The sequence below is a fragment of the Odocoileus virginianus genome, chromosome 11 (assembly GCF_023699985.2).
Source record: "Odocoileus virginianus isolate 20LAN1187 ecotype Illinois chromosome 11, Ovbor_1.2, whole genome shotgun sequence".
Lineage (NCBI taxonomy): Eukaryota > Metazoa > Chordata > Mammalia > Artiodactyla > Cervidae > Odocoileus > Odocoileus virginianus.
The window spans coordinates 61,631,503-61,703,591 of record NC_069684.1 but is presented as its reverse complement, the minus strand read 5'-3'; the positions used below and the strand labels follow the sequence as shown (position 1 = coordinate 61,703,591).

At 38.8% G+C, this 72,089-nt stretch overlaps 1 long non-coding RNA gene across 2 annotated transcripts; it reads left to right on the top strand.

The window, feature by feature from the left end:
* The first annotated feature begins 25,032 nt into the window (after positions 1 to 25,032).
* Positions 25,033 to 53,443, top strand: LOC110147896 (uncharacterized). Of its 2 annotated transcripts, XR_011490163.1 has the most exons (5): positions 25,033 to 25,145; positions 26,555 to 26,598; positions 35,610 to 35,682; positions 45,994 to 46,053; positions 53,143 to 53,443. It is a non-coding gene; the product is annotated as an uncharacterized lncRNA (long non-coding RNA). The 2 variants fall into 2 exon arrangements; XR_011490162.1 differs by lacking the exon at positions 35,610 to 35,682.
* Positions 53,444 to 72,089: the final 18,646 nt, after the last annotated feature.

Sequence of the window (72,089 nt, the reverse complement as noted above, 5' to 3'; positions counted from 1 at the left end):
TTTTTCCTGTGGTCAGTATGGATGTGAGAGTTGGACTGTGAAGAAAGCCGAGCACTGAAAACTTGATGTTTTTGAACTGTGATGTTGGAGAAGACTCTTGAGAGTCCCTAGGACTGCAAGGAGATCCAACCAGTCCATCCTAAAGGAGATCAGTCTTGGGTGTTCTTGGAAGGACTGATGCTGAAGCTGAAACTCCAGTACTTTGGCCACCTCATGCGAAAAGTTGACTCATTTGAAAAGACCCTGATACTGGGAGGGATTGGGGGCAGGAGGAGAAGGGGATGACAGAGGATGAGGTGGCTGGATGGCATCGCTGACTTGGTGGGCATGAATTTGAGTAAACTCCGGGAGTTGGTAATGGACAGGAAGGCTTGGCATGCTGTGATTCATGGGGTCGCAAAGAGTTGGACTCGACTGAGTGACTGAACTGAACTGAACTGAATTTTTCCATATAATTCTTGATTTTAACCACACGATGCTTAGATGAACCAACTTCAATTTAAAATTTTTTTAAGCTGGAAACACAACATATTTCCTAAAACTTGACAATACAACATCATAAAGAATTCCAAAAGCAATCTGTTACAGGCCAGATATCTCATTTCTGGTTGGTAATAGAAAGAATAGTTTCTATGTGATTCCCCTTGGACTTTGAAATATCATTTCTGTGTTATAAAGTGAGTAGTCTATACTTGAACATTATCCACAAGATGTATTCATAGACAATCCTCCTGGAATAGAGTATACCAATAAACTGCATTTTGCTTTTAAACACAACAGTAGAGGAATGTGAAACCAATTTTGTTTCCAGCAAGTGGCAGAGTTTTGGCTGAAGAGATTGTCTCAGTTTGTCATTCAAAGCCTCATTATTTATAAGAAACTAGGAAAGGAAGAAACATTTGCCAAATATCTTCTGTGTGAAACACTATTAAGTGTTTTAAATAAAGTTTTTAACATTAAAAAATTACAATATAAACACAAAAAATACAATGGTTGTAGAGCTCAACATTTTTTTTTTAAGTGAACAGACCTATGGTTAATTTTAAGAAGCAGAGTAACCTTAATCATAATTATAACTCAAAGATTCCTTCTAGTCACTGGTTCCCAAAGGGACACCTTCTAACATCACAGATAAGTCTTCACTATTTCTAAAATTTGTAGAAGAGGGGTCACACAGTATATATTCTTTTGTGTCTGGGCCTTTTTTCTCTAATCTATTTGTGAGCTTGTCATAAAATTGTGTGCAGGTTATTTTTGTTATATATAATAATAATATTCTATTAGTAAATAGTGCACTTTTGCTCATTCAAAGTTGTGTCTGATTCTGCAGCCCCATCGGCTGCAGCACTCTTGGTGTTGCTGTCTATCTCCTGGTGTTTACTCAAACTCATGTTCTTTGTGTTGAGGATGATGCCATTCAACCATCTCATCCTCTGCCAACCCCTTCTTTTACCTTCAATCTTCCCCAGCATCAGAGTCTTTTAAAATGAGTCAGCACTTTGCATCATATAGTCAAAATATTGGAGATTCAGCATTATTCCTTTCAATGAGTATTCAGGGCTGATTTCCTTTAGGATTGACTGTTTTGATCTCCTTGCTGTTCAAGGGACTCTCAAGAGTCTTCTCTGGGTACATGATCAATAGAATCAATTTTATGGTGCTTCACTAGCAAAGTTATGTTATTGTTTTTAATATGCTGTTTGTCATAGCTTTCCTTCCAAGGAGCAAGCTTCTTTTAATTTCATGGCTGCAGTCACTGCACACAGTGATTTTGGGCCCCAAGAAAATAAAATGTCACTGTTTCCACTATTTTAAGTGGAGCCATCTAAAATCCTAAAAGATGACTAATGAATATTTCATGATCTAATTTTTTATTCCACTCTTCCTGACATTTGTTTAATTTCAGTTTCTGAGTGCCATGGATAGTGCTATTATCAATGTTCTTATACATATATTACTGTGACTATATGTGAAGGTAATGAGGATAGTGGTGACCTCCTTCAAAATGTCCCATGCACCCACTGCTGCACTCAGTGTCCCGACCCTGCAGCAGGCCACTGCCAGCCCAGGCCTCCACCGGAGACTCCTGGACACTCACAGGCAAATCGGGTCAGTCTCTTGTGGGGTCACTGCTCCTTTGTCCTGGGCCCTGGTGCACACAAGGTTTTGTTTGTGCCTTCCGAGAGTCTGTTTCCCCATCCTGTGTAAGTTCTGGTGGCTCTATGGTGGGTTAACGGCGACCTCCTTCAAGAGGGCTTATGCCATACCCAGGTCTGCTGCATTCAGAGGCTCTGCCACTGCAGCAGGCCACTGCAGAAGAGTAGCTCCAGAGTAGACACACAAAAGCAGTTCTGCTCCATCTCTGTGGGGTCTCTGGGTCCTGGTGTGCACAAGGTTTCTATGAGCCCTCCGAGCATCTCTGGTGGGTATGCGGTTTGATTCTAAATGCGATTTTGCCCCACCTATCATCTTGTTGAGGTTTCCCCTTTGCTTTTGGTTGTGGGGTATATGTATTTGGTGGGATCCAACATTCTCCTGTCGATGGTTGTTCAACAGTGAGTTGTAATTTTGGAGTTCTCACAGAAGAAGATGAGCGCATGTCATTCTACTCCACCATCTTGTAGACACCCGTTTTTTGGTTTTTGTTTTTTTCTTGGTGTCTTCCAAAATCTTGTTGCTGTCAAATCTTCTCACATTCTCCTCATCCTTACAGGTATATGCCTACCTAAATGCTCCTGTGGGAAATTTATGGAAGCACAGAGTGGCCCCTGCAACCTGAGATTTGGAGCCCCTGCAACCTGAGATTTGGAGTATCGATTCATACTTTGATTCACAAACAGCAGCACTCCATCTCCCATATTCCAGCCCCAGCGATGGCCTCTGATGTTAAAAAATCATGCTGTTAAAGTTCTGCACTCAATATGCCAGCAATTTTTGGAAAACTCAGCAGTGGCCACAGGACTGGAAAAGGTCAATTTTCATTCCAATCCCAAAGAAAGACCAGATGTTCAAGCTGGATTTTAAAAAGGCAGAGGAACCAGAAATCAAATTGCCAACATCTGTCAGATCATTGAAAAGGCAAAAGAGTTCCAAAAAACCCATCTACTTCTGCTTTATTGACTATGCCAAGGCCTTTGACTTTTGGGATCACAACAAACTGTGGAAAATTCTTAAAGAGATGGGAATACCAGACCACCTGACCTGTCTCTTAATACATCTGTATGCAGGTCAAGAAGCAACAGTTAGAACTGGACATGGAACAATGGACTGGTTGCAAATTAGGAAAGGAGTATGTCAAGGCTGAATATTGTCAATCTGCTTATCTAACTTAAATGCAGAGTACATCATGCGAAATGCCAGGGTGGATGAAGCACAAGCTGGAATCAAGACTGCCAGGAGAATATCAATAATCTCAGATATGCAGATGACACCACCCCTATGGCAGCAAGTGAAGAAGTAAAGAGCCTCTTGATGAAAGTGAAATAGGAGAGTGAAAAAGTTGGCTTAAAACTCAACATTCAGAAAACTAAGATGATGGCATCCAGTCCCATCACTACATGGCAAAAAATGGGGAAACAATGGAAACAGTGAGATACTTTATTTTTTTGAACTCCAAAGTCACTGCAGATGGAGACAGTTTTCAGCCATGAAATTAAAAGACGCTTGCTCCTTGGAGAAAAATTTATGACCAACCTAGAGAGCATTTTAAAAAGCAGAGACATTACTTTGCCAACAAAGATCCATCTAGTCAAGGCCATGGTTTTTCCAGTAGTCATGTATGGAGGTGAGAGTTGGATTATAAAGAAAGCTGAGCATCAAAGAATTGATGCTTTTGAACTGTGGTGTTGGACCAGACTCTTGAGAGTCCCTTGGACAGCAAGGAGATCCAACCAGTCCATCCTATAGGCAATCAGTCCTGAATATTCCTTGGAAGGACTGATGCTGAAGCTGAAACGCCAATACTTTGGCCACCTGATGCAAAGAACTAACTCATTGGAAAAGACCCTGATGCTGGGAAAGATTGAAGGCAGAAGAAGGGGACAACAGAGAAAGAGATGGTTGGATGGCATCACCGACTCGATGGACATGAGTTTGAGTAAGCTCCAGGAGCTGATGATATACAGGGACACCTGGTGTGCTGCATTCCATGGAGTCTCAAAGAGTCAGACATGACTGAGAGACTGAACTGACTGACTGATGTGACTATATGTGCATTTCTGATAATGACATACCCCACAGTTTAATCGCAGTGTCTTAGAGCATGTGGGTGTGTGTGTTTTAGATGCTCAGTCATGTCCAGCTCTGCAGCCCCATGGTCAGTAACCCGCCAGGCTCTCTGTCCAAGGATTCTTCAAGCAAGAATGCTGGAGTGGTTGGCCATTCCTTTTCGAGTGGATTGTCCTGACCCAGGTCTCTTGCACTGCAGGTAGATTCTTACCATCTGAGCCACCAGGGAAGCCCAGGGTATGTATACACTCAACCGTACTGGAGTGGGTTGCCATTTCCTACTCCAGGAAATCTTCTCAACCCTGGGATTGAACCCAAGTCTCCTGCATTACAAGCTGATTCTTTACTGCTGTGCCACCAAGGACGCACTTAGTCAATGCTGCCAAACTGTGTTTAAAGCAACTTTCCTTTAGAGTCTCAGCAAGAAACTGAGAATCATGCATATATACCTTATGTTTTTACCAGCATCCCTATGAGGTATGTAATTTCATCATTTTAATACACAAATATGAAATTAACCCTAGCACAATTTTATGTGACATACTCCAAGTCATACAACTGGTAACACAATGGTGATCACAACAAAAGCCTTCTGGTACTAAGGCTATGCTTTTATATTGTAGCAGTAGTGGATCAGTATTGGTTACACCAGTTCTGCTTGATGTACCAATTCTGGTTGATGCAAGGGCTTCTGTGACTCCTCTGTTGAGAAAGATTCTGTGGGATTATCTGAGTTCAGCTGATAAGGCTAAACAGTAATTTCTCACGTGGTTGCCATGGGGGAAATTATCATATAATTTTCCATAAGTTTGCAAAGCAATGTAAAACATATTCTGATAAGGAAAAATAGAGAAACTTTTGGTCAGTTTTGTATTTCAAACGTAAAAATTTTGTCTCTGTTATATAAAGAGGCCATTAGCAAATTTAAGCAAATGTAAAGAACTCTTGATGAAAGTGAAAGAGGAGAGTGAAAAAGTTGGCTTAAAGCTTAACATTCAGAAAACTAAGATCATGGCATCTGGTTCCATCACTTCATGGAAAATAGATGGGGAGACAGTGGGAACAGTGTTAAACTTTAATTTTTTGGGCTCCAAAATCACTGCAGATGGTGATTGCAGCCATGAAATTAAAAGATGCTTATTCTTTGGAAGGAAAGTTATGACCAACCTAGATAGCATATTAAAAAGCAGAGACATTACTTTGCCAACAAAAGTCCGTCTAGTCAAGGCTATGGTTTTTCCAATGGTCATGTATGGATGTGAGAGTTGGACAATGAAGAAAGCTGAACGCCGAAAAATTGATGCTTTTGAACTATGGTGTTGGAGAAGACTCTTGAGAGTCACTTGGACTGCAAGGCGATCCAACCAGTCCATCCTAAAGGAGATCAGTCCTGAGTGTTCATTGGAAGGACTGATGCTGAAGCTGAAACTCCAGTACTTTGGCCACCTGATGCAAAGAGTTGACTCCTTGGAAAAGACCCTGATGCTGGGAGGGATTGGGGGCAGGAGGAGAAGGGGACGACAGAGGATGAGATGGTTAGATGGCATCACCGACTCGATGGTTATGGGTTTAAGTAAACTCCGGGAGTTGATGATGGACAGGGGGGCCTGGCGTACTGTGAGTCATGGGGTCGCAAAGAGTCGGACACGACTGAACAACTGAACTGAACCCAACTGAAAGAATTATAGTTTAGCATTTACCTTCTTTTTTCTGTTGGAACCTTAGTTCCTCTCCAGTTAATAAAGAAAAACTCTTCTAAGAGAAGAATAAACAACCAGCTAAGAGAAAAAATGGTGATTAAATTAGAAGGTTGCAAGATTGTGTAATTTTCATGTAATTATATAGAGATTCTTTAAAAAATTGGAAATAGAACTGCCATATGACCCAGCAATCCCACTCCTGTGCATACACACTGAGGAAACCAGAACTGAAAATGACATGTGTACCCCAACGTTCATCACAGCACTGTTTATAATAGCCAGGACATGGAAGCAACCTAGATGCCCATCAGCAGACGAATGGATAAGAAATCTATGGTACATATACACAATGGAATATTACTCAGCCATTAAAAAGAATACATTTGAATCAGTTTTAATGAGATGGATAAAACTGGAGCCCATTTTACAGAGTGAAGTAAGTCAGAAAGATAAACACCAATTCAGTATACTAATGCTTATATATGGAATTTAGAAAGATGGTAATGATAGCCCTATATGCAAGACAGAAAAAGAGACACAGATGTATAGAACAGACCTTTGGACTCTATGGGAGAAGGCAAGGGTGGGATGATCTGAGAGAACAGCTTTGAAACATGTATATTATCAAGTGTGAAACAGATTGCCAGTCCAGGTTGGAAGCATGAGACAAGTGCTCGGGGCTGGTGCACTGGGAAGACCCAGAGGGATGGGATGGGGAGGGAGGTGGGAGGGGGGATCAGTATGGGGAACACATGTAAATCCATGGCTGATTCATGTCAATGTATTGCAAAAACCACTACAATATTGTAAAGTAATTAGCCTCCAACTAATAAAAATAAATGCAAAAAAAAAAAAAAAAAAGAATCTAGAGTCACTAATAAATGTTAAAGCCATTACACAGTAAAGGATTATAGACAAATAAGAAACTTGTTAGATGTTAAAATATCATTTTACAGATTAGTAGCAATTTTTGAAGGCAGTGAGGGGAGAGAGAGAGGACTATATGTAGCAGGAAATGATTTGGTGGTAACTGCTTTAACCAAGCATTGTTAATGACTGGAGCTGAAACATCCTGTGTGTCCCGATGACTGATGTGATGTAATATATACAATACAGTATCTCACCTATGCAGGAACTTACCAAGGATGTCTCACCTGAATAAAAACCGCTTCCTAAAACAAAACAAAAGAAAACAACAACAACAAAAAAAGGATAGGGACTTCCCTGGTGGTTCAATGGTTAAGACTGTGTTCCCAATGGAGGGGGCCTGAGTTTAATCCATGGTGAAGGAACTAGATCCCACATGCCACAACTAAGAGTTCGTATGCTGCAACTGAAGATCTGTGTGCTGCAACAAAAATAATGACAGTCCTCAGGCTGCCGTTAAGACCCAACACAAGCAAATAAATAATAAATACAGATTTAATAAATTAAAAAATAACAGGAACAATAAAAAAATCCAAAATGTGAAAAAGTCCTAAGAATTGGCCTAATCTCTTCAAAAGATGAATTCAATATAAACATATGATGATTTTTAATGGTGAGACTGTTAAATATGAAGTTAATGAAACTGAAAACAAAATGGAATATGTGAAACTTGTTTGATTCCTTTGCAAAGCTGATAGTAGACCAAAAAATGAGGACAGTGAGAAAGATTTATAAAGTGAATTGTCATGCTGCTCATGGTACTTTGTCCAAAGTTGATAATGTCTTCACGTCTGCAATGAAGTACCGAAGGGAACAATAAAAATTAAATTCATAATGTCTACCAATATTATGAGAATAAAAGGGGATTGGACATAAGCTTTACAATTGTTCCAAACTTCCTTTAATTTATACCTCGAGCTAAAAAAAAAAAAAAGCATATATATATATAATATATATATATATATATATATAATGATTCTGTGTGCTATGTAGCCCATAATTTCATTTTGATTTGCATATTTCATACTTCTGTGTGCTATGTAGCCCATATTTTTTCTTACTATTGTTAGCTAAATTTGGCTTAAATCCAGCATAATAAAATGCAATTGTTAAATTCTTGGTTAGTCTACTAGGAAGGAATATTCTGCATGAAATGACTTTATAAATATATGCAACATAAAAATACAAAGTTCCTGTAAAGTGATTTCATTATCATTTCTCATGATTTATTATTAAAATAATGCCTTAGCATTAAGTGTGTATATATATATTTATAGCTCATATATTTGAATATGCATATTTAAATATAAATATGCATTCATATTTTAATAAATAATCAAGGGCTTTCTTATTGACCCTATTTTCTGCATGGAATTTGACCTTAAAACCTGATCTTCATGTATGCATTCAGTGATGTGATGCCTTCATGCCCTGATATCTAAGTAGAATCCAGTATTTACATTCAGTTTATTTTGCTGTGAGTGAGGTCACTCAGTCATGTCCGACTCTTTGCGACCCTATCGACAGCAGCCCACCAGGCTTCTCCGTCCATGGGATTCTCCAGGCAAGGATACTGGAGTGGGTTGCCATTTCCTTCTCCAGGGGATCTTCCCGACCCAGGGATTGAACCTGAGTCCCCTGCATTGCAGACAGACCCTTTACCATCTGAGCCACCAGGGAAGCCTTTTCACGGTTAAATTTGTATATATAAGGGTATCCTGTAGGAGGGAATTTATTGATAGATTTAGCTGTCCTGGATTATAATATACAGTCTCATCACATTAATAGCAATAGAGCTGTGAAAATAATGCATAGTCACCTGAGTCTACAAAATGTCAGTAATTAAATGAAATTTGCAAAATTCCAGATGTTACAGAGTTTATTAAATTAAGAGAAAATGGAAATTTTTGAAAATTAGATACCCTAATATCACTTCTCTTGATGTTCCTAAAGTTATATTCCCTACTTATCATTATCACCTTTCCAATGAACACCAATGTGGCTAGTGGCTCTGTCCTATGTGTATAATTTCATAATACTCTACTTTGTAATATTTCCTTTAAATACCCTTCTCTATCTGAATTGAATTTTCATTCCTTATCCACTAACTTCCTTATCTCAACAAAAAGTGTATGGTAATATCTCTCAGCCTTATTTAATATCTCTCCAAGCCTATATTTGTTTATATATGACTGAAATTAGGTGTAATATACTGTCCAAGTTGTGAAGAGATTAGCTATTAAGTTACTCTTGGAATCTCTGCTTCAGCATACATTTTGTTGGGACAAGCAGACTGCAGTGACCTTAAACTGACACTAGCTCTTCAGGGAAGTGCCGGCCCTAGATACTAGCCTGCAGAATCACAGCAAGTGTAAGCCTCTGGTAAGTCTTTGCCAACAGCCTTTTTAATCAACAATCTTCACTGCCTCCCTCTAACTCTTCTTGTAGATAAGACCCTGCTCTTTTGATTTACTTGTTTGAAAAAGTAAATTGTATTTACTGGTTGAAATAATCATTTTAAGGTGTCAGTTTCCCCCCAAATAATTCTTTTTTTCCCTTTTAATTCTTTATTTTTAATTAATTTTTATTAGAATATAGTTGATATACAATGTTGTGTTAGTTTCTGCCATATAGCAGAGTGAATCAGTAATGCACTGTATGGGTGTTCACTGGTTTTTAGATTTTTTTTTTCCGATATAGCTCATTACAGATTATTGAGTAAGATCCCTGTGACAAGGTGTCTGATATCGCTAATTATTAGAGAATGAAAATCAAAACTACAATGATGTATCACCTCTTGTAGGTAAGAATAGTCCTCATCAAAATAATCTACAGACCATAAATACTGAAGAGGGCAGGGAGAAAGGGGAACCCTCTACGCTGTTTGTGGGAATGTAAATTGGTACAGGCACTATGGAGAACAGGATGAGAATCCTTAACAAACTAAAAATAGACCTACAATATGATCCAGGGATCTCATCCCTGGTCGTATATACCAGAAAAAAACCCACAATTTGAAAAGGTACATGCACCTTCATGTTCATTACAGCACTGTTTACAATAGCCAGGACATGGAAGCAACCTAAATGTCTATCAATAGAGAAATGGATAAAGAAGACATAAATGCACTGTAAATATTCCTAAGGCATAAAAAAAAGACTTAAATAATGCCATTTCCAGTGACATGGATGGACTGACCTAGAGACTAACAAATTGAGTAAAGTAAGTGAGAGAAATATAAATATCAATGATATTGCTTATATGTGTTATCTAAAACAAAAAAAGGTACAAATGAACTTATTTACAAAACAGAAATAGAGTCACAGACGTAGAGATAAGAAATGTATGGCTACCAAGAGGGAACGGGCTGGAGGGGTAAATTGGGACATTGGGATTGACATACACACTGCTGTACATACAATAGATGATTAATGCTCTTTTGATATAAATAATGTGACCTTAGTCTGGGAATACCAAATCAATCCAGTTGTGGAGCCTAATAAAGGCATTTGCTTCGTTTCCTTTTTCCATGCTTTTTTAAAATTTCCCTGATTACTAGTAATGTTGAGTCTATTTATACTTACATTAAGTAGGTGTCTTAACTTTCCTAAATTTTTCTAATGATTTTCATATCATCTGAAATACGATATGGAAAATATTATTTGTATCATTTTTTGATTTGTCAAAAATGTCATAGATTTGGGATAATAAGTATTTATCTTTGTCATTTGTTTCAAACATTGTTTCTTGGAATGTCATCTGCTTATTACCGTAATTTTATTGTCATGTGGAATTGTTTCTTAAATGTACAGAATATTTCGAATATTTCCTTAATAGTTTTTATCTTTTGAATATTAGTAAAAGGCCTTATATTCACCTAAAGTTTTAAACACTTTCATCTATAATTTTTTGTTAGCATTTACAATTTTTCTATTCTCTAGGTTCCTTAATGGGTTATTTGTATACATATGATTGTCTCTTAAAGTATTTTTCAGTTTCTTTATTACCATAATCTATTTCAGCCAGTGTTAGCTGTTTAACCATATCTTTATTTTGTATTCTATGAACAAAATAACATATTTAACATTTTAATTATCACATTATGTATAACAATTTTCTGATTTTAATCATTGCATACATAAAACAAATTGGCTAGGGTAAACTGAAATTCAATACACTTTTGGATTTTCTTCCTTATTATTTTACTTAGAATTCTTGAGTTCTTTTTGTGATAACCTTGAAATTGGCTTTTCTAGACTTTGCTTTTATCCTCATGATAATCTTTGCTTCTTAATATTAGTTGTGATATCCTACATCTTCAATGAACTACTTTATATAAAATTAGCATTGCCTTCTTCTAGAAAACATTTCAATTCTGATTTTATGTATTTCTCTGTCACAAAATATCAGAAGAATAGAGGACACCTGCATATTCCAAAGAGAATGGAGTGAAATTGAGGCCTTTTGCTATTTCTTCAGCTTTATTTATTAGTGCATTGAAGGTACAGTTAGTATTATATTGAGTGAGAAATTGAGTGAGAAATGATTAGTTCATGTTAAGAATAATGTTTATTGATTTATTATATCATAAGCAAATGTGAAAAATAGATACATAAATATATGGTTTTCTCATATTATATACATATATATATATATATATTATACAGCATTCAGATAAATATCACAGGGTGAAAATTAAATAAAGGACATTTATGGAAAAATGTGAAGAAGATCCTTATAAATACTGAAACATGATTTTAAAAAGTTCTTTCACCTTCTTCTTACTTCAAATTCAACTTCTAGCATCTTATTTTAGTTTTTACTGATTTCACAAGTATCATGAAATTAATGTCAGTAGAGCTGCACTACTAGCAAAAACACATATTGCTTTTTATTCTTTTTTAATATTATAAGTTTATGTTATTTGTCATTGCTAAACCTAAGTATATCCCTCAAAAATCTAGCAGAAATTGTCCAGCATTTTTGTGGGGAGTGAGAGGATCAGAAAAAATCAAGATAAGTGTTACTTCTCATAGTCTGTAGTTCCAACTAAAGAATCCTGGCTTACTTTACATCATTCCTATGATAAAACATTAAAATTTCTGTAGTATATTAAAGTTCTCATCAATTGCAGCATTCTTGCAAATGAATTTCACTCAAGTCATTCATTGAAATGTTAATTAATTTTTTTTATGGCCAACAACTTTGGGGAAAATAGTTCTCCAGAATTTGCTCACTAATCTATTAAAATGTAAAAGTTTTAAATGAATGAATTAACAAGCACATATAGCAAGAGGAAAACTAAAAAATGTGACAGTTACAACACTTCATTGGTTACATTTTACTAGGAAAAAAGTAAGAAAATTTATATAATATTGAATTAACTCATGAAAATTAGCATAAGTTTATACATTATAGGGCTGGAATAAGATATTTTCTAGGACAACATAAATTTAAATTTCAGTCTATAGCTAACTAGAAGACAAATGATTGCTACATTTTATGTAATATAGAAAGTTTGGTAAAATTTTTAATTTGACAGGAAATTTTATAGTTTACTGATTCTTGAAAATTCAATGACTATTTTATAAAAAAAAAATAGATATGCAATACCAGCTCAGAGCATTCATTAATTGCTGGCTTACTAGAATTGAAAGTGGAAAGTAGTGTAGATATTAATGCCTGAACAATTCACCAAAATATGAGAAAAATAAAATGCACAAAGGCGAGTTAGTGAGAGACACAAGTCTAGATTTCAAATTTGCCTTATGTCCTTGTCAAACCCTCTGTCCAAATAGGTAGCTTCTAAAAGTAGAAGACACCAATATAAAGTAAAACAAAACTGCACATTCTTTAAAAGAAAAAAAAAATCAAGAATATATATATATATATAAGCTGCTGTCTTTTATGATCAGGGAACTCAAAGTTCCCAAAAATAATATTACTTACTCCTCAAAATATTCTATATATATCATCCTTCAACCTAAAATTTTTGTTTCATTAATTGTAGAATCAAGATCTGTAGCATATATTACTTCCCCAAATTCTTATATTGAATAATTGCATGAATAAGCAAGCTGGATATAATAATGCTATCTATGTCATCTTTCTAAGATCAATTTTTTTTTTCAGGTGTAAGATTTCTTTCATTATCTATCATTTCATTTTTTTTTTTTCATTATCTAATTTTAAGCTCACTCAGAGATTATAGATTTTCAGGTCTGATACAATTCATTTACTAAAATTTCCAGAAAGATTTTTTTTAATGAAATGCATTTTCATGTTGAGGTGAAGATGATGTGCTTAGCTGATAAAATACCAGCTTCTCACAGCATCTTAAATGAGTAAACCTCTTCTTGCCTGGTGATATGCATCTGTTTCTATAATTTATGTAGCGAGTTTCCTGCTGATATAAGGATATGAATGTTCACAAATTGAATATTAGTAGAAGGTAGATTTCCTCCCACTGCTTTTGGATACAATACTGACAATGAACAGTAGGAGGTAAATTCATCTCAATTCCAATTATAAATAGCATACATGGTTCTCGTCCATCTATTGTCTGAAAAAACAGGAAGCTACGTGAATTGTAGTAAAATAAAAGCAATTATAAAACTGTATTTCTAATAATTTTTATGGTTTACTTATTTCTCATTTTAAAAATTTCAATCTGTGTCTCAATGGACACTCAAAAAGATGTTTTCAGGTATCATTCTCAATATCATAGAAGGAAAACGAATATACAGTGTCTTCCAGTTGTTAATTTAAAAGTCACTATTAGTTTAAGAAGTCCAATTTAATCACATCAGTTTTATTTCAAATAATCAAGTGATTCAAGTGCTTTATTCCACTTTCAATCCAATATAATTAAAGTAAATATTTTTTAAAAGGTAGAGGCAAAATTTTGAAAAGGCACAAAGACTAAGCCTCAGGCTGATATAAAACTAAAAGCCAAACATACTCTGTGGACTTGAACATAAAACATCAGTGCATAAAAACATGCTGTGTGTCCTAGGATAAACTGCAGTCTCATCGTGTGCTGTGCTATGCTGTGCTTAGTCGTTTAGTCATGTCCAACTTTTAACGACCTCATGGACTGCAGCCCTCAGGTTCCTCTGTTCATGGGATTATCCAGGCCAGAATACTGGAATGGGTTGCCATCTCTTCTCCAGAGGATCTTCCTAACCCTGGGATTGAACCCAGGTCTCCTGCATTGCCGTTGGATCTTTACCACCTGGGCCACCGGGGAAGTACAGTTTCATCTTAGGGCATATTGATTCTACAGGTCTATATGGATTAATGTTCAGTTCAGTTCAGTCTCTCAGTCTGTCTGACTCTTTGAGACCCCGTGGACTGCAGCATGCCAGGCCTCCCTGTCCATCACCAACTCCCAGAGTTTACTCAGAACTCATGTCCATTGAGTCAGTGATGCCATCCAAACATTTCATCCTCTGTTGTCCCCTTCTCCTCTTGCCTTCAATCTTTCCCAGCATCAAGCTTTTTTCAAATGAGTCAGTTCTTTGCATCAGGTGGCCAAAGTATTGGAGTTTCAGCTTTAGCATCAGTCCTTGAGATTAATATTCAGGACTGATGTCCTTTAGGATGGGCTGGTTGGATCTCCTTATAGTCCAAGGGACTCTCAAGAGTCTTCTCCAACACCACAGTTCAAAAGCATCAATTCTTTGGCACTCAGCTTTCTTTATAGTCCATCTCTCACATCCATACATGACTACTGGAAAAAACCATACCTTTGACTATTACTGTAGCTCAGGATTAAAAATATATATATATATATATTATGCATGATTTACTATGAATAACTAATTTACTGCAGGGGGATAAAGGGAAGTATGTGGTCAGCAAATATGTTAAATTTACTTCTAAACAGTAAAGCTGTTTACTTTAAGTTCTTTAAATTTCTCAGAAAAAGAGATGGTAAATGCTGTAAAGGGAGATTGTGGGACTTCCCAGGTGGCACTAGTGGTAAAGAATCCACCTGCCAATTCAGGAGACATAAGAGACATGGGTTCAATCCCTGGGATGGGAAGATCCCTTAGAGGAGGACATGGCAACCCAGTCCGGTTGCCATGGAGAATGCCATGGAGTTCTTGCCTGGAGAATGCCATGGACAGAGGAGCCTGGTGGGCTACAGTCCATAGGGTCACAAAGAGTTGGACATGATTGAAGCAACTTCGCACACACACAAAAGCACATTAGACTTAATAAATGAGGCAAATTGTACAAATCTTGACTGTGGATTCAAAAGTCCTAGATTTACATCCTGGACCTACTCCAAGTTTGACCACCATCACAACTGTTTGATGAGAGAAAATTCTCTCTATGAATGCAAAATATAAAGTTGTCTATATATGATTTCATGATTTTGGACCCTCTCTTCTGACAATTTAAGGGAAAAAGAAATACAATCAGAACGGTGTTTTAGAAAGATTAATTTTACAGTGAGGTAATAGAGAAAAGTAAACCAATAAGGTTGCTGTGTGTATCTGATGGTGAGCATGCTATAACACTGCAGAATAAAACTATACAGAAGTAAAAATATAATGTTGCAAATATGAAACTTATATCATGCTTTAAACCAGTGTTGCCTCGGGGGAGGAGCCAAGATGGCGGAGGAATAGGACGGGGAGACCACCTTCTCCCCTACAAATTCATCAAAAGAACATTTGAACGCTGAGCAAATTTCACAAAACAACTTCAGATCGCTAGCAGAGGACATCAGGCGCCCAGAAAAGCAGCCCATTGTCTTCAAAGGGAGGTAGGACAAAATATAAAAGATAAAAAGGGAGACAAAAGAGCTACGGACGGAGACCCGTCCCGGGAAGGGAGTCTTAATAGAGGAAGTTTCCAATCACCAGGAAACCCTCACACTGGCGGGACTGGGGGAAGTTTTGGGCAATCTAACTGGGAGGAAAAATTAAATAAGGCCCACAGATTACGTGCCTAAAAGCAACTCCCAGCAGAAAAGTACCCCAGACGCACGCACCCGCCAGCAACAAGCGGGGGCGGAACGGAGAGGAGCGGGCGGCATTGCATAGGGTAAGGACCGGCCCGAAGACCCTGAGAGCAATCGGAGGGAGCGTTTTTTAAACGGTGGGACAAAATCAACCGGCCGGAACACACTGCCTGTGGTTCGCGAAACAAAGGGACTGAGAAAGTCCAGAAAAGAGCCGGCCCGTCCCCGCTGGAGGTAGGAGGCAGGGGGAAGGGGAAAAGGGCAAACTCAGCCCCAGAGAAGCCACCCCCTCCCACACTGCAAACAGGCACCCGGTTCCTATCTAAAGACTTCCTGAGACCCGACTGGCGGCGCGCGCTGAGGTCGCGGAGGGAAAAAGCTTGCGGTACCCAGAGAGTGCGCCCAAGCCTCTGGCTGCCTGGGCCGCTCAGGCCAGGAAAGGCACAAAACGCAGATGCAGCCGAATCCACGTTTTTGTGGAGTACCAGAAAACTGGAACCGCACTCAACGCAGGGCCCGCTCCATATAGAGCAGCCGGGAGCCTGAGCAGTGTAGACGGGGAAAGCACTGACACCCGTGAGCGGGGCAAACCCAGTGTGGCCGGTGAGTGCTAGCCACACGGAGCGGTATCTGTCTGCAGCGCCCCGCCCTCCCCGTAGCAGGACTAAACTGAACTAGAGAACCTAAATAAGAGATCACCTCCGCCCGCCTGTGTCAGGGCGGAAATTAGACACCGAAGAGAAGCCAAAATAAACAAAGGGAACCACTTCAGAAAGGACCGGTGCAACAGATTAAAATCCCTGAAGGTAACACCGACTACACCGGAAGGGGCCTATAGGTATCTAGAAGTGTAAGCTGCAAAGAGGAGCTATCTGAAATTGAACTGAAACTACACTGAACGCAACAACTCCAGAGAAATTCCTAGATATATATGTTTTTTTTTTTTTAATTTATAAAAAAAAAAAAAAATTTCTTTCCTTTTTTTATTTTTTCTCTTTTCTTTTAAAATTCCCTATTACTCCCCCATTACTCCTCAACTTTCATTTTCATATATTTATACGATTTTTTTAATTAGGAAAAAAAAAATTTTTTTCTTTCCTTTTTTTTTATTTTTTATTTTTTCTCTTTTATTTTCTTTTAAAATTTCCTATTACTCCCCCATTACTCCTCAACTTTCATTTTCATATATTTATACGATTTTTTTTAATTAGGGAAAAAAAAATTTTTTTTCTTTTTCTTGTTTTTCTCTTCTATTTCCTTTTAAAGTCCTCTAATACTCCTCTATTATTCCTTAATTTTCATTTTCATTTCACTATAACCTTGGCAAAAAAAAAAAAAAGAGAGAGAAACCCTATTTTTAAACCAAACTTCAAATACATTTCTAATTTTTTTGTGTTTTTGTTTTTAAATATTGTATTTCAAAGAGTCTAACCTCTACACTAGATTTTTAATCTTTGTTTTTCAGTATGTGATATAAATTTTGGACATTTAAGAATCCAATATTCAGTTCCCATTTCTATTTAGGAGTGTGGTGATTACTCTCCCACTTTTGACTCTCTGTTTTCTACCTCAGAACACCTCTATTTCCTCCTTTCCCCTTCTCTTCCCAATCCAATTCTGTGAATCTTTGTGGATGTCTGGGCTACAGAGAACACTTTGGGAACAGATAACTGTGTAGATCTGTCTCTCTCCTCTTGAGTCCCCTTTTTCTCCTCCTGCTCACCTCTATCTCCTTCCTCCCTCTCCTATTCTTCATGTAATTCTGTGAATCTCTCTGGTTGTCTCTCACAGTGGAGAATCTTTTCACCATTAACCTAGAAGTTTTATTATCAGTGCTGTATAGTTGGAGAAGTCTTGAGACTATTGGAAGAATAAAACTGAAATCCAGAGGCAGGAGACTTAAGCCCAAAACCTGAGAAAACCAGAAAACTCCTGACTACACGGAACACTAAGGAATAAGAGACCATCCAAAAGCCTCCATACCTACACTAAAACCAACCACCACCCAAGAGCCAATAAGCTCTAGTACAAGACATACCACGCAAAGTCTTTAGCAACGCAGGAACATAGACCTGAGTGTCAACATACAGGCTGTCCAAAGTCACACCTAACACAAAGACCCATCACAAAACTCATTACTGGACACTCCGCTGCACTCCAGAGAGAAGAAATCCAATTCCATGCACCAGAACGCTGACACAAGCTTCCCTAACCAGGAAACCTTGACGAATCAAATCGTCCAACCCCACCCACTGGGTGAAACGTCCACAATAAAAGGAACCACAGACCACAAGAATATAGAAAGCCCACTCCAGACACAGCAATCTAAACAAGATGAAAAGGCAGAGAAATACCCAACAGGTAAAGGAACATGAAAAAAAACCCACCAAGTCAAACAAAAGAGGAGGAAATAGGGAATCTACCTGAAAAAGAATTTAGAATAATGATAATAAAAATGATCCAAAATCTTGAAAACAAAATGGAGTTACAAATAAATAGCCTGGAGACAAAGATTGAGAAGATGCAAGAAAGGTTTAAGAAGGACCTAGAAGAAATTAAAAAAAAGTCAATTAAAAATTAATAATGAAATAAATGAGATCAAAAACACTCTGGAGGGAAACATGAGTAGAATAACAGAGACAGAAGATAGGATAAGTGAGTTAGAAGATAAAATGGTGGAAATAAATGAAGCAGAGAGGAAAAAAGAAAAAAGAATCAAAAGAAATGAGGACAACATCAGGGACCTCTGGGACAATGTGAAACACCCCAACATTCGAATCATAGGAGTCCCAGAAGAAGAAGACAAAAAGAAAGACCATGAGAACTTACTCGAGGAGATAATAGCTAAAAATATCCCTAAAATGGGGAAGGAAGTAGCCACCCAAGTCCAAGAAACCCAGAGAGTCCCAAACAGGATAAACCCAAGGCAAAACACCCCAAGACACATATTAATCAAATTAACAAAGATCAAACACAAAGAACAAATATTAAAAGCAGCAAGGGAGAAACAACAAATAACACACAAAGGGACTCCCATAAGGATAACAGCTGATCTATCAATAGAAACCCTTCAGGCCAGAAGGGAATGGCAGGACATACTTAAAGTAATGAAAGAGAATAACCTACAACCTAGATTACTCTACCCAGCAAGGATCTCATTCAGATATGAAGGAGAACTCAAAAGCTTTACAGACAAGCAAAAGCTGAGAGAATTCAGCACCACCAAACCAGCTCTTCAACAAATACTAAAGGTTCTTCTCTAGACAGGAAACACAGAAAGGTGGTGTAAACGTGAACCTCAAACAACAAAATAAATGGCAACGGGACCATACCTATCAATAATTACCTTAAATGTAAATGGGTTGAATGCCCCAACCAAAAGACAAAGGCTGGCTGAATGGATACAAAAGCAAGACCCCCTATATATGCTGTCTACAAGAGACCCACCTCAAAGCAAGGGACACATACAGACTAAAAGTGAAGGGCTGGAAAAAAATATTCCATGCAAACGGAGACCAAAAGAAAGCAGGAGTCGCAATACTCATATCAGATAAAATAGACTTTCAAATAAAGGCTGTGTAAAGAGACAAAGATGGACACTACGTAATGATCAAAGGATCAATTCAAGAAGAAGATATAACAATTATAAATATATATGCACCCAACATAGGAGCACTGCAATATGTAAGGCAAACACTAACGAGTATGAAAGAGGAAATTAATAGTAACACAATAATAGTAGGAGACTTTAATACCCCACTGACAACTATGGATAGATCAACTAAACAGAAAATGAACAAGGAAACACAAACTTTAAAGGACACAATGGACGAGCTAGACCTAATTGACATCTATAGGACGTTTCACCCCAAAACAATCAACTTCACCTTTTTCTCAAGTGCACACGGAACCTTCTCCAGAATAGATCACATCCTGGGCCATAAATCTAGTCTTGGTAAATTCAAAAAAATTGAAATCATTCCAGTCATCTTTTCTGACCACAGTGCAGTAAGATTAGATCTCAATTACAGGAAAAAAATTATTAAAAATTCAAACATGGAGGCTAAACAACACGCTTCTGAATAACCAACAAATCATAGAAGAAATCAAAAAAGAAATCAAAACATGCATAGAAATGAATTAAAATGAAAACACAACAACCTAAAACCTATGGAACACTGTAAAAGCAGTGCTAAGGGGAAGATTCATAGCACTACAGGCCTACCTCAAGAAACAAGAAAAAAGTCAAATAAATAACCTAACTCTACACCTAAAGCAACTAGAGAAGGAAGAAATGAAGAACCCCAGAGTTAGTAGAAGGAAAGAAATCTTAAAAATTAGGGCAGAAATAAATGCAAAAGAAACTAAAGAGACCATAGCAAAAATCAACAAAGCTAAAAGCTGGTTTTTTGAAAAAATAAACAAAATTGACAAACCATTAGCAAGACTCATTAAGAAACAAAGGGAGAAGAACCAAATTAACAAAATTAGAAACGAAAATGGAGAGATCACAACAGACAACACTGAAATACAAAGGATCATAAGAGACTACTACCAGCAGCTCTATGCCAATAAAATGGACAACTTGGAAGAAATGGACAAGTTCTTAGAGAAGTATAACTTTCCAAAACTGAATCAGGAAGAAATAGAAGATCTTAACAATCCCATCACAAGCAAGGAAATCGAAACTGTAATCAGAAATCTTCCAGCAAAAAAAAGCCCAGGACCAGATGGCTTCACAGCTGAATTCTACCAAAAATTTAGGGAAGAGCTAACACCTATATTACTCAAACTCTTCCAGAAAATTGCAGAAGTAGGTAAACTTCCAAACTCATTCTATGAGGCCACCATCACCCTAATTCCAAAACCAGACAAAGATACCACAAAAAAAGAGAAGTACAGGCCAATTCACTGATGAACATAGATGCAAAAATCCTTAACAAAATTCTAACAAACAGAATCCAACAACATATTAAAAAAATCATACACCATGACCAAGTGGGCTTTATCCCAGGAATGCAAGGATTCTTTAATATCCGCAAATCAATCAATGTAATACACCACATTAACAAATTGAAAGATAAAAACCATATGATTATCTCAATAGATGCATAAAAAGCCTTTGACAAAATTCAACATCCATTTATGATTAAAACTCTCCAGAAAGCAGGAATAGAAGGAACATACCTCAACATAATAAAAGCCATATATGACAAACCCGCAGCAAGCATCACCCTCAATGGTGAAAAATTGAAAGGATTTCCCCTGAAATCAGGAACAAGACAAGGGTGCCCACTCTCACCACTACTATTCAACATAGTTTTGAAAGTGTTGGCCACAGCAATCAGGGCAGAAGAAGAAGTAGAAGGAATCCAGATAGGAAAAGAAGAAGTGAAACTCTCTCTGTTTGCAGATAACATGATCCTCTAAATAGAAAACCCTAAAGACTCCACCAGAAAATTACTAGAGCTAATCAATGAATACAGTAAAGTTGCAGGATATAAAATTAACACACAGAAATCTCTTGCATTCCTATACACTAACAATGAGAAAACAGAAGGAGAAATTAAGGAAATGATACCATTCACCATTGCAACAAAAAGAATAAAATACTTAGGAGTATATCTACCTAAAGAAACAAAAGACCTATACATAGAAAACTATAAAACACTGATGAAAGAAATCAAAGAGGACACAAACAGATGGAGAAATATACCATGTTCATGGATTGGAAGAATCAATATTGTCAAAATGGCTATTCTACCCAAAGCAATCTACAGATTCAATGCAATCCCTATCAAACTACCAACGGTATTTTTCACAGAACTAGAACAATTAATTTCACAATTTGTATGGAAATACAAAAAACCTCGAATAGCCAAAGTAACCTTGAGAAAGAAGAATGGAACTGGAGGAATCAACCTGCCTGACTTCAGACTATACTACAAAGCCACAGTCATCAAGACAGTATGGTACTGGCACAAAGACAGAAATATAGATCAATGGAACAGAATAGAAAGCCCAGAGATAAATCCACGAACCTATGGTCACCTTATCTTCGACAAAGGAGGCAAGGATATACAACGGAAAAAAGGCAACCTCTTTAACAAGTGGTGCTGGGAAAACTGGTCAACCACCTGTAAAAGAATGAAACTAGAACACTTTCTAACACCATACACAAAAATAAACTCAAAATGGATTAAAGATCTAAATGTAAGACCAGAAACTATAAAACTCCTAGAGGATAACATAGGCAAAACACTCTCTGACATAAATCACAGCAGGATCCTCTATAACCCACATCCCAGACTTTTAGAAACAAAAGCAAAAATAAACAAATGGGACCTAATGAAACTTAAAAGCTTTTGCACAACAAAGGAAACTATAAGCAAGGGGAAAAGACAGCCCTCAGATTGGGAGAAAATAATAGCATATGAAGCAACAGACAAAGGATTAATCTCAAAAATATACAAGCAACACCTGCAGCTCAATTCCAGAAAAATAAATGACCCAATCAAAAAAAGGGGCCAAAGTACTAGACAGACATTTCTCCAAGGAAGACATACGGATGGCAAAAAAACACATGAAAAGATGCTCAACATCACTCATTATCAGAGAAATGCAAATCAAAGCCACAATGAGGTACCATTACACGCCAGTCAGGATGGCTGCTATCCAAAAGTCTACAAGCAATAAATGCTGGAGAGGGTGTGGAGAAAAGGGAACCCTCTTACACTGTTGGTGGGGAATGCAAATTAGTTGAGCCACTATGGAAAACAGTGTGGAGATTCCTTAAAAAGCTGGAAATAGATCTGCCATATGACCTAGCAATACCACTTCTAGGCATACACACTGAGGAAACCAGATCCGAAAGAGACACATGCACCCCAATGTTCATCGCAGCACTGTTTATAATAGCCAGGTCATGGAAGCAACCTAGATGCCCATCAGCAGACGAATGGATGAGGAAGCTGTGGTACATATACACCATGGAATATTACTCAGCCATTAAAAAGAATTCATTTGAATCAGTTCTAATGAGATGGGTGAAACTGGAGCCCATTATACAGAGCTAAGTAAGCCAGAAAGATAAAGACCATTACATTATACTAACACATATGTATGGAATTTAGAAAGATGGTAACGATAACCCTATATGCAAAAAAAGAAAAAGAGGCTCAGATGTATAGAACAGACTTGTGGACTCTGTGGGAGAAGGCGAGGGCAGGATGTTTCAAGAGAACAGTATCGAAACATGTTTATCTAGGGCGAAACAGATCACCAGCCCAGGTTGGATGCATGAGACAAGTGCTCAGACCTGGTGCACTGGGAAGACCCAGAGGGATGGGGTGGAGAGGGAGGTGGGAGGGGGGACCGGGATGGGGAATACATGTAAATCCATGGCTAATTCATTTCAATGTATGACAAAAACCACTGCAATGTTGTAAAGTAATTAGCCTCCAACTAATAAAAATAAATGGAAAAAAAAAAAAAAAACAGTGTTGCCTCAATAAAAGTAAAAAAGAAATAAAAAATAAAATAATTTAATATTTAAAATGGAAACGGTGGAAATCTAGCTAATTCAGCATGATGATGGCTAAGAATGAATTTAGAGAGATAGTATCAGTACTGAAACTAGCAAACTTAAAATGTGGGAAATGAGGCACAGGGATTTTAAATAAATTTCCCAAAGCCAGAGAGCTAATGGCAAAACTGTGATTTGAATTTTGATAGCTCCAGAGTCTACATTCTTAACTTTATTCCTTATTAAGAATATTAACTACACATGATGAATAAAGAACAGAGATAAAAGACAGCTTCTATATTCCAGATTTTAGTGATTGAGTATATGGTGATATTGAAATGGAGCAGGACCCTATGGTCCTTGCCCACCCCACTATGTCCTCTGCCTGCCTTTTGCCTGAGGAAAGACTTTAGCCAAAGAATAAGATTAATCAGAGAAGTGATAAAAATGCAGAAACAAAGAGAAGCAATCAAACAAGACAATACAATCATAGTTTAGACAATAAGCAAAGTTAAGGACCTTTATTCTGAGTCATATCCTGTGAGCTGTCCTATAGATACTGAAACCCCCAACAGGTGGAAGAAGCTAATTGCATGATGACCAAGTCTAAGCTATGACACAATTTGCTCCATTTCACACAGTTCCAAGAACTGGTCTCAAAGAAGTGAGAGCAAGCTGACTCTGAAACTGAAGACCAACTATACCTAAAACAAGATGACACTGATCAGACCTCCACACGATTAACTTCAAGATGACTCTCAGAGCTGACTGTGCTGTTTCTGCATGTAGCCCCCTCTTGCCCACTGGCTGTGTGGGGTGGGGAGCAAGTCAGCCTTTGGATAGGTGTCCGCACTTCCCCCAGCCTTCAGTTGTCAGAATCCAAAATGAAGCAAACTTTCATTTCCAAAACATCGCCTCTTTAATGGCTTTTGTGTGGCAAGCAGCCATACCCCCCACTTTCGTTTACAATACTTGATGAAATAATAAAGTTCTATAAAGATAGGCCCAATATAAAAGGGAAGGGAATGTTTTGAACAAAAACTTATTGTATAACATTGGAGTAGCAGAATTCCACCAGCTGGAGCAGCAGTGGTGAAGTGAACATGCCTTGAGACAGGAAGGCACTGAGTGTATTCAAGGCCTGGGGTATAAGGGAAAAATAAAGTGAGTTGTTACCTTGTTACATACTCAGATTGAGACAGCTCTAAAGGCTGCTCAAATTTGCTTTAGGCAATTAGATATGTTTCTGATCATTAGAAATAACATTTAAAGTTAGGAAAAATCATTTCTGAAAAAAAGACTTAAATGAAATTGTCTTGAACAGGCAGAAAAGACAGTGGTTTTGTTATGCCCGATGTCCGAATCCCCAAGCGGGAAGAGAGAAGGCTTCCAAGACAATGCAACTCGCAAAAAAAGGGAAGTTTATTGCTGACTCGAGTCAGGGCTCCCACTGCACCTCCAACGCAGTGGTACGGGGTCAGAGAGCGCTGAGCTCAAGCTGTTACCCAATTTATAAGGTGTGCATAAGCAGTTGGTAGCTGGCTTAAGCCGATTGGTTACATGTTTGCAAAGTAATCTTATTGGCCCAAACCTTCGTGGGCTTTTTTCAAACTTGGGCGTTCACAGGCTTTTCAGCTTTCCCCTGATAGGTTCCCTTTTTCTTGCTAGGCGCGTGTTGATTGACTGGCTCCAGGTTACCTGATGGGGGCAGGGAATCCCACCATTTCAAGGGAAACTGAAACCCAGGTCCGGGCCACCTGCCAGCCCCAGCAGCCCCACAGTTTCAAGGATGGTGAGAAACAACTGATGATTGCTCTTCCATCATGTACTAATTTTTAAAATTATATCTTCTCCTCAAGAACATTCCACATGTTTATTACATTCTAGTATGACTAGAACACAATTTAAACTTTTAATACCATTAAGAATGGTATTAAATGGGCTTCCCTAGTGGCTCAGAGGTTAAAGCGTTTGCCTGCAATGCAGGAGACCTGGGTTCAATCCCTGGGTTGGGAAGATCCCCTGGAGAAGGAAATGGCAACCTATTCCAATCCAGTTTTCTTGCCTGGAGAATCCCATGGATGGAGGAGCCAGGTGGTCCACGGGTTGCAAAGAGTCAGACACGACTGAGTGACTTCACTCTCACTTTCACCATTAAGAATAATCAATAGATATACTAATTATTGAATCAATTTTCTATACCTCTTTTCTTAGTTTCAGTTGTCTGATACTAGTATTATAGTACTTAAAATAGCCCTTTCTTAACCTATAAAATCAACTCTTACTGACATCCAGTGAACTATGGTGACATCACCAAAATTAACAATATGTCTAAAAAAGAACAAATCTATTCTTGTTGGTGGAATTCATGGTTTCTCTAAAAATACTAAAGCATCTGAAATTTAGTATATGTGAAATAAAGAGGAGAACTTTAACAAAGTTAGTTATTTAAAAATTTCATCAAATTTAGCAGCAAAAGAATCACCTATTTTGCTGGTTTAAGTCTCCTCCAGGGGATCTTCCCAATCCAGGGATGGAACCCACATCTCTGTCTCCTGCATTGGCAGGTGGGTTCTTTACCACTAGTGCTTCCTGGGAAGCCCTTAAGCTGTTTTAATGGCATAAGAACAGAAGGTTGAATACAGTGGAGGAGAGATAATAACAAAAAAGAAAAATGTGTACAGGTAGAGTGCTAAGGAAGAGGCTAGGTAAAGGTGATAGCTAGTAAGATGTAGCATTAAAGGAGGTTTAGGTATTATTTCCTTTTTAAAAAATGGTCTTTTTAAAGACCTGATCAAATTTAAAAGATACTGAAATACCACCCACCCTCATCCCCACCCTAAGAAAAGTAGCAACGATGTAATGGAGCAACTCCCCAAATACAAACTAGAAATGATGGAAAGCACAGATAATGAAGCTAGCCAGAGAAAACCATATGTATTTATCCATTTGAATAGAAAAAAAATCTGGATACAGGTAAGTTACTCAAGAGGAAGAAAGTTCAGAGAGATCTTTTAGAATATCTTCTATTTTCACATAAAAGTAATAGGTATATCCAAATGGCAAGAGTCAATGTGGAATAGATGGTGTAAAGGACATATGAAGAGTGAGACTGTAAGAAATCAGACTGTAAGGGAGAGAGTTTAAAAATCCTCCACTATGTTATTTAATCCACATTCTCATTTTATTTTTCATTTCCAGTTGAAAACTGAGGTCCACAGAACACCACATATTAAGTAAAAGAGGTGAGTTTCTATTGCATGCTCTTCTGACTCCAAATCGCATGCTCTTAGTTAAAACCCTATATTAGGATATCAAAGTGTCCTTTTTTGTGCTATTAGAAAAAGGAGAGAGAGTTCATTTTGAATTCAAGAGCGTAAATCTGTAGTGGTGCTGATTTGTGCCCTTCAGGTGAATTCTCAGAAGTGCTAAGCATCCTTCCTGGATCTGAAAGAACAGACCAAAATGTTCTATGGTTAATGAGCAACAGGTCATTTCTCCAGAAGCATAAAGGCAAGTCATCTGAGGGTACCAATGAGAGAATAATTACAATCAGGAATCATTAGGGCCCTGTTGACGAGTACTGAAATAAATGTTGATTGATAACTCAGCATGAGGTAAGGAGTTCAATATCTTTTAAAATGAGGTTAAAGCACACGTATCATCAGAATAAAGGGGTAAGAAAGAAAAATGAAAAGGTGAAGTGTTTTAGTTGAGTTTGAATGAAACCGCTCAGGCTTATGAGACTTACTGAGAACCATTTGGAAATCATCTGTGTAATAAAGTAGTAGATAGAAATATATGTTGCTAATTATTTATATTTTTAGAACTTTTGGAGATAAAAATATTTCAAAAGTATTTAGCTAATATGAATATTTAAGAAAAGAAGTAAAAAGGAGAATGAGATTTTTCATGTATGTGTAAAATCTAGGCTATTTTTGTCCCAGCTATTACTGTAGATGTCTTTGCACCTGCAGGTTTCCTAGTCATATCTGTGATTCACATTTTTAATAGTATCCTAATGGCAACTAATTTGCACAGATTAGTTGAAGCTAATATTTAAACAATATGATATTAAAAAAAATAAACAACCTTCCACTCCAACCACATGAAACAAATTGAATGGCCCCAAATAAAATTATTTCTCTCTGCCATAACTGGATTTTCTCCAGCTTTCTGCTTTGAGAGTTCCTACTCAACTTTCAAAGCCAATTTCATATTTATCTTCTATAAAGAAGACCTCCGACTTGCTAAGTCGCTTCAGTCATCTCTGACTCCGTGCAACCACATGGACTGTAGCACACCAAGCTCCTCTGTCCACGGGGATTCTCCAGGCAAGAATATGGGAGTGGGTTGCCATACACTTCTCTTGGCAATCTCCCCAATTCAGGGACTGAACCCACACCTCTTATGTCTACTGCATTGACAAGCAGATTTTTTACCACCAACACCACCTGGGAAGAACTTACCTACTGTATATCAAAGAGGGCTTTATCCTTGGTTTTCCACTATCTTGTAGAAATTCCTGCCATCTCAATTACAGTATTATATTTTTGAATTTGTTCACATGTGTTATATTATACTGTATATGTCTTACCAATGGTTGGTAAGTTATTTAACGTCAATGATGACAACTTATTTATTTTCGTATCCTAGAAGCTAGGTAAGCATTTGACAAAGATTTATCAGTTAGGAATTTGAAAGGGTAGAGGCTCTATGTGACAGAGTCTAATTGTAGACAAAAACCCTTGAAATCTCAGTTCTCCTATCTGAGGTCTTAGTTGCATCTTGCCCAATGATCCTTATTGTCTCAAATGACAAAGCAACATCAATAAAATTTAGAAAAGTGCAGTCTCTTCTTAGTGGAGCCAGAAAACCTGAATCAGTGCCCAGTCACCTAGAGAATGCTCCAGGTCAAGGAAAGGAAGAAGAGGATGCTTTTATATGAGCACTATATTATTGACTTTTATCTGCCACAGGAGAGACGTTCATTTTAAAAAGGAATCATTTGAATTCCCTGGACAGAATTTGAATGTATAAAGTTAAATGAATAATACCATCTTCCACATGATTTAGCTTAACCCTTTAAAAAGTTCTCTTGCAAAATTTCCCTGATCTTGAGGTTTTTCAGATTTGATTTTATTGCTTACTAAATGTTAAAAATAATTTAAGAAAAATTATATAATTATTCAATTATATGATTTCTACACAAAGAATAACAGAGGATAAGGCTGACCACGTGACTGAGGATAAACAGTCCTGCTCCCACTGCCCAGAATGCAACTCAGGTCCTGGGAGCCCAGCTCACAGTTCAGTGTCTCCTGGAGCCCAAGGGGAGGGCAGCAGACTCCCACCCTACCCTGACCTGCTCTCAGCAGTGCTACACAGCCCCACTCAAGTCATACCTTGCCAGTGGAAGTCCATCCACCTTGGGGCTGAGGGACAGGTTGTCCATTATTTTTGCTGTTTTTCAGTCATTAAGTCATGTCCAGTTCTTCGTATCCCCATGGACTCCAGCACTCCAGGTTCCCCTGTCCTCCACTATTTCTCAGAGTTTGCCAGAATTTGATCAAATGCATGTCCATTGAGTTGGTGATGCTATCTAGTTCATTCATAGCATCCAGGATATGGTGGCTCCTAATGTAATCTTCTCATGATGTCTCTTACTAACACTTGGGCTTCTACAAGGGCTTCCCTGGAGGCTCAGATGGTAAAGAATCTGCCAACAATGTGGAAGACTTGGGTTTCATCCCTGGGTCTGGGAGATCCTCTGGAGAAGGGAATGGCTACCCACCCCAGTATTCTTGCTGGAGAATTCTGTGGACAGAAGAGCCTGGTGGGCTGCAGTCCATGGGGTTGCAAAGAGTTTGACAAAAATGAGCAACTGAAACTTGAAAACAATTAGAACTTTAGTGCTTTTTTTGGTGGCTCAGATGATAAAGAATCTTCCTGCCAAGCAGAAGACCCAGGTTTGATCACTAGGTTGAGAAGATCCCTTGGATAAGGAAATGGCAACCTACTCCAGTAATTTTGCCAAGAGAAGTCCATGAACAGAGGAGCCTGGTGACTAACACTTTCACTTTCCAACAGGCCAGTTAGCATCACAAGTTTGGATAAACTGGATCTGGGATTCACCAGGGCTTTGGCACCCAGACAGTGCCTAGCCAGGTTGACATGGATAGGCGGTAAATCTCAGAACATACTGGAACTTCAGCTTCTGGACAATGATGGGTCTCACCCATGCAGACAAGAGCCCAGTGTCCCCAGTACCTGCTCTATCACAATGGGAGTAAAAGGTGAAGAAAAGTGGGGAGAAGCTTCCTGCATGTGATTGACTCCTAAGTAGGGGGGCCCATTTTCAAAAGAGAAAGCAGAGGAAGGGCTTGAGGTATAAAATTTCAGGTAGTTATATGAGTGCTGAAGACAATTCACAAGGTCCTTTTTTGGTGCGTGGTATCTAATTTCCTCGGCATCCTTTATTGAGAGGATTTTCCCCAGTGTATGGCCTTGTGAACGTCCTTGGGAACTTTGTCATAAATTAACTGACCACCTACGTGTGGGATTATTTCAGGGTTCTCTGTTCTGTTTCTTTCTGATGCAGCTGTAAATGGGATTTTCTTTCTTAGTTTTCCTTTCTGATACTTCTACTTCTTTATTAGTGTATAGAAATCCAACTGACTTTTCTGTATTGCTTTTACATCATGCAACTTTACTAAATTCATGCATTACTTGCATCTTTGGCTGGTTTGATATGAAACGTTTTAATTCAAAAAATCCATTGTTTCTATCATACCCCTGGTCATCCACAACACCCAAGACATTGTTCAGTTCAGTTCAGTCGCTCAGTCATGTCCGACTCTTCACGACCCCATGATTTGCAGCATGCCAGGCCTCCCTGTCCATCACAAACTCCCGGGGTTTACTCAAACTCATGCCCATTGAGTCGGTGATACCATCCAGCCATCTCATCCTCTGCCATCCTCTTCTCCTCCTGCCCCCAATTCCTCCCAGCATCAGGGTATTTTCCAACGAATCAACTCTTCGCATGATGTGGCCAAAGTATTGACGTTTCAGCTTCAGCATCAGTTCATCAGTCCAATGAACACCCAGGACTGATCTCTTTAGGATGGACTGGTTGGATCTCCTTGCAGTCCAAGGGACTCTCAAGAGTCTTCTCAAACACCACAGTTCAAAGCATCAATTTTTTGGCACTCATCTTTCTTCACAGTCCAACTCTCACATCCATACATGACCACTGGAAAAACTATAGCCTTGGCTAGACGGACCTTTGTTGGCAAAGTAATGTCTCTGCATTTTAATATGCTATCTAGGTTGGTCATTACTTTCCTTCCAAGGAATAAGCATCTTTTAATTTCATGGCTGCAGTCACCATCTGCAGTGATTTTGGAGCCCCCAAAAAATAAAGTCTGACATTGTTTCCACTGTTTCCCCATTTATTTCCCATGAGGTGATAGGACCAGATGCCATGATCTTAGTTTTCTGAATGTTAAGATTTAAGCCAACTCTTTACTATCCTCTTTCACTTTCATCAAGAGGCTCTTTACTTCACTTTATGCCCTAAGGATTGTGTCATCTGCATATCTGAGGTTATTGATATTTCTCCCGGCAATCTTGATTCCAGCTTGTGCTTCTTCCAGCCCAGCATTTCTCATGATGTACCCTGCATATAAGTTAAATAAGCAGGGTGACAATATACAGCCTTAACATACTCCTTTTCCTATTTGGAACCAGTCTGTTGTTCCATGTCCAGTTCTAACTGTTGCTTCCTGACCCGCATACAGGTTTCTCAACAGGCAGGTCAGGTGGTCTGGTATTCCCATCTTTTCAGGATTTTCCACAGTTTATTGTGATCCACACAGTCAAAGGTTTTGTTGTAGTCAGTAAAGCAGAAATAGATGTTTTTCTGAAATTCTCTTGCTTTTTTGATGATCCAGCAGATGTTGGCAATTTGATCTCTGGTTCCTCTGCCTTTTCTAAAACCAGCTTGAACATCTGGAAGTTCTCACTTCACGTTTTGCTGAAGCCTGGCTTGGAGAACTTTAAGCATTACTTTACTAGCGTGTCAGATGAGTGCAATTGTGCAGTAGTTTGAGCATTCTTTGGGATTGCCTTTCTTAGGGATTGGAATGAAATCTGACCTTTTCCAGTCCTGTGGCCACTACTGAGTTTTCCAACTTTGCTGGCATATTGAGTGCAGCACTTTCCCAGCATCATCTTTCAGGATTTGAAATAGCTAAACTGGAATTCAATCACCTCCACTAGCTTTGTTCGTAGTGATGCTTTCTAAGTCCCACTTGACTTCACATTCCAGGATGTCTGCTTCGAGGTGAATGATCACATCATTGTGACATAGTTACTACTAATATAATCTTCCCACAGTAACTTTTAATAATATGTTAATTTCTATAAGTGCAATTAACTTAACCATTTTGAGTGAACTGAATCTCAGTAGGGCTTGGCCCTTATCATGAAATGTGAAGTCTTATCTACTATTCTGGTATGGTCTTTATATGTTTGCTTTGGAACGTGATTTATTTTATAGTAATTTCAAACATACAGAAAATTTACTCTTTATCTGTAAGTTCAGATTCCCCAGTTATCTTTGATTTGCCACATATGCCAATTTAAATGAAATTCCCATTGTGTGTTTTAGGAACGACACTGTCCCAGGGAATACCCACATATCCCCCAAATGAGAAATCATTATGGCTTTCGCCTTCTAATCCAATGGTCCACCTTCCACTTTCACCACCTGTCCAAATGTCTTTTTCCATTCTGATTCAGTTTTGTTTTTGTTTTTTTTTTTTTCCTGGAAGTGCCATGGAGACTTTCCTGCATCTTCACAACAGTAATGGATTTAAAGCACAAAAGATGAATATGGTCTGGGTAGATTTTTTTATGGCTTCTTTCACTTAGGATGTTTTCAGTGTTCACACACATTGTAATATGTATCAGTACTTCATTCACATTTTCTATGGTGATTAAATCTACTGAACATAACCTTTACCATTTAAAGTATATAATTATATAACATTCATCATTTTGTTGTAGAAATATCCTCACCATCCGTCTCTCATACTTTTTCTTTTTTCTAAGTGAAACTGCATCCAATAAATACTAATTCTCTTCAACACTTGTCAACCATGTTCTGTCTTCTGTCTCTGAAGTTCACTTCTCTGGATACGTCATTGAAGTGGAAACATAATATTCATCCTTTTGGAACCAAGTTATTTCATCAGCATAATGCCTTTACAGCTCATGTATATCATTGCAAGGGCCTTAATTTCCTTAGTTTCTAGACTGAATAATATCCCCTTGTACATATATCTCATTTTGTCAGTTTATCTATCCATTGGCACTTGGGTGACCTCCACCTTTTGCCCGGTCTGAGTAATGCTGATGTGAATAAAGGTGTACAAATATTTGTTGCACTCACTGATTTCAAATATTTGGGTATATGCTCTGAAGTGGAATTGATGGATCTTTCACTAATTTATGTTTAAGTTTTTGGTGAACTGCCATACTTTTTCCACAGCAGATGCACTGTTTTACTCTATTTTCATATACGGCAGAATAATATAGAAATTTATTGATCTACCCTCTTCTGTTTATCCATTCATTCACTGATGGATATTCAAATTGTTTCTACTGTTGAGCCAATGTAAACAATGCTGCCATGAGTAAAGACAATGAGTATTAGTATTATTTTTGGTCTCTTACATTAAAAGATAATTAAGTCAACTTTATTCTAGTATCAGTTTGTTTTTACTTTGAAGAGAGAAACTATTTCTTCTAGCTTATTAGATTTTTTAATAACAAAATAATTTATATGCATCCCTGTATCAAAGAAGATATATTTATACATTCAATGACAATTTCTACTATTATAAATAATGTAATAAATATTCCCATGCATGTTTTGATATCCAATTATGAAAGTATTTCAGGGGAAGACAACTGGATTACTTAATAAACCATGAAGATGTTTCTGTTATTCTCATTTTTCAGGTGAAGGAATCAAGATTGAGAGAAATTAATATCTTGCCCAAAGTCATTCATTAGAATGTGGCAGATGCACAACATAAAAAGACATATATTTGATTTAAAACCCAATTATAATCAGTTTGTAGTTCTACACAAACCTGATGCTACTTTTGTAAAGTCATCTCAACTTCTTTCCCTGTGCTCAACAGTGATTGCATATAATGATAATCATTATGTCTTCTGATGGTATTTAAAATGAAAATCTTTATAAGAGATCAACAATACAGCAAATCACTATTATAGTAAATCATGGAAATGAATTGCCAATCTCTGTTTCTCACTAAATGCAGAACGTTTTCCTCCCATAAAAATTGACTTTGCATAAATAGACCACAAGGATTAACTATTTTGACTTTTAACAAGTTATAATTTCTTTGATCATAAATTTGTTTATTTGTAAAATGTGAGGGCCATCTCTGCTTTACAGTGGTAGTCATGGTAGCATACATTTATGTAGTGAGTGCATAGTTTGTACAAGGCACAGTTCTAAGCATGATCCATTTTGTCTCAAAATATTATATCTCCTAGACAAACTCACATATTTTCTTCTACCATTTTTCCTTCCTTCCTCTTTTGTTCCTTCTTTTTTTTTTTTTTTCTTTTTTGATAAAGAATATGAGAAAGTGAGGCATGGGAAAATTAAGAAATATATTGAAAGCCTCACAGATAGAAAGTCATAGTGTAAGAATTTGAAGATTGACAACCTCCTTCAGTCTGTCCTTTAAACCACACAACAGAACACCTTACACTCTGGCTTATGTTAAAGATAAAATTTAATGTCTCTGTAAATGTCTTTCAAACCAACATAAAAACAGAATGTTGCTCTAAGTAACTCTAAGGAAAAAAATATTGTTTTTATATTTGTACCTACTCCTTTACCAATTTTATCCTGATAGAGGTTTTAAAAACTTTAGAAAGTTTTAGGATAAAAGGACTTCAATAAAGCAGTTTTTAATATTTCAATACAGTTTAATGTATTTTGACTAGGAAGATTTCAATATAATTATTCTGCAAAAAAGTGTGCACTAGAAAATGAGAAATATTCATGAACTAAGAAGCCATTAATGAAATAAAAATATACTTAGAAGAGCACAATATCTTTTTATCATGCTTATTTTTTAACCATGGAATTGAGCATAGACACTTGCAAAGCACAGAAATCTTTGAAGCATGTAGTTTGAAAAAACATCAAACTGTATAAAAATATACATTGTCAGAATAAAACCTTGCAAATTTACTCTTCTAATCCTCACATATTATAGAATGTTTAAAATTATATACAAGCTATCAGATGATCCTTTGTCAAAATTTTACTCCAGAGCTGAAATTAAGCTCCTTTTAATTTTTTTTTTACATATAATATAGCACATTTATTAGCTCCTTGCATGCTGAAAAATAAAATTCAGAATTAAAATGGAGTGTCTGTTATAATTACAATGATTGTGATAGTAGCTATGTTGCTTTCATTGTGATCATTACATTCATCTTTACTCCCTGAAAACATAAAAAGGTTGTTCTCTGTCATCTTGAATCTCAAAGAATGGCATGGTGAATTTGAGTCAAGCTGAGTACATTTCAAGGGCTGGGAAGTTAAGGTCAAGAAAATGTAGCTGTGCCATTGAGGTGCAAGTTATCCACAAAGCACAGAGCAGGGTTTGTTCAGACATGGCCAATCTATTGCCTTATCCTATTGACAAAGTATCTAAATACCACTGCAGGTGCCATTAATCCAAGCTCTTTCAGTTCTCATTGTATTCTACATGCCCAAAACTCCCTTCAAAAGAGAAAGGCAGTAACACATTTCTATGGGAAAAAACACTATAAAAAGCACTTATAAATATATTTTATTCATAAATGGAAATTGATATATTCTATATTGTTTTTCAGGCAGATATATTTTAAACTTTTTCCTACTCTAGTGGGGAATTTTCTGCTAAAGATAGATAAACTCTCAGAATATTTAACATAACTTCAATTTTCTATTTTATTTAAATAAAATTGGACTGAGCAAAAAAAATTCCAAGCAAACATAGATCACCACTTTGAAAATTTCACAAACTCCCCAAAACCTGGAATTTGCTTAAGCAACAAAACCAACAAAATGTCAGAAACTGCTGTTATTAAATATATTATGAACACAATTTGATTAAAAATTTCAGATAATTTAAAAGTATTTCTTTGTTGTTATTAGCCTTTAAGAAGAGTCAATATGATGACATTCATTTTCTTCCAGACACGTTGGCTGAGTTCAGGCAAACACAAAGGTAATTATTTATTTGTTATTGTTCAGTTGCTAAGTCATGTCCCACTCTTTGTGACCCCATGAACTGCAGCATACTAGGCTTCCCTGTCCTTCACTATTTCCCAGAGTTTGCTCAGAACTTATGTCCATTGTGTCAGTGATGCCATCCAACCATCTCATCCTCTGTCGCCCCCTTCTCTTCTTGCCCTCAATCTTTCCTAGCATCTGGGTCTTTTCCAGTGAGTCAGCTCTTTACATCAGGTGGCCAATGCTTTGGAGCTTCAGCTCCAGCATTAGTCCATCTAATGAATATTCAGGGTTGATTTCTTTTAGAATTGACAGCTTTGATCTCCTTGCTGTCCAAGGGACTCTCAAGAGTTTTCTCTAGCACCATAGTTTAAAAAGGTTTGCCTGGTGGATCAGTTGGTAAAGAGTCTGCCTGCAATGCAGGAGACCTGGGTTTGATCCCTGGGTCAGAAAGATCCTCTTGATAAGGAAATGTCAGCCCACTCCAAGATTCTTGCCTGGAGAATTCCCTGGACAGAGGAGCCTGGTGGGCTATAGTCCATGGGGATCACAAAGAGTAGGACACAGCCTAGTAACTAACTTTCACTTTCATAGTTTGAAAGCATCAATTCTTCAGCATTCAGCCTTCTTTATTCTCACATTTATACATAACTATTGGAAAAACCATGGCTTTGACTATGCAGACCTTTGTCATTTGTTCAATATAATTTTTTTTAATTCTTCTGAAAATATAAGTTGTTAGCAGGTTGTATTACACTCATTAATTTATCTAACAAGCATTCAATAAACATATTTCTCTTTTTTATGAACCCTTATTTATGAACAATAAATACCTTTTAGCAGAGTCGGACATGATTGAATTGACTTACCAAGCACGAATGTGTGGCTTCCTAAAGCTTATTTTTTTTATTATGTAAACTCACCAGAGGTGGAAACATCCTATATTACAAATGCAGATGGTGATAATGGTTCTAGAGAGAAATACTGCATGGTGTTAAATGTAGGGACACTAATCATGATAGAGTGGGCCAGAAAGCCTTCTCTGAAAGAGTAACACTTAAACAGAATCTGAAAAAAAGAAAGAAGTCTGGGAGAATAGAAAGAAGAAACAGCAAGAGTGAGTTTATCCTATGCAAGGAGTTGAAAGAAACACTGTGCTTCTGGAGACAGATTAAGGAAAGAAGAGAAGGGTGGAAATAAGATCAGATACAGGGACAGAGACCCAAAGAAGTCTTTCATGCTCTTCCAGGGCAGCTGGATTTTATGCTAAGGGTATGGAAAACCAGTAGAAGATTTCAAACCATGTTGGGTATAATATGATTTACATTTTAAGAAGAAAGATTCAAGATTAGGGTAGAACTGACTTTGAGGAATTAAAATGTGTAGCAGATAGATCATTAAAAAAAAAAAAAGAAAAGAAAAAAACTATTGCAGTATTCTAGTCCAAATATGGTTAGAAATGTTTAAATTTTGTATATATTGCAGAAGAAAAGTCAATAGAAATTGTTAATTTAGCCTACATGGGAAGTATTTAACAGAAGATTTTTTTTATTATTATTACCTACTAATCTGTTTTGAATTAATGAGTATACTAATTTGTGTTTTCTATGAATATTACAAATTATGTAATTTGTAAAAAAAAAAGACTTTGTGTTTATTAAAATTTATGTATAGTATGTAGTATATTGCCTGCTTAAGTGTGCTAAGGAAACAACAGTCTTATTTCCAACTTTATTTCTTTAATACAAGCTAATACTAGCACTACCTTCCTCTTGAGAAACCTGTATGCAGTTCAGGAAGCAACAGTTAGAACTGGACATGGAACAACAGACTGGTTCCAAATAGGAAAAGGAGTATGTCAAGGCTGTATATTGTCACCCTGCTTATTTAACTTTTATGCAGTGTACATCATGAGAAACACTGGGCTTGAAGAAGCACAAGTTGGAATCAAGTTTACTGGGAGAAATATCAATAACCTCAGATATGGAGATGACACAACTCTTATGGCAGAAAGTGATGGAGAACAAAAGAGTCTCTTGATGAAAGTGAAAGAGGAGAGTTAAAAAGTTGGCTTAAAGCTCAATATTCAGAAAACTAAGATCATGGCATCCAGTCCCATCACTTCATGGCAAATAGATGGGGAACAGTGGCTGACTTTATTTTTGGGGGGCTCTAAAATCACTGCAGATGATGACTGCAGCGATGAAATTAAAAGACGCTTACTCTTTGGAAGGAAAGTTATGACCAACCTAGACAGCATATTTTAAAACGGAGACATTTCTTTGCCAACAAATGTCCGCCTAGTCATGGCTGTGGTTTTTCCAGTGGTCACGTATGGATGTGAGAGTTGGACTATAAAGAAAGCTGAGTGCTGAAGAATTGATACTTTTGAAATATAGTGTTGGAGAAGACTCTTGAGAGTCCCTTGGACTGCAGGGAGATCCAACCAGTTCATGCTAAAGGAAATCAGCCCTGGGTGTTCATTGGAAGGACTGATGCTGAAGCTGAAATTCATATTCTTTGGCCACGTGATGCGAAGAGCTGACTCATTTGAAAAGACTCTGATGCTGGGAAAGATTGAGGGCAGGAGAAGGGGACGACAGAGGATGAGAAGGTTGGATGGCATCACCGACTCAATAGACATGGGTTTGGGTGAACTCCGGCAGTTGGTGATGGACAGGGAGGCCTGGCGTGCTGCAGTTCATGGGGTCACAAAGAGTCAGACATGACTAAGTGACTGAACTGAACTGCCAATATTTAATGAAGGATAGAAAATTGAAAACATGCACGTTGGGCTTGACCAAAAAGTTCAGTCGGGTTTTTCTGAAGGCAATTATGGAAAAATTTGAACGAACTTTTTGGATAATTGCCCTGACATTCATTTTCAAGACAAAAATGTTTCCTTCAAAACATTTGAAATAGACAATATTTTGTCTTCTATATAGAATCATTAGTGAAATGGTTTATATGGCAATTGTCAGTAACTATTGTATCTATTGTATGTAATAATAGGTAATCAAGAAAGATAAATATAAAAACACAAAAATTATATTCTATTATATAAAAATGATTTTAAATATTGATAGTCATAAAATTTTGCATAATTTTTCTTTACTTTTAATATTTTTATTTTACCAACCAACATTTATATTTGAATAGCGAGTATTTCCTGGTATCTATTAGTATTTTGACTTTTTAAAAAAAATTTAATTTTTTAAAAATTTATTTTTTATTGAAGGATAATTGCTTTACAGAATCTTGTTGTTTTCTGTCAAACCTCAGCAGCCATAGACATGCATATGTCCTCTTGCTCTTGAACCTCCCTCCCATTTCTCTCCCCACCCCACACCTGCAGGTTGATACAGAGCCCCTGTTTGAGTTTCCTGAACCACACAGCAAATGCCCATTGGGTATCTATTTTACATATGGTAATGTAAGTTTACATGTTACTCTTTCCCTACATCTCACCCTCTCCTCCTTTTTCCCCATATCCCCAAGTCTATTCTCTATGTCTGTTTCTCCATTGCTGCCCCATAAGTAAATCCTTCAGTAATGTTTTTCTAGATTCCATATATATTCATTAGAATACAATATTTCTCTTTCTGACTTACTTCACTCTGTATAATAGGCTCTATGTTCATCCACCTCATTAGAACTGACTCAAAGGCATTCCTTCTTATGGCTGAGTAATATTCCATTGTGTATATTTACCACTATTTATTTACCCATTCATCTGTTGGTGGATATCTAGGTTGCCTCCATGTTCTAGCTATTGTAAATAGTGCTGCAATGAACAATGGGATACATGTGTCTTTTTCAATTTTGGTTTCCTTAGGGTATATGCCTAGAAGTGGGACTGCTGGGTCATATGGTAGATTTATTCCTAGTTTTTTAAGGAATCTCCATACCATCTTTCATAGTGGCTGTATCAATTTACATTCCCACCAACAGTGAAAAAGCATTCCCTTTTCTCCACACCCTCTCCAGCATTTATTGTTTGTACTTTTTGTTTGTTTGCTTGTTTGTACTTTTTAACAATGACCATTCTGACTGGTGTGAGGTGATATCTCGCTGTGGTTTTGATTTGCATTTCTCTAATAATGAGCAATGTTGAGCACCTTGTATGTGTTGTTGGCCATCTGTATGTCTTCTTAGAAGAAATGTCTGTTTAGGCCTTTTTTCCCCCCACTTTTGGCTTGGGTTGTTTCTTTTTCTGGTATTGAGTTGTATGAGCTGGTTGTATATTTTGGAAATTAACCCTTTGTCAGTTGTTTCATTTGCTATTATTTTCTCCCATTCTGAGGGTTGCCTTTTCACCTTGCTTAGTGTTCCCTTGCTGTGCTAAAGCTTTTAAAGATAAATCAGGTCCCACTTGTTTACTTTTGTTCTTATTTCTATTACTTTAAGAGGTGGGTCGTAGAGGATCTTGTTTTGATTTATGTCATCAAGTGTTCTGCCAATGTTTGCCTCCCAGAGTTTTATAGTTTCTCATCTTACATTTAGGTCTCTAATACATTTATTATTTTGACATTAGGTCAAAATAATAAACATTTTTAGTTTATCTTTGTGTGTGGTGTTAGGAAGTTTTCTAATTTCATTCTTTTACATGTAGCTGTCCAGTTTTCCCAGCACCATTTATTGTAGAGGCTGTCTTTGCCCCATTGTATATTCTTGCCTCCTTTGTCCAAAATAAGGTACCCATGGGTGCATGGGTTTATTTCTGAGCTTCCTATCTTATTCCATTGGTCAATATTTCTGTTTTTCTGCCAGTACCATACTGTCTTGATGACTGTAGCTTTGATCTGAAGTCAGGAAGACTTTTCCTCCAGCTCCATTCTTCTTTCTCAAGACTGCTTTGGCTATTCACGGTCTTTTGTGTTTCCATATGAATTGTGAAATTTTTTTTCTAGCTCTATGAAAAATGTCATTGATTATTTGATAGGGATCATATTGAATCTGTAGATTCCATTTGGCAGTATAGTCATTTTCACAATATTGATTCTTCCTACCCAGGAACATAGAATATCTCTCCATCTGTTTATGTTGCCTTTGATTTCTTTCATTAGTGTCTTATAATTTTCTGTGTATAGTTCTTTTGTCTCCCTAGATAAGTTTATTCCTAGATATTTAGTTCTTTTTGTTGCAAAGGTGAATTGGATTTATCCCTTAATTACTGTTTCTGATTTTTCATTGTTAATATATAGAAATGCAAGTGATTTCTGTGTATTGATTTTGTATCCTGCAACTTTGCTAAACTCATTGATTAGCTCTAGTAATTTCTGATACTATCTTTAGGGTTTCTATGTATAGTATCATGTCGTCTGCACAGTGAGAGCTTTACTACTTCTTTTCCAATCTGGATTCCATTTATTTCTTTTTCTTCTCTGATTGCTGCACCCAGGTTTTCCCAAACTATGTTGAATAATAGTGGTGAAAGTGGACACCTTTGTTTTCTTCCTAATGTTGGGGGGAATGTTTTCAGTTTTTCACCATTGAGAATAATGTTTACTGTAGGCTTATCATATATGGCCTTTGCTATGTTTCAATAGGTTCCTTCTATGCACATTTTTTGAAGAGCTTTAATCATAAATGGGTGCTGAATTTTGTCAAAGGCATTTTCTGCATCTATTGAGATGATCATATAGTTTTTATCTTTCAATTTGTTAGTATGGTGTATCACATTGATTGATTTGTGTATATTGAAGACCCTTTGCATCCCTGGAATAAAACCAAATTAATCATGGTGTATGAGATTTTTGAGGTGTTGCTGAATTCTGTTTTCTAAAATTGTGTTGAGGATTTTTGCATCTATGTCCATAATTGATATTGGCTCATGGTTTTCTTTTATGTGTTGTCTTTGGTTTTGGGATCAGGGTGATGGTGGTCTCATAGAATGAGTTTGGAAGTGTTCTTTCCTCTGAAATTTTTTAAAAGAGTTTTAGAAGTATAAGCATTAGCTCTTCTCTAAATGTTTGATGAAATTCTCCTGTGAAGTCATTTGGTCCTGGGCTTTTGTTTTTTGGGGGATTTTTGATCACAGCTTCAATTTCAGTGCTTGTAACTGGGTTGCTCATAATTTCTATCTCTTCCTGGTTCTGTCTAGGAATATTGAACTTTTCTAAGAATCTGTTTGTTTCTTTCAGGTTAGCCATTTTATTGCCATACTGTTTTTCATAATAGTCTCTTATAATCATTCATATTTCTGCATTGTCTGTTGTAACCTCTCCTTTTTCATTTCTAATTCCATTCATTTGGTTCTCTCTCTTTCTTTTCCTTTTTCCTTTTTTTTTTTTTTTGGATGAGTCTGGACAAAGTTTGTCAATTTTGTTTATCTTCTAAACGATCCAGCTTTTGCTTTTATTCAGTTCAGTTCAGTTGCTCACTCATGCCTGACTCTTTGCAACCCCATGAATCACAGCATGACAGGCCTCCCTGTCCATCACTAACTCCCAGAGTTCACACAAATCCATGTCCATCGAGTCGGTGATGCCATCCAATCATACCATCCTCTGTCATCCCCTTCTGATCCTGCCCTCAATCTTACCCAGCATCAGGGTCTTTTCGAATCAGTCAGCTCTTTGCATCACGTGGCCAAAGTATTGGAGTTTCAGCTTCAACATCAGTCATTTAAATGAACAACCAGGACTGATCTCCTTTAGGATGGACTGATTGGATCTCCTTGCAGTCCAAGGGACTCTCAAGAGTCTTCTACAACACCACAGTTCAAAAACATCAATTCTTCGGTGCTCAGCTTTCTTTATAGTCCAACTCTCAGATCCATACATGACTACTGGAAAAACCATAGCTTTGACTAGATTGAACTTTGTCAGCAAAGCTATGTCTCTGCTTTTTAATATGCTGTCTAGGTTGGTCATAACTTTCCTTCCAAGGAGTAAGTATCTTTTAATTTCATGGCTGCAATCACCATTTGCAGTGATTTTAGAGCTCAAAAAATAAAGTCTGACACTGTTTCCACTGTCTCCCCATCTATTACTCATGAAGTGTTAGACCAGATGCCATGATCTTAGTTTTCTGAATGTTGAGCTTTAAGCCAACTTTTTCACTCTCCTCTTTCACTTTCATCAAGAGGCTCTTTAGTTCTTCTTCACTTTCTGCCAAAAGGGTGATGTCATCTGCATATCTGAGGTTATTGATATTTCTCCCGGCAATCTTGATTCCAGCTTGTGCTTCTTCCAGCCCAGCATTTCTCATGATGTACTCTGCATATAAGTTAAATAAGCAGGGTGACAATATACAGCCTTGACGTACTCTTTTTCCTATTTGGAACCAGTCTGTTGTTCCATGTACAGTTCTAGCAGTCAAAGTCTTTGGCATAGTCAATAAAGCAGAAATAGACGCTTTTCTGTAACTCTTGCTTTTTCAATGATCCAGCTGTTGTTGACAATTTGATCTCTGGTTCCTCTGCCTTTTATAAAACCAGCTTGAACATCTGGAAGTTCACGGTTCACATATTGCTGAAGCCTGACTTGGAGAATATTGAGCATTACTTTCCGAGCATGTGAGATGAGTGCAATTGTGCGGTACTTTGAGCATTCTTGGCATTGCCTTTCTTTGAGATTGAAATGAAAACTGACCTTTCCCAGTCCTTTGGCCGCTGCTGAGTTTTTCAACTTTGCTGGCATATTGAGTGCAGCACTTTCACAGCATCATCTTTCAGGATTTGAAATAGCTAAACTGAAATTTCATCACCTCCACTAGCTTTGTTTGTAGTAAGCTTTCCTAAGACCCACTTGACTTCACATTCCAGGATGTCTAGCTCTAGGTGAGTGCCTACACCATCGTTCCCATGATCATTAAGACTTTTTTCTATAGTTCTTTTGTGTATTCTTGCCACCTCTTCTTAATCTCTTCTGCTTCTGTTAGTTTCCTACCATTTCTATCCTTTATCGAGCCCATCTATGCATGAAATATTCCCTTTCAATTGTTTCTTTCAATTCTGTTTCTGTTATCTCTGCTTGGATTTTTATTATTTCTTTCGTTCTACTAATTTTGTTTTTTTGCTTTTCTTTTTCCAGTTGTTTTAGGTGTGAAGTTAGGTTGTCTATTCGATGTTTTTCTTGTTTTTTGTAGGTTTGTATTGCTCTAAACTTCCCTCTTAGAACTGCTTTTACTGCATCCCATAGGTTTTGAGTTGTTGTGTTTTCATTGTCATTTTTTTCTAGAAATTTTTTTTTATTTCCCTTTTGATTTCTTCAGTAACCTGTTGGTTACTTAGAAATGTATTTTTTAATCTCCATATGTTTGTGTTTCTTATAGTTTTTTTCTTATAATTGAAATCTAGTCTCATAGTGTTGTGGTTGGAGAAGATGCTTGATATGATTTCAATTTTCTTAAATTACTGAGGTTTGATTTGTGCCCATGATGTGCTCTATCCTGGAGATGTCCCGTATGCACTTGGGAAGAAGGTGTATTCTTCTACATTTGGATGGAGTGACCTAAAGATATCAATGAGAACCATCTCATCTAATGTATAATCATTTAAGACTTCTGTTTCCTTATTAATTTTCTGCTCTGATGATCTGTACATTGGTGTGAGTGGGCTGTTAAAGTCTAAAGTCTCCTACAATTATTGTGTCAATTTCTCCTTTTAGTCTGTTAGTGCTTTTCTTATGTATTGAGGTGCTATTATGTTGGGTGAATAAATATTTACACTTGTTATGTCTTCCTCTTGGATTAATCCATTGATCATTGTGTAGTGTCCTTCCTTATCTCTTGCAATCATCTTTATTTTAAGGCCTGTTTTGTCTGATATAAGGATTGCTAGTCCAGCTTTCTTTTGCTTGCTCCATCCTCTCAGTTTCAGTCTACCTGTGCCTTTAGGTCTGAAGTGAGTTTCTTGTAGACAGCACAAATATTTATATATGGGTCTTGTTTTTGTATCCATTCAGCCAGTCTGTGTCTTTCAGCCAGAGCATTTGATCCATTTACATTTAAAATAATTATTGATATATATGCTCCTATTGCTATTTTCTAAATTGTTTGGGTTGATTTTGTAGATCTTTTCCTTCTTTCATATTTCTTGACCAGAAAAGTCCCTTTAGCATTTGCTGTAAAGCTGGCTTGGTGGTACTGAATTCTCTTAACTTTTGCTTGTTTGAAAAGCTTTTTGTTTCTCCATTAATTTTGAATGAGATCCTTCCTGGTTATAATAATTTTGGTTGCAGATTTTTCCCTTTCAGTACTCTAAATATATTCTGACATTTCCTTCTGGCCTGCAGAGTTTCTGCTGAAAGATGATCTGTTAAACGTATTGGACTTCCCTTGTATGTTGCTTGTTGCTTTTCCCTTGCTGTCTTAAATATTCCTTCTTTGTGTTTAGTCTTGGTTAGATTAGTATGTGTCTTGGCATGTTTCTCTTTGGGTTTATCCTGTATGGGACTCTTTGCCTTCTTGGACTTGATTGACTATTTCCTTTTCCATGTTGGGGAAATTTTCAACTATAATCTCTTCAAAAATTTTCTCATACCCTTTCTTTTTCTCTTCTTCTTCTAGGACCCATATAATTTGAATGTTGCTGCATTTGATATTATCCCTGGTGGCTCTGAGATCATCCTCAGTTCTTTTCATTCTTTTGGCTTTATTCTGTTCTTCAGAAGCTTTTTCCACCATTTTATCTTCTAATTCACTGATTTGTTCTTCTGCTTCAGATATTCTGCTGTTGATTCCTTCCAGAGTATTTATAATTTCAGTAATTATGTCATTTCTCTCTGTATGTTTATTCTTTAATTCTTCTAGGTCTTTGTTAATTGATTCTTGCATTTTCTCCATTTTGTTTTCCAGGTTTTTGATCATCTTTACTATCATTATTCTGAGTCCTTTTTCAGGTAGTTTGCCTATTTCCTCTTCTTTTATTTGGACTTCTGTGTTTCAAGTTTGTTCCTTCATTTGTGTAGCATTTCTCTGCCTTTTTATGATTTTTTAAAGAAACAATTTTTCAAATTTATTTATTATTTAACATAAATAAATGTTTGAGGTATCCTTTCCCCAGGCTTTCAGGTTGAATTCTTTCTTCCTTTGCATTTCTGCCCTCCTAAGGTTGGTCCAGTGACAAGTATAAGCTTCCTATAGGGTGAGATTTGTGCTGAGTTTTTGTTTGTTTGTTTTTCCTTTGATGAGCAAAGCTGAGTGAGGTGGTAATCCCATCTACTGATGTTTGGGTTTGTATTTTTGTTTTGTTTATTGTTTAGGTGTTCCTGCACAGGGTGCTACTGGTGATTGGGTGATGCTGGGTCTTGTATTCAAGTGGTTTCCTTTGTGTGACTTCTCACTATTTGATACTCCCTAGGATAAGAAGCAGTGGCTGCGCTTTGCTGGAGAAGCCGTGAAGAGATACCCCACGTCTGAGGTAAGAGAAACCCAAGTAAGAGGATAGGTGTTGCGAGAGGCATCAGAGAGCAGACACACTAAAATCATAATCACAGAAATCTAGCCAATCTGATCGCAGGACCACAGTCGTGTCTAACTCAATGAAACTAAGCCATGCCGTGGGGGGACATCCGAGATGGTTGGGTCACGGAGGAGAGGTCTGACAGAATGTGGTCCACTGGAGAAGGGAATAGCAAACCCCTTCAGTATTCCTGCCTTGAGAACCCCATGAGCAGTATGAGAAGTCAAAATGATAGGATACTGAAAGAGGAACTCCCCAGGTAGGTAGGTGCCCAATATGTTACTGGAGATCAGTGGACAAATAACTCCAGAAAGAATGAAGGGATGGAGCCAAAGCAAAAACAACACCCTGCTATGGATGTGACTGGTGATAGAAGCAAGGTCTGATGCTGTAAAGAGGAATATTGCAAAGGAACCTGGAATGTTAGGTCCTTGCATCAAGGCAAATTGGAAGTGGTCAAACAGGAGATGGCAAGAGTGAATGTCGACATTCTAAGAATCAGTGAACTAAAATGGACTGGAATGGGTGAATTTAACTCAGATGACCATTATATCTACTACTGTGGGCAGGAATCCCTTAGAAGAAATGGAGTAGCTATCATGGTCAACAAGAGCCTGAAATGCAGTATTTGGATGCAATCTCAAAAATGACAGAATGATCTCTGTTCATTTCCAGAGCAAATCTTTCAATACCACGGTAATCCAAGCCTATGCCCCAACCAGTAATGCTGAAGAAGTTGAAGTTGAACTGTTCTATGAAGACCTACAAGACCTTTTAGAACTAACACCCAAAAAAGATATCCTTTTCATTATAGGGGACAGGGTTGCAAAAGTAGGAAGTCAAGAAACACCTGGAGTAACAGGCAAATGTGGCCTTGGAGTACAGAATGAAGTAGGGCAAAGGCTCATAGAGTTTTGCTAAGAGAACGCGCTGGTCATAGCAAACACCCTCTTCCAACAACACAAGAGAAGACTCTACACATGGATATCATCAGATGGTCGACACTGAAATCAGATTGATTATATTCTTTGCAGCAAAAGATGGAGAAGCTCTATACAGTCAGCAAAAACAAGACCAGGAGCTGACTGTGGCTCAGATCATGAACTCCTTATTGCCAAATACAGACTTAAATTGAAGAAAGTAGGGGAAACCACTAGACCATTCAGGTATGACCTAAATCAAATCCCTTATGACTATACAGTGCAAGTGAGAAATAGATTTTAGGGACTAGATCTGATAGACAGAGAGCCTGATTAACTATGGACAGAGGTTCATGACATTGTACAGGAGATGGATCAAGACCATCCTCACGGAAAAGAAATGCAAAAAAGCAAAATGGTTGTCTGAGGAGGCCTTACAAATAGCTGTGAAAAGAAGAGAAGCAAAAAGCAAAGGGAAAAAAGGAAAGATATTCCCATTTGAATGCAGAGTTGCAAAGAATAGCAAGGAGAGATAAGAAAGCCTTCCTCAGCAATCAATGCAAACAAATAGAGGAAAACAACAGAATGGGAAAGACTAGAGGACTCTTCAAGAAAATTAGAGATACCAAGGGAACATTTCATGCAAAGATGGGGTCAATAAAGGATAGAAATGGTATGGACCTAACAGAAGCAGATATTAAGAAGAAGTGGCAAGAAGACACAGAAGAACTGTAGAAAAAAGATCTTCATGATCCAGATAATCACAATGGTGTGATCACTCACCTAGATCCAGACATCCTGGAATGTGAAGTCAAGTGGGCCTTAGAAAGCACCACTACGAACAAAGCTAGTGGATGTGATGGAATTCCAGTTGAGATATTTCAAATCCTGAAAGATGATGCTGTGAAAGTGCTGCACTCAATATGCCAGCAAAGTTGGAAAACTCAGCAGTGGCCACAGGACTAGAAAAGGTCAGTTTTCCTTCCAATCCCTAAGAAAGGCAATCCCAAAGAATGCTCAAACTACTGCACAATTGCACTCATCTCACACGCTAGTAAAGTAATGCTCAAAATTCTCCAAGTCAGGCTTCAGCAATGCATGAACCATGAACTTCCAGGTGTTCAAGCTGGTTTTATAAAAGGCAGAGGAACCAGAGATCAAATTGCCAACATCTGCTGGATCATCAAAAAAGCAAGAGAGTTCCAGAAAGACATCTGTTTCTGCTTTATTGACTACGCCAAAGCCTTCGATTGTGTGGATCACAATAAACTGTGGAAAATTCTGAAAGAGATAGGAATACCAGACCACCTGACCTGCCTCTTGTGAAACCTATATGCAGGTCAGGAAGCAACAGTTAGAACTGGACATGGAACAACAGATTGGTTCCAAATAGGAAAAGGAGTATGTCAAGGCTGTATATTGTCACCCAGCTTATTTAACTTATACACAGAGTACATCATAAGAAACGCTGGGCTGGAAGAAGCACAAGCTGGAATCGAGATTACTGGGAGAAATATCAATAACCTCAGATATGCAGATGACATCACCCTTATGGCAGAGAGTGAAGAGGAACTAAAAAGCCTCTCGATGAAAGTGAAAGAAGAGAGTGAAAAAGTTGGCTTAAAGCTCAACATTCAGAAAACTAAGATCATGGCATCTGGTCCCACCACATCATGGGAAATAGATGGGGAGACAGTGGAAACAGTGTCAGACTTTATTTTTTTATTTTTTGGGGCTCCAAAATCACTGCAGGTGGTGACTGCAGCCATGAAATTAAAAGATGCTTATTCCTTGGAAGGAAAGTTATGACTAACCTAGATAGCATATTAAAATGCAGAGACATTACTTTGCCAACAAAGGTCCGTCTTTTGAACTGTGGTGTTGGAGAAGACTCTTGAGAGTCCCTTGGACTGCAAGGAGATCCAACCAGTCCATCCTAAAGGAGATCAGTCCTGGTTTTTCATTGGAAATGCTGAAGCTGAAACTCCAATACTGGGGCCACCTCATGCGAAGAGCTGACTCATTGGAAAAGACCCTGATGCTGGGAGGGATTGGCGGCAGGAGGAGAAGGGGGTGACAGAGGATGAAATTTCTAGATGGCATCACCGACTCAGGGGGCATGAGTTTGAGTAAACTCCGGGAGTTGGTGATGGACAGGGAAGCCTCGCGTGCTGGGGTTCATGGGGTCGCAGAGTCGGACACGATGAGCGACTGAAGTGAACTGAACTGAACTGAGGGTTGGTTCTCTGTAGTCTAGGGTCTTGGAGTCAGTGCTCCCACTCCAAAGGCTCAGGGCTTGATCTCTGGTCAGGAACGAAGATTCCACAAGTGGTTTGTTATGGCATTAAGTGGGATTAAAACAAATACCCAAAAATGAGAAACAAAGGACAAACCCCAGAAAAATGGCAGTTACAAAATCAGGCAGATAATAATTAAAATAATGGAATAAGCACATATACATATAAACCCATAATCAAAATTCAAACAGCCCAACGAAATTATAGTAGATTAACCCAGCACACAAAGGAAATCAAAAATTGTATCTACCAGTTAAGAACAAAACTGACTAAGGCACCAACTGGAAAACAAAACTAAAGCAACTTGCCAGTTGGGGAATAAAGCAATGAAAAGAAAACTCACATATATGTTGAGAGAAAAGGAAAGAGAGTAAGAATAGATATGCAAAATTAAATAGAGGTAGATAAAGAAGATTTATATACATTAGAGGTTAACTGCAAGGGGAAAAGAACAGTAGGAAAAGCAAACAAAGGAATAAATTAGAAAAAAATAATAGGCTAAAAAAAATTTAAAAAGAAAAAAGAAAAAAAAAGTTTTTATACTGCACAGAACTGCAAAAGCCCAACATAGAGGCATAGGTTTATAACAAAAATAAAAGTGTAACTGGACATACACATACACATGTACACCCATAAGAAAAATCAAAACAGCCCAACAAAATATAGTACAATAGATTGACATGGCTAACAAAGAAAACCAAAAATTATATCTACAAATTGAGAACAAAAACTAACTAAAGCACAAACTGGGAAACAAAATTAAAGCAAAATGCCAATTGGGTAATAAAGGAATGAAAATAAAACTAACAAATATGTTGAGAGGAAATGAAAGAAAGAGAAGAAAGGAAGAATAGATATGCAAAGTTAAATAGAGGTAGATAAAGAAGATTTATATACATGAAAGATTATCTGCAATGGGAAAAGAATAGTAGGAAAAGCAAACAAAGGAGTAAATGTAGAAAAATGATAATATGTTTTAAAATTTAAAAATTAAAATTAAAAAAAGGAGGAGAAAAAGAAAAGAAAAGAAAAACTCCACAGAACTGCAAAAGCCCAATGTAGAGACAGAGTTTTGACAATAAACAATGTGACTTAAGATAAAAAGAATAAAAGCTCAAAAGCTTAATTAGATTTCATAGTACCAATAAGATCAACAACTACAATATAGTGGGGGGAAAGGGAAAAAGAAAAAAGAAAACAAAATCAAAAATAATCTACAGAACAAGTAAAAATATAAGAATAATAAATGCTTTTCTTGAGTCACTGCTGTCAGAGTCCTTTCCCTTACTGGCAGTCACAGTCCACCTCACCTCCCTAGGACGCCCTCCAACACTGTGCTGGTCTCTGGACCTGCTGTGGGGGCAGATCAGACTCTAACCTGGTCCTACTCCTGTGTGTTCTTCCTTCCAGTGTCCTCAGCTCTCAGAACTAGTACATTTTCTTTTGTGGGAGCTCTCAAGGTCCTTTTATATATTCCATAAGTACAGAGTCTGCCTAGTTTATTGTGTGGATTTAATCTGCATCTTGTACAGCTGGTGGGAAGGTTTTGGGTGATCTTCCTTAGCCACACATCCCCTGGGTTTCAACTGTGGTTTTATTTCCACCTCTGCATGTGGATTGTCCACTGGGGTTTGTTCCTGAGGCTGCCCTGGAGGACTTGGGTTTTCCCCTATGAGGGCCAGGTGTGGAGGTGGTGCAGCTGCTTGGGTCGCAGGGATTCTGGCAGCAGCAGGTACTCAGGGGAGTTGGCAGTTGTTGGTCCTTTAATGGACCGGAACCTGGTGGTTCCGAGAGTAAGAGAGAGAAAGAGGCTGATATCCCTTGGTTTACGCAGAAAACCAATAGAGCCCTGTTCTTAGGGCTGGCGCTGCTGCACATAGGCACCAGGCGCCCTTTCGAGTGGGTGAAGGCACAGTGGACCTTCTCGAGAGGGTCTTAGAAGCCCGGGTAAGAAAGTGAGCTCAGCGGGCCTCCATGCTCCAAGAAATTAGCCAGAAATAGAGAGAGGGAGAGAGAGAGAGAGAGAGAGAGAGAGAGAGAGAGAGAGAGAGAAGAAAGAAAGAAAGACCAAAGCTCTGATGGAGCAAAAGTGTTTTAATCAACATGGCATGGGCATAGATACTGTCTTACAAGGTAGTTATTCTCAGCAAAGATAAAGATTAAAATTCCAGACTTACAAAACATAAGATGATCCCTATCAAAGAGAGAGAGATGCAAACAATCACCTTTTACCATTTGGCTCATAAAAAGGAAGAGGATACTTGTCACTGTAATGAGAAATGCCTGGATTGTCAGCCCGGGAAAGGCGTGCCTCTCCTCTTAATTCCTGAATATTCAGGAATCAGTAAGGGCCAGAGGGTTCCTGACAGATCCAAAACGGCACACAGGAAGCCTCTTGTTAAATGCTTCCTGACAGGCAGCTAGGGCAGCAGATCATGTAGTGCTCTAGAAGAACATGGCAACCAGTATTGGCCAATACACTCCAGTATTCTTGCCTGGAGAACCTCCCTGAGACAGAGAAGTCTACAAAGAGTCTGCAAAGAGTCCTCTGCACCAGTGAGAATTGAGCAAGAAGGTGGCTCAGCTGCTTGGCTGGCAGGGACCCTGGCAGCTCAAAGTGTGCAGGGACACACAGTGCCTCTGCCCCAGGAGTTATAGCCCTATCTGAGTCTTTTTTGAACCTCTTGTAGATGGTGATCAGAAGGCCTCTTTGGCCAGTCTTTCTCCGTAGCTCCGCCCTTCAGTCACTTAGAGGGCTCCCTTGCTTGGAGTCCTTCTCTGTTGTCCCGCACATCAGGCAAAATTAAGGCCCCCCTGGCTGGGGCCCTACTCTGTAGATCGGCATGTCAGACGCTTAAAGGGGCACCCTGACTGGAGCCCTACTGTGTAGTTGAGTGCGTCAGGCATTTGATGGGCCAGCCTCTCTATTGTTCAGCTGCCTATGCTGGTGTGTGGGGAGAGAGAGGCTATGGTGATGGCCCCATCCCCTTGCGTGACTCAGCAGTATCGCCTTGCTTCCATGGCTGCCTGGTTTTCCTCCACAGGCATTTCCCACCACAGTCTCCTCCCTCACCTCCCCTCGAGCAGAGCCGTCTCTGCAGTCAATAGCAGCCCTCGCCCTGGGATTGCTCCACAATCCCTAAATTCCAGCTCCCAGCCACTGCACCTTCCAGTGGACCTGCATCCCTGTCTGGGGAATGTGTGGCTGCGGCAAAGACTGCCTGATTCTCATTCCTTCTAGGCTGCCACAGATCAGCTCTTTCACTCCCAGCCCTAAATGTTTCTCCTCTGACTCAGACAATTGCCCTGATGTGAGGATCAGACCCCTGCTTCAGTTCCCCACCCACTGAGGGCTGGTCCACTCCTAATGACACCCCTGTTTTTCTCCCTAGTTCCTTTGTCCTACTAAGTTTTGCATCGGTCTATGTAGTCTTTTCAACTGGCCAGTACTCCTCTCTGTTCTCAGCTAGCGTTCTGCATGCACTTCTCTGTCTGAAGGTGTATTCCTGGTGAATACATGCAGATACATGTACTCCACGTCCACCGACTCCTCCACCATCTTGTTCTCCTCTCAATATTTTTACTTTAGATTAACTCACTTTGTATTACCTATGGCATATCGTGGATACTTAGTATATTTTAATATTAAGATTTCTTTACATGATTATTTCATGTCAATTTTGAAACATCCAGTAGTAATGACTACAGAGGACTATGCATTTTTTTCTTTATTCAATATCTCCCATAATTTTATTTGAATGTAGTTATTATTTAAGCAGAAATGTTTTTACAACTCTGATAACCATATGGTCAAAAAACCTTATTGAAAGGTCACGCTGACTGCCCCTGCCGAAAAGTACCAGATAAGTCCCAGGGACAGACATCCACCAATCAGCAGCCCGTTGCCAGGCAGACTGATGGACACGAAGGCGCCAAGACTCCGGCCAATCAAGAAAAACTGACACGGGACAAAAGGCCAATCAGCACCCTAGAGCCTGATTCCAACCATATTCAAAAAGGTCCCGCTGCTTCCGTATCCACCAGTGTATATAGGTGCCGCCCCCCTTCCTGCAGGTTGCAGACCCCCGCTTCTCCCCGGCTCGTGCCTGGGAGCTCTGCCCGGGAGCTATTGCCCAATAAAGCCTATTAATACTCTGGTGCTTTCTTTGTCTTGCCGCGGTGTTCTTATATCTGGCACCCAACGTGGGGCTCGAGTGAGGGCCTCGGCTCACGCCGTGCGGGCCCCCTTGAGCTCCACCGCCGCGGCCATATGCGCCTCAGCCACAGACCAACCTCCCGGATGGCAGATGACGGGGTAAGTCCCTCCCGCTTTGGGTCCCGCCACCCTGGGTGACCACTTCCTAGGGCCGGATAACCGGTGCGCACTTATCGGGCCCTCTTCCGGCAGCTGTGCCTCCTCCGGGTTCTCAGCTCGTGCCGGAGACGTCCTAATCGGCTGAGTAACCCCTGGTCTCTCTCAAGACCTCCGGCTGCCTCCGTTTGCCCATGGACACCTGGACAACCGAGGTTAGCTCCCGGTCTCTCTGGAGACCTCCAGTCCGGCTGCCTCTGTTCTCCTGGGGACGCTCAGACAATAGAGGCTAGCCCCACGTGGTCGCCATGGGGTCGGCGGCCTCCAAACCCGAGTCCAATTGGTCTACTCCACTAAAATGCCTGCTAGCCAACCTTAAAAATCTGAGGTTAACGGGCTACATCCGGCCAAAACGGCTCACTTTTTGTGCTCAGAGGCTTGGCCTCAATACCCCCTAGACAATGATTCCCACTGGCCCCCCACAGGGACGCTAGACTTTGATGTCCTCCTTGATCTAGATAATTACTGTCGGAGAACGGGAAAATGGTCCGAGGTCCCCTACGTACAGGCTTTCTGGACATTGTGCTCTCGCCCTACCCTTTGCACAACCTGCTCCCCGGCCCAAATTATGCTCACCATGGCTCCTAAATGGCCTGCCCAAATCCAGACTCCCCTCCCAAAGAATCACCAGGCCCTGAGTCCTCTGCCTTCTCTATTCCCCCAGAAGATCTGGTCGCGCCCCCCCCCGCCCCCCCCCCCCCCGCACCCCCTGCCCTATGCTCCTCTTAGTCCAGCAGCTCCCTCCCCCACTTCGGCTCCTCTGAGTCCAGCAGCTCCCTCCCCCACTTCTGCCCCTCTAGCTGCCCCGACAACACCTCCCCACACTTCCTCAATTGATACACAACCAACTGAAACTATACACCCCCCTCCTACTCCCATTCTCTATCCTCCATTACCTCCCCTGACACCCTCCCCATCACCAGTCAGCTCACACACATGGTCCCACGGACAGCCATCCTGAGATTCTTTTCCCCGTGCCCTGGCCCCCTAGATTCTTTTCCCTCTGAGACAGGTAGCTGGAGCCGAGGGCTTGGCACAGGTCCACGTCCCTTTCTCCCTCCACGACCTGTCTCAAATCAAGGCCAAACTTGGGTCATTCTCATCCAACCCTACCCATTGCATCAGACAGTTCACCCAACTGACCCACTCATACACCTTAACCTGAAAAGATATCTATGTAGTCTTAGGTTCCACTACTACCCTAGAAGAGCGACAAGCCATCTGGACGGCTGCTAGAGCCCAGGCTGACCAGAGACACTTTGCTAATCCCTCCCCCAAACGCCCCCCAGGGGCCGAGGCAGTCCCAGACACAGACCCTGACTGGGACTATCAAGAGACTGGGGGAGGCAAACTCAGGGTCAGATATATGGTAGAGTGCCTCCTAGATGGCATGGAAGCCACTTCTAATAAAGTGGTCAACTTCCTCAAGCTGGATGAGATCCCCCAGGGCCCTGACGAAAACCCCGCTATGTTCTGGAATAGGCTGACAGAGGCCTTATCCAGTATACCAGATTGGCCCCAGACTCCCCATCCGGAGCAGTCACCCTGGCCAGTCCTCATACACCTAAAAGACCCCACCTGTTTTCTGGCTCAGCCCCAGTTTCCCCTGTCCCAGTCCAACCTTCGAGGACTTAAGCCAATCATTGACCGCCTCCTGGGACAGGGCCTACTGGTCCCCACCCATGTAACACCCCCATCCTTCCGGTCCGTAAGGCCTCAGGGACCTACTGACTAGTCCAAGACCTCCGACTTATTAACGAGGCCATCGTTCCTTCACATCCGCTAGTCTCTAATCCCTATACTTTATTATCCCAAATACACACGGGCACCACCCACTTCACAGTTATCGATCTCAAAGATGCATTCTTTTCCATCCCAATCCACCCCGACTGTCAATTTCTGTTCGCCTTCACCTGGACCGATCCTGACACCAGACAGGCCACTCAACTCACATGGACAGTCCTGCCTCAGGGGTTTCGAGATAGCCCTCATTACTTCGGCCAGGCCCTGGCCCGGGACCTGGCCCTCTGCCCTCTTAGCCCTAGTACCCTGCTCCAATATGTGGATGACCTCTTACTATGTAGCCCTTCCGAAGATCTCTCAAAACAACACACCATAACTCTCCTTAACTTCCTGGCCTCCAAAGGATACCAGGCCTCACAGTCAAAGGCCCAACTCACTCAGTCCTCAGTTACTTACCTGGGATTACAAATTACCCCCACCACCAAGGCCCTTACAACCGACCGGTGACAACTCCTCCGGTCTATCCAGCCTCCAACTAACGGAGACCAAATCCTGTCTTTTCTGGGCCTGGCGGGATTCTTCCACCATTGGGTTCCCAACTATGCCTCACTGGCAAAACCCCTCTATGCAGCAGCAAAAGAAACCCTAAAGGAGCCACTATCCTTACAAAATGAGGTCACCCGAGCCTTTCTCATGTTACAGTCTGCTCTGACATCTGCCGCTCCCCTCTCCCTGCCTAATCATCTCTATACTGCCATATCATCTCTATACTGATGAAAAAGGGGGAGTAGCCTTTGGGGCCCTGGTACAGCCGGTGGGCTCTGAGTTGCTGCCTGTCGCCTCCATCTCCAAACAACTGGACCCCACTGCCAGGGGATGGTTCCCCTGCCTACGGGCACTGGCAGCAGCAGCAGCAGTTTACATGGACGCAAAAAAGTTACTTTAAAATCAACCTCTAACCATTTTCTCCCCTCACCGCCTCAGTGACCTCCTGGCTTCCAGATTCCTCTCTGACCTCAGTGACTCCAGACTACAACAGTTTCACTTAATAATCCTAGACAACCCGCAGGTCACCGTGGGATGTAGTTCCCAGCTGAACCCGCTATCTGCTTCCCTCTCTCCCGATTTCCTTAAGAGTCCCAGGTCACCAGTGTACCGAGATCTTAAACTCCCTGACACAGCCACCTCCAAACCTCTTTGCAGAGCCACTGCCGGACCCCGATATGACCATGTTTGTTGATGGGAGTTCCAAAAAGGACCCAAATGGGCGCTGGGCATCAGCCTACGCTGTAGTCACCCTACAGAAAGTCCTTGAGGCCCAACCCCTCCCACTAGGAACAACTTCCCAAAAGGCAGAACTAACTGCACTGACCCGAGCCTTACACCTGGCAAAAAACAAAAGGGCCAATATCTACACAGACTCTAAGTACGCTTTCCTAATCGCCCACTCACATGCGGCAATCTGGAAAGAGAGGGGCTTTCTCACCATTAAAGGCTCCCCAATATGTAATGCCTCCCATATTACCAAACTACTGGAGGCCAAAATGAAGTGGTCATCTTACATTGCCGGGGACACCAGGCAGCTCGCGATAAAAATAGCCCAAGGTAATAATTTGGCTGACCAGGTGGCCCAGCAAACCGCCCTGCAGTGAGAGGCGGCCCCTCTACTGGTTCTAGAAACCTCCTTTATCCCTAAATACACCAAGGCAGAAACCAGAGCGCTACTCGCCCAGGAGGGGACACAAACACATCCTTCCGGATGGATCACCCTCCACGAAAAACTGGTCCTCCCTGAACAACAAGCCATCACCATCATAAAGCAGATCCATGACACCCTCCATATCGGACCGCGAGCTCTCTTAACATTCCTTAGCCCGCTCTTCTCCCCTCTTCATCTTAGACAGGCCATCCAGACCGTACACCGCTCCTGTCTGACCTGTGCAATGATCTCTCCTCAAGGAGGGCTCTGGCCCCCCCCAGGAAACCCACCAGCTAAGAGGACATCTGCCCAGTCAAGATTGGCAGGTGGACTTCACTCACATGCCCAGACACTGGGCTTATCGTTATCTGCTGGTACTCGTAGACATGTTCTCAGGATGGGTCGAGGCCTTCTCCACCTCCTGCGCAACAGCCGCAATAGTATCCGAAACGCTGGTCAAACACATCGTCCCCCGCTTCGGACTCCCTAACACCCTCCAATCCGATAACGGACCTGCTTTTGTTTCACAGATAATCCAGCAGGTAGCTGCAGCCCTCAACATCACCTGGCATCTTCACATCCCGTACCGACCCTAGTCATTGGGTAAGGTAGAATGGGCCAACGGGGTCCTCAAGGCCCACCTCGCCAAGCTCGCCTCAGAAGTGCGGCTCTCCTGGGTTGACCTCCTCCCCTTGGCTCTCACCCGCATCCGCACAACACCGCACTCAAAGACAGGTTTGACCCCCTTCGAGCTGCTGTACAGCAGGCCCTACCTGCTGACCCATCTGCCCCCAGAAAAACCACCTCCCCTGGCCAATTACCTGCACCTTTTCACCCCCCTGCACGCCTTACTCAAGGAACACACAGATCGGGTCCTGCCACAACCTAGAGACGGTGACGGCCCCATCAGACCACTGTCGCCTGGAGACCAGGTGCTACTCAAGACCTTGTCTCCCAGGCCCCTCCAACCTCTTTGGGTGGGTCCTTACACAGTGGTCCTGACCACCCTTACTGCAGCCAAGCTCTCAGGCCTCGAACCCTGGTACCACATGGCCAGGCTCAAACGAGCTCCCCCAGGTCTTCCAAAAAGAGAGCCAGGCTTAGACTCAGGTCCAGGGGCTTCGCCAGGACACACATACCAGTCCTCCCTAACAGGGCCCACAAAACTAAAGATCTCCCAGACCCCCTTTCCACCTGCTATCAGAAAATGACAGGTACCCTTCTATTGCTTGTTCTCCTTGGTCAGACCTATGGGGGATTTGATGACCCAGCTAAAGCGAGACAAATCCTGGCCAGGCAAATGGGAAAGCCTTGCGACTGCGCCGGGGGAACTCTCTCCCAATATCCCGAGGGAAGGGTCAGACACATCCAATCAGTCAACTGTGGAGACAAAATGGCTTACAACTGTATAGGAGAGGGATTTGAGGCTTCCTTAGAGGGGTACACATACATTGGAAAGGCCAATTCTTGGCAATGCATGCCCACAACTGATAGAAGCCTCAATAGGATACTGCCTAAGAGGCCAAATAATGGACAATGAGACAGCTCTAGACGTGGGGGTGGGAGACTTTGCCAGCTGCACCACAATACAGAACATCACCACATCAATATGCAACCCTCATCCCCTGGTCTTTGTCTTTGGAGGAAACCTGACCTATACTTTCCTCCCCACAAACTGGACTGGAACCTGCGTACTCGCAGTCCTGCTCCCAGACATTGACCTGATATCAGGAAAAGAACCAGTCCCCATACCCACTCTAGACCATGTGGCTGGGAGGGCAAAGCGAGCTGTCCAGATGGTACCCCTGCTGGTGGGACTGGGCTTATCTACCAGCCTAGCAGTGGGGGTGGCAGGGATCGGCCTCTCACACGACACGTACACCAAACTCTCCCAACAGATCATATCAGATGTCCAACATGTGGCTGACACCATGTTAGAACTTCAGGGGCAGATAGATTCCCTAGCAGAAGTTGTCCTCCAAAATAGACGTGGGCTAGACCTCCTCACTGCCCGAGAGGGCGGCTTATGCATTTTCTTGCAGGAAAGAAGCTGTTTCTATGCCAACCACGCCGGAATAGTCCGGACTAAGATCAAAGAACTGCAAGACGATTTAGAACAAAGGCGCCGGCAGCTCCAAGAGAGCCCCCTTTGGGCCGGGCTCAATGGTTTACTCCCTTACCTCTTACCCCTCTTGGGCCCGATACTCCTACTAGTTATGGGCCTCACCATAGGCCCCTGCCTCCTCCATGTGTTTTTCGCAGGGTCCAAAAAATAGCGCAGGCCGCGACCGGACGGGCCATGATACTAACAGCTTACACTCAACTCAATCAAGAAGACATAGACCCACCTCACAATCCTGCATAAGCTGACCTTTCGTCCCAACCGGCCCTGACCCCCACGTCGCCCCCGTTCAGCAGAAAGTAGCCAGAAGACAAACGTCGCCCCTTGTCCTATACCAAAAAGGCTGGGATGAAAGGTCACGCTGACTGCCCCCACGGAAAAGTACCAGATAAGTCCCAGAGACAGACATCCACCAATCAGCAGCCCGTTGCCAGGCAGACTGATGGACGCGAAGGTGCCAAGACTCCAGCCAATCAAGAAAAACTGACACGGGACAAAAGGCCAATCAGCACTCTAGAGCCTGATTCCAACCGTATTCGAAAAGGTCCCGCTGCTTCCATATCCACCAGGTTATATAGGTGCCGCCCCCCTTCCCGCAGGTTGCAGACCCCTGCTTCTCCCCCGCTCGTGCCTGGGAGCTCTGCCTGGGAGCGATTGCCCAATAAAGCCTATTAATACTCTGGTGCTTTCTTTATCTTGCCGCGGCATTCTTACACTTATCACAATGGATATAATGTACTCATAATAGAAATGAGGAATTGTACAGACAGAAGTAATATGTTTAATTTAAAAAGTTGAAAATTTGTTAAAATATTTCATTTTAGTTAATAATTTATTTATTTATGGCCATGCCATGCAGCATATGGGATCTTAGTTCCCTGACCATGGATCAAACCTGTGCTCCTTGTATTGGGAGCATGGAGTCTTAACCAATGGATTGCCTGAGAAGACCACATTTTAAATTTTTATCTCAAACATCTATAAACCAAGAGCATACAGTAAAAAATAAAGCATGCATACAAATGGCAGCAGATGTTAGTAATCATTATAATAGAGAAAATGAAAAAATCACATTTATTGAAATGATTAATTCGTAAAATTTAATATTTTGCCATCATATAATAGGACATTTTTATTTAGTGTCAGAAACTTCTTTCACCTTCATAGTCAATCTCAACATCTTTGCAAGCCATTTATTCCATATATCCCAATCCTTTAATCCCTTTGATTCAAAATCATGTCCTCTCTTGGATAGATTATCATTGTTTCTTATTGGTATGTTTGATGACTCATTCTTCCCAATTCAGGCTCTGCACTGAAACATGGGCAATTTTGTAAATCCAACACCAATCATGTCATTCCTTTTTGTAAAACTTTCTAAAACCCCAATCTTTCATCAGATATTTTCCAAATTTCTAAACATAGTTTAGAAGGCCTATAGCTGTGACTCTAGGCTTATCACTTTTTCTACACTGAAAGTGTACCTGGTTTTGCATTTGCCTTGCTTTTCTTTAGAATCAGGCACCATTGGGCCTTCCTGTGGATGTGATCACTTCCCAACACTCCCACCTTCCTCAAGTACATAAAAGAAAAAATCTTTTCAGCCTTTATTTTATTATTTCCTTGGGAAATCTGTGTCTCTTCATTGAGAGTTGATAGTAATATTTCTTTGTGGTCGCATGCTACTTCTATCTCATGTAGGCCAGTGCCTTCTCAAGTATTACCTGCTTGGCTCTGAGTTGGGAAAAAGCCAGGTATTTTATCTTTTTCCTTTATAATTATCTTTATTTTATAGTATATGTATTACTCAATGGATTATATATGAAAGAAAATTAAATATATTTGCAATTCAATGCAGATGCAAATCATAAACATTATTATCAAGTGTGTATGCTAGTGGCAGAGCAAATAAAAATAGGAAATGAGAAAACCATCAGAATCAGTCTTGAGTCTGAAATTTATATCTATTGTTTAACAGCTCTTTCTGTCATTTTGTGTATGGGTTTCAGATTATTCCCCTGTGAAAAAGAGATAATGTCTACTACTCTGAGTTACTGAACATTAAATTGAGTAATATATAAAGTAGAAACACAGCTCAACAAATATATTCATTCATTTTAAAAGTGTTTATTGATTTTCTACTCTTAGAGAATCAAATAGTTCGGTTCAGTTCAGTTCAGTCGCTAAGTCGTGTCCGACTCTTTGTGACCCACCCCATGGACTGCAGCGCACCAGGCCTCCCTACCCATCACCAACTCATGGAGCTTTCTCAGACTGATGTGCATTGAGTCGGTGATGCCATCCAATCATCTTATCCTCTGTCGTCCCCTTCTCCTCCCACCTTCAATCTTTCCTAGCATCAGGATCTTTTCCAATGAGTCAGTTCTTCACATCAGGTGGCCAAAGTATTGAAGTTTCATCTTCAGCATCAGTTCTTCCAATGAATATTCCAGACTGATTTCTATTAGGATTGACTGGTTGGGTCTACTTGTAGTCCAAGGGACTCTCAAGAGTCTCCTCCAACACCACAGTTCAAAAGCATCAATTCATTATAGCTTTCTTTATAGTCTCAGCTTTCTTTATAGTCCAACTCTCACATTCATATATGACTACTGGGAAACCCATAGCTTTGACTAGATGGATCTTTGTTGGCAAAGTAATGTCTCTGCTTTTTAATATGCTGTCTAGTGTGGTCATAACTTTTCTTCCAAGGAGCAAAAGTCTTTTACTTTCATGGCTGCAGTCAGCATCTGAAGTGATTTTGGAACCCCCAAAAATCGTCTCTCACTGTTTCCGTTGTTTCCCCATCTCTGTCATGAAGTGATGGGACAAGATGACATGATCTTAGTTTTCTGAATGTTGAGATTTAAGCCAACTTTTTCACCCTCCTTTTTCACTTTCTTCAAGAGGCTCTTTATTTCTTCTTCACTTTCTGCCATAAGGATGGTTTCATCTACATATATGGGGTTATTGATATTTCTCCTGCAATCTTGATTCCAGCTTGTGCCTCATTCAGCCCGGCATTTCACGTGATGTACTCTGCAATCAGCTAGTAATATACTATTATACTAGTACACTATACTAGCATATGATTGGCAGTATTCCATTGTACTATACTAGTATACTATTAAGTAGTAGTACACTAACTACATTGCAAAACTCTCAAGAAACTCACAGAAAGGTGTAGAGAAATTATCAATTTGTCTCTTGCCTTTCTGCACTTTTATTTCAACTTAGTCCTCAGAGGAAGAATTTGCTCATACAACTGTTTGAAGTCAAGAAGAGGCTAAAACCATGTTCTTTTATTTGTCTTCATGTTGCTAAATCTGTAAACTCAATCAGTCTCTCTCTCTCTCTTATCTTTTCAATTCCTTTCACTTTTATTCATTTCTTTTATCCCTCCTCAGTTGACCTTACTGCTTGTCCAGCCATGGGCCCACAGAAATTGTATGCACTGCTTCAAATTTCTGTACTACACAACAGCACCAAAGGAACAAAATCCAAAGATTTAGATCCAGGCTTAATGAAACATACCAACTCCTTAGTTCCATTAATTATATACAAATTATCTTCCCCATTTTTTTTGAGTTTTGTGTTATTATACTATGTTTTAGCTAAATAATAAGCATATAATGATAATATTGCATTATTAATTAGTAAAGTAATAGTTTCAATAATTGAGTACAGTATCAGATTCTGTTGTTTCATGTAGGAATTGCTGTCTTTGTAACCTCACTGATAGCAGGTGTGAAGATATAGGAGGAACTGAGATAAATTTCTGGACAAATGTCAACTAATACCACATCATCTCTACTTCTCAATGGAATAAACTGAAGCTTGGCTGTGTCAGTCATGTTAGGTGACTTTTCAAAGCTATTTAATATTATTTGGCTGGCGTTGCTCCAACACCACTCTTTTAAATCCCAGTTTTAGGAGTTGGCATAAAAGTAATAGAACTTGGTCCAAGAATTATTTGATTTGAGATTAATTCAATTTTTAAATAATCTATACAGCAGAATGATATTTTGCAGTAGATGTTTAGAAAAGTGGTAAGTTCATAACCACATTCAGAGAGCAGATTTCAAATAGTGGGCTTGAGCTCAGATGCTTCATGCATTGAAATGTCTTTTCTCAAACAAGATGGCTAATCTGGACAGCAACATCTGCCATAAATTGTATGGCATATTACCACTTTCCTAGCCAGAAGTTGTTATCATGAAGTTATTGTCATTCATTCTGTATTTTATTGAAGAAATGCTTGAAAGTTGTAGCAATAAAGCATGTTGACATCTGGAGTTTTGTAAGGCAGGATACATTGAATCATGAGGTTAATGGACTTCAAATACATGTTCTGAGAAAAAAAGTTGGTCTTTGAGACTGACTGGATGATCACAAAAAGGTATAAGAGGCACAGATGTATTGCTCAAATGACACTTCTTATTAGCTGTATTTTTACTGAAATATAGCCTCTGGCTTGACTCTTAATTGTGTGTGTGTGTGTGTGTGTGTGTGTGTGTGTATGCGCGTGTGCATGCTCAGTTGTGTCTAAATCTTTGTGACCTGATACATGGACTGTAGCCCACCAGGCTCCTCTGTTCATGGGATTTCCCAGGAAAGAATACTGAAGCTGGCTGCTACTTCCTCCTCCAGGGCATCTTCCCAATCCAGGGATCAAACTCACACCTCTTGCATCTCCTGCATTAGTAGGTGAATTCTTTACCACTGCTCCATCTGGGAATCCCATGACTCTTACTTGCTAAGCTAATACATTATCAATAATGTTTCTACAGCATGAAGAGGTCAGTAATTGATATTGGCTTTACTTACTTAGAAATAGAGCCTTGTGATAAAGCTCTTAGAGGAATCCCTGTGAAATATGGCAATTAATCATGCTTGTTTACAGTGAGAATGAAGAGGGTGGGAGAACTGGCACCCTTTGGGGAGCACCTAAGTTCTCAGTATGACTTACACATAAACCCAATTTCCAAATGCCAATGGTTTGTATGCCTATCTGTGTATGAGAACAGAAACAGATATCTGTTTCTCATTTCTCAACCTCAGGTAGGGCCAAATATTAATTAACTATATATCTTAAAATATATGAAACACAAACAGACACATCCTTTGGAATTCATTTCATATCGCTATGTAATACACTTGCAGCAATCACCTCTAGGCTTCCCCTCCAGAATCTAGAAGCTCGCTCACTGTTCCTAAACCAAATAATTTGTAATATTTGTGTTGAATTGTCATGATAATATCGAAAGTAAAATTGGGATATAATTCTTCAATATTAGCAGCAACATTGCTTCTTTTAAAAAGCAGCATAAATGATCGGTCCTCTTAATTTACCTGAACATTTGCAATTAATGTACAGTAAAATTTTGTGAATATACTGTCATAGGAGTCAGAGAATAAAGCACTCTGTAGAATGTGGAGTTTTTCAACCTCAGGGTTATCTAATGTTTATGATATAAATATCATGCTGTGAAGCAATCTATTAGGCATTATTTTTTACTTGTAATGACATATTTGAGAATTCTGATGACTATATAATGAAGTTATTAATAATGCATGTTTATTGATAATAAATTCAACCTTTACTCTCTAAGAATATCCCACTTTTTGACATTTATGTTTTCTTATAAATGATGATTTACCACATGAAATGCAGATTTTGGCATTCTGATTAATAATTTTTCTTCTTGGATTCTTGAGATCAGATATTTAAAAGATGGTAAGAATTATGATAGCTTACTAAGATATAAAAACATGTATTAAGCATTTAGACTTGTGCTTATTCCAGCTGGTATTTGTTTGCCCTATAACACAAAATCCAAACAATGTTTACACCATTGTATGCTAACTTCACTAGCTCAAATCATAGTACACAGGATTGTCATAAAAGTTAAGAAGTAAAGATATATAGTGACCTATCTCTAAGCATAATAAACATGATTTGCATAATTTTGTAAATTTATATAATCAGCTGAATTTTATGTAAGAATTATTTGAACTATTTATATTTCTGTTGCTATGTTAATATTGGCAAACATTATAGCTGCTAATTTTTCTTTAAGAATATTGCCTATGAGATATATTATCTAGCTATTCTTTAAGAAATAATCTATAGATGGAGATTTGTTATAAAATAAGGAAAACAAAGACATAAATTGTATGCTAGTTTGGTCAATAAAATAATTAGAAAATTATAGGATTCAGGCTGAGGCTAACAAATAAATATGTTAACTAAGGGCTATAGTATTTCTTACTATATTATTATTTATATATATTATTTATATATATAATATGTATAATATGTATTTCTTACTATATTATTCTAATAACATTATATATTTTTTAAGAATTTAATCATCAGGTCAATCTTTCAGTCTAAAATTATTATTAAACATGCAATTTACATAAAGCCAAACAACTAGTAAGTTAAGTATTGAAACTTGAACCCAGCCTCTCTTCAGACACATACATTAAGCATTACAAAGATAAGAAGATGATCAGTAACAAAATCAAATAATATTAAAACAGAAACAGGCTTATGAAGAAAGCAAAATAACTAAATGAGTATATACTTACAAATATCATATTAGTAATATTGAGAACATAAGAAGATTTGGTAATTTCTTAAAGATAGCATTAAAGAGGTAGAAAACATTTTAAAGTATGAATACATTTTTTAAAATTTAAAATAACATCAGTGGGACTAGCTCAGAAAAACAGCGCTTTGCTAAAAAAATTCTAACATGTTTTATATTAGTTTGATTGATTCAGACCTTGTAAGGAGAAATAATAATCAGTAATAATACTGATATCAGGTAAATGAAATTCAATCAAAAATGTTAAGATGAACAGTTAGAAAAATTTGTATTGATTAAAACCAGCTATTTTAGAATGAAAGAATCATATATGTCAATACAAATAACAAATCAACATACTATATGAAGAAAAAGCTTAAAGAGTTACAACTCTTACAGGAGAAATTGAAGATTCATCCAATTAAATAGTGACACTTTGACACTCCATCCTCATAAAAAAAAAGGCAAATTAAAAAAAAAAATTCTTTTAAGTATACACAATTATTAACCAACAAATAACCTTGGTGTGCTCCTAATGAATCTGAATATATTTTGAAGATTGCAACTATACAGTGTAAATTATCCTGAAAACAGTAGAAATAATTTGGAAATCAAGAAATAAAAAGAAATCAAGAAACCCTATATATATGAAATAAAAATTGGAAAAATATCAGCAAATTCAAAGAACAAGACCAAAAGCTGTCTTATAGAAATAACTGCCAAACCATGTGGTCTAATGGACATTTATACAACCTTGCACCTGAAAATAGCAGAGTGCATGTAGCTTATAATTTCACACTGAAGGTTTACCAAGATAAACCACATTCTGAAGCTTAAAACTAGTTTCAAAAAGTGTAAACAAGTATATATCATACAGAGTATGTTTTCTGAGAACAATAAAATTGAATCAATATTCATAACAAAAAGATATCTGGGAAAATTCCCAAATATTTGGAAAATAAAAAGATTCTAAGTAACTTACAGATCAGAATCACACAGGAAATTAGCAAATATTTTGTGGAATAAAAGCTAAAGCACAATATATTAACATTTGTGAAGCATAACTAAAAGAGAATTAGGAGAAAAAGATTGCACCATGAAAAATGTTTATCAGAAAGGAAAGGAACTCTCCAGATATATAAGAAATATATAACACAAGTGAGGCACAATTTTCCAGAGAAGTTGGGATAAAAGTGAAGAGAGGGAACATATTTCCACTGGTTTTAAGAGATCAGGATAAACTTATTCTTAACCATAATGAGAACATTATAAACCAGGAAAAGTCTACAGTATTCTCAGTCTGAATTTAGAAGAAAAAGTCCTGAACAATATTGTTTCAACTAAATTCACAATGTCAGATTTATTTCAGGATTGAAAGTTTGTTTTCAACATGAAAATCAATCTACAATTCACCATGTAAACAGAATAAATAAACAAATAACATTATATCAATAGATGCAGAAAAATCCTATGTTAAAAAATTCAGCTATATTTTATGACTTATAAACTCTCAGTGAAGTAGGCATAGAAGAAACTTCTACAGACAGTAATGTCCTTGAAACAGGTAATGAAACTTTTTCACTTTCCTTTCTTTAATGACTGCTTCCATACCTGATGCACCCTAAGGGATTAATGAAATATGCTTTAATGAGAGAATAGCACTGAAACAAGTATACTATCAATGGTGAAACAGATCACCAGTCCAGGTTGGATACATGAGACAAGTGCTCAGGGCTGGTGCACTGGGAAGACTCAGAGGGATGGGATGGGGAGGGAGGCGGAGGGGAGATTGGGATGGGGAACACATGTAAATTCATGGCTGATTCATGTCAATATATGGCAAAAAACCACTACAATATTAAAAAATAAAATAAAATAAAATGGAAAGGAGCCGGTGATGAAAAAATAAATAAAAACAACTGGACTATTAAAAAAAGAAAATGTAAGCATGGCAAACTTTTTCCAAAAATAGTTAGAAAGAAAAAAAATAATAAGATGCTAAGATGTGAACCTTATCAAGCAACCATAATTTAATGAGAAAGTAATTTTTCAATAGTAGAAAGAGGAAACCTGGTAACTCACTGATAAAGAACCCTCCCGCCAATGCAGGAGTCATGGGTTCAATCCCTGGGTTGAAAAGATTCCCCTGGAGAAGGAAATGACAATCTACTCCAGTATTCTTGCCTAGGAGATCCCATGGACAGAGGAGCCTGATGAGCTATAATCCACGGGGTCACAAAAGAGATGGACATGACCTAGCAACTAAACAACAAATACAACAGAATAGGAAAAGAAAAAGAAAGCAAAAAGGCATTTTAGTGAGAGAACAAAGGAGAGTTTCAAGGACTGTTCTCACCACTGACATAGTGAAAAAGGAGTTTCCTGTTCAGGGACTACCTTCCACACTGCCATTAACAAGTTTTAAAAGAAACCCCCAGAATAACCCCACAATCATCATCATTGCATCTCTGATGTCTACCGAAACCATTTCAATATGTCCTCTTTTCCTTGTGGATTTTGGTCACTGTAATACGCCCCGCACTTCTCAATCATTGCCCCCCATGCGTTCCCAGTGTACACCAAGCGGTTTGGTTTTCTCTCCAAATGTCCCATCTATAAGCTCTTTCATTGGGACTGCTGGAATTCATGCTCCAGCATTAAATTAATCCTCTCTGTCTTCAACCTGGGTTCTGAATATTCTGTGCATTGTTTAGTATGGACAGAAATTCAGCTCACCCCTGACTACCAAGAGGTCAGTTCTTAGGCCTCCTCTCTGTCTACATTAACTTGGGAAATACCCATTTCACTAAGTATAATTATATTTTGCCTGCTAGATCAATGACCCAACACAGATATTTGAATGACTTCAGAAGTGGTTGTGGGTCTTTACGGTAACACATGGTAAGTGCTGTCATCTCTCATATCTTCAAAAATATTCACTGATTTGCCCCATTATTCCTTGGATCCCGTACTATATTTCTTTGCTCCTCTGTAGAGCAAAACACTTTTCCTCAGAAGGGTTATTTGTATTCAGTTCCCCATTGCTGACCCCCAATCCTTCAAGTCATTCTGATTAGACTTCAATTCCTAAGACTCAAACAAAATTTCTCTTATCAATGTGACTCTGTTGAGGGGATTACAGCCACATAGTAATTTGAACAGAAAAAGCTTAATATTGAAAAATTATTAGTCATAACAGTGGACTGGACTAACAAGGGTCTAGCTATTGAGAAGTAAGAAAACACTAAATAATATAGAAATAACAGATATAAAGAGCAGCCAATACCTCTAGGACTGAGAAAGGGCATTCAAGCTACCATCCCTCCACCACACCCTCAGGACTGAGACCTTCATCTTGTTGGAAAAGGCAGGACCTTGGCTCACAGGATGACAGGGAAGTTGCTATGATGCTGCAGTGGCAGAAATTGATGAAATTCTGTCTTCATTAACTTTTTTGCAGTAGGCCCTCCAGGGCGCTGAGAAAAACATTCAGAGGGAGGTACCTCATAAGGGGAATGACCATCTCTCAGAGGACATACTGAGGACAGCCAGCAGCCCTTGGGTCTTGCGGGCTGTTGTTGGCTGCAAAAACAAGCCCTGGGAAAGCTGTGTGCACCCCAGGAGCCTAGTGATAGAGAAAAGCAAGTGTGATAGAGAAAACCAGAACCAGAATCAGAAAGTTTATTTTGTTAACTATTGTCTCATTTGTGCAGGATACAAAGTTTAGTTCTTACTATTACTCATTTTAGTTTTTCGGGAGAAATAAATGCATGCCCCGGCCTTCCCTTGTAGCTCAGTTGGTAAAGAATCTGCCTACAATGCAGGAGACCCAGGTTCGATTCCTGTGTTGGGAAGATCCCCTGGAGAATGAAATGGCAACCCACTCCAGTATTCTTGCCTGGAGAATCCCATGGACAGAGGAGCCTGGCAGCCTACAGCCCATGAGGTCACAAGAGTCAGTGACGACTTGGTGACTAAACCATCACCATTAACAAGAACTGCATATAATTATGTTCATTTAGCTAAAGCAAACAAAATCTCCAATTACAGTGATGTCAATCAAAATATTGGTTCTTTTAAACTATCCAAATTTTTATCCCACTGCTTGAATTTTTGCTTCTTTAATATCATGTGATTAAACATAAATTCATTTACAAATACCCAGTTCCTGAGAAATGGACAAAAAGGTAAGGATTTATTACCAGCTAAAAGAATGACTGAACAAATCCATAAATAAATTTATAAAGATGGCCTACATACATATGAAGTTTGATGTAGTCCCACCAGTAGTTATAGGTATAAATTTAAATAGGCACTTGTCCATACACATCAAAATAACAGAAAAAGAAAAACACACAAAAAACTCAATAGAGACAGCCACCGTCTCTACTGCAGTCCTCTTAGGAAACACACTGGTGACGTTTTTTAAGAACGTTAAAATATGCTCATAAACTTTGATGTTTCAATTACTATTCCAAGACTCCAAAATGAGAAAATAAACATAGACAGTAATATATAAAAATATCATGTTTGTACATTGTCATCACAAAGCTAACCAATGTCAGTATCTTTAAATTAGAAAGATAAAACACCCAATAGTAGATGTGTATTCAAATCTTGTTAGTATGCAGCTATTAAAAATAGTATTTGGCATTGTGTTAACTGAAGTGGAGAATGCAAATAAAATAATTTTTAAATGTTCAGGTATTTATTAATTAACACATGTGACTTGATTCAGGTTTAAAGATGCATGTACATAATCTTCAACTCAATTACCTACATAAAAGGGCACACTGGAAATCAAAACAGTTAATCAGTTTTATTTTGTTTGCATTGTCCCTTGTTCTTTCATTTCTGTATAAGTGTGTGTTACATGCATAATTACACAGCATACTTAATGAACTTGCAATGAAACTGTTAAGTACCCTCAATACATTTTGGGGGTGAGAAATATTACAAATTTTAGGCCACAGTGGTTTTATTAATGTACTTTCTATATGCATATATTTTCCCTTATTAAGTGTTAATTTGTTAGCTTTTATTTTAAAATATTAGGAGATAGCCCAGATATTTCTAATGTTAACCCACTATAAATAATGTTACAATGAACACCTCTGTACATATTTTACCATGGGTTCTGAAAGATAGCCTCCCAGAACTGAAATCGCTGATCCAAAATAAATGAACATGTTAAAATATGATCACTACATCCAAATTGTCCCCAGATATACTGTTAAATTTATACTTTTGTTAGTTTTTTACAATAGTACCAGTTCTTGTTTGCCTACATCCACAATAAGATTAGATGCTGTCAATCAATTAATCCTTATCTATATGAGAATAAGTGAAAGCATTTCATTGCTTCCTCAACCTAAATTTTCTGAAGACTGTGATTCCAAATATTCACTGTCATATGTGAATTCTACTTGCAATCTCATTGAATCACTGCACAATTCAAGAGGAATATAGAAGGAAACGAAAATTTTTTTCTATAAATATGTCTTTTTCTTGTATAACTGTTCTAATTAGGAAAGAATAAACCTCAGATTTACCAGGACAATACACTGTCTTTTTCACAACAGCAATACAATGTGACTAGAATCACACTTATAAATACCTCCCATGACAAAACAAATGCCGTATGTACAGCAATCATTCATTTTGCATTGACAAATCATTTTTTTACCAGCTACATATGGTCAATTTCTCTTTTTTATGTTGTATCTTTTTCAATTGCACCTAGGAGTCATTTTAATATAGATAATTGAATTGCAGTTAATTCTCCATCTGGTGTTCCAGATTGGTTACTTACTACTGCTGATTTGAGGCTGATATTTTTCATTTATATTACTTGATCATTTTATTCACTGGCACATCTCTAACAGTATGTGACATTTACAAAGCATATCATGTGAGCACAGTTTAAAATTCCCAAAGCACAATTCCCTTTTGAAGCACTTGGAGGTCTTACACAAGCCCTTATATGATTTTATTTCTGCCTTTTAAATTACTATAACTTATACTTTACTTGTGAAGTATAATCTTAAAGGAAACTTATAAACAGATATTTAGAAACTAGCATGTGATGTAGTATTTTAATGTAGAGTATGTTATAGATCCAGCAAATGGTCTCAATGAGTTGGTTTATCTGAAAATTATTTATGAAATCTGATCAGAAAACTGTAATTTGAAAATAATGCATCATTAGATATAGACCTTGTACTATGGATTCAACAGTTCTACTAATC